Source organism: Diadema setosum, chromosome 14 (assembly GCF_964275005.1).
Source record: "Diadema setosum chromosome 14, eeDiaSeto1, whole genome shotgun sequence".
Classification (NCBI taxonomy): Eukaryota; Metazoa; Echinodermata; class Echinoidea; order Diadematoida; family Diadematidae; genus Diadema; species Diadema setosum.
Window position 1 is genome coordinate 38631781 of NC_092698.1, and position 72089 is coordinate 38703869.

Sequence of the window (72089 nt, forward strand, 5' to 3'; positions counted from 1 at the left end):
GCCAAAGCATGCCCCTTAATTCAAATGTTACATTATACGAAATCATACAAAAAAGGTAAAACTATTAGAAAAGATAACAAATGAGGCAAAGAGGTCATGTGATCGAAGGAAGGTCTCGTGTTCGAACGGTGAAGATTTGTAATCCACTTTAGATCTTAGATTGCAATTTATATTATTATACCGAGGAGTTTATGTAACTTTTCATTGCTGATTGATAACAATACTCTAATATCTTTTATGATTATTTCAGACACTATAGTCTACACACTATGTGCTTCAAGGCATTCTGTTTTGCAATTTCCAGGCAATATTAAACTGACTCGGGCACTGTCTTGTCAAAGTAGCTCCAATTCAAATAAAGACATGTAGATGTAAATCGACTCCGTGCATTCAAGGTAGCTTATACGATCAAGCCAGATTAACTGCAGGTAGGTTCATTCTTGTATTCCTCGAACGCCTGCTGCCATGCTGTCATCTCAGTCTTCCAGTCATTATAACTTTCCCGCCATTCCTTCTCAATGTCACTAATGTCGTCTGGAAAGAGAGTGAGACAGAATGAAGAATCGTTGTAATTACTACAATTAGCGCTCTTTCTTTTTAGAGTTCAAACTTACATGCTGCCCGTCAGGCCGTGCAGACCATTGGCAAATCTCAAAACGTTTTGAAGTTGCTTTTCTGCCGAGGAATTTCTTATAAATCTCATATTTTAGTGAAGTTCTGTGATTGATGACATCTATACCCAATTTCATTAAAAAAAAAAAAAACAAACGAAGATGGCACATTCACACTCTTTACCTTGGAAGAAGATATGACGTTGAAAAAAAATTAAAAAGCCGAAGACAAATTATAAGGTTAATTGCTGAGCGATTTATATCAAACATATAGTATAACGAAGTGATTATGCTCTCGAAAAAATACCTGTAAAAGCCACGAGCGACGGGAAGTAGTGGTTCCAGAAATGGCACTGCCTGGCTCTGACAGCCCTCCCTGTTGGCAATCCTATGGCTATCTCCTTGTATGTGAGTTCAGGGATCGTGTACTCTGGCCAGGTGTACTGTCCTTCCCACGGGTCTGAATCCATGCTCGGCTTACTGGGATTTCTACCATATACATATAATAGTTGCAATCCATTAATGCATTAAGTTTTTTTTTTCTTTAAATGCCTTTCTCACGCTGTCACATGCAAAATGGAATCAATGTTTTTAAAGGCACTCAGAATTAAAATGAATTAAGGAATTTTGTCTTCAGTAAAATACAAACAAGAATATCATCTATCCAGAGCACAGAACAATATCATCAAAGATAAGAGGTATTTGTAGCTTTTTAGATATTAGCAAACTATTTCATTTTAGTAAATCAAATGACTGACTTACCCGGTCTTGGCAAAGTTGGTCCAGAATTGCATCATCATAACGGAGAGGGCGTTTTCCTCTTCAGTCATGTTGTGTCCTTTGACGTGGTACAGCTCATCAATGAAAGGGACGCCAAACACAAAAGTCATTTCTTCTCCATGTGCTGCGCCAAGCCAAGGAGTGTTGGGAGCAATTCCTTCGTACTCATAGAAGCTCCTGGAAAAAATAAAACATTAAGAATATTACGCTGTTCTTACCAACACAAAACAACTGATACGAAAGAATACTTAAATGAGTTTGGAAAGTCTCTAACTGAATAAAAATTGAAATATTGTGTAGTTGAATTCACTCAACATGCCAATATCCTCAACTGTCTCTCTAAAAGTGTCTAAAGTAAAAACAAACAAACAGACAGACAAACATCGACATTAATTGTTGTCCACTTAAGGATTAGGTTGCATCTGTTTTGGGTTTGAGAATGGCAGGCAATTCTATTTTGTAAATTATGCATTGATGTGTCGCCAATAACAAATAATGCGCGCGTTAAACCACGGAACCAATTCGCACGAAAGCATATAATTTTATGAAATAATAGCAATTATTACAAACTACATGATTAGGTTCTGTGAGAGAAATGCTTCCAATTATGGGCATGAGGTAAGCCTACTTATGTTGCTGTGTGACCATAATGATGACCAATCACAGAAGGTATGTCGAGCTACTTAGGTATGTGATAGAGCGTGGGGGGGGGGGGGTCCTCCCAGGCCTTTTCGCCATAAAAACTCCAAAAGGGCATATTTTTGGTGTACATATTCTTTTTAGTGTTCTTCACAAATGTAAGTGAAACACATGACTGTGCTATCAAAAATAATTTCTTAAGAATTCTGTTGTTTCTTTAATTTCTGACGTATTTCCTTGTTTGTCGACTTTCTGTTTTTCAATGACCTTTGTCGGTGACACTGCTGCGAGGGTGAAAATATGTCACTGACTGAATCGACAAAAAGGAAAAACAAAAGGAAAAATAGACATTTTCAAACAAAATTAGACCGAAGGTAAATTTACATTGAAATTGTACATGGATTCACGTTTTTGAGCCAGTTAGGTCTGACATGTATGTAGAGCCTACATATCGTTATGCGTAATTTCAAAACCGCTCGCCCAGGTGGCGCAAATTTGATTTCAAAAGGTGCGAGAGACTGGAAAGTAAAAGAGTAGTGAAACATCGCGACGATAGTTGTTGTTTCTTTTTTTTCCGATGCTGACATGTCGCGTGAAATGTCGAAGGGGGCTCCCAGCAACCCCCCTCGATTTAGTAAAGGTTAATGGGACGGCTGGTGATCCATACTTTGTAGGTACGTGGGTCATGAAGTACTGATAGACGGGCCCGCCGTGTGCTGCATGTGCTCTAGTGATGTAATCAGTTGGACAAACGAACATCAAATCTCCAAAGAAATCCACCACGGAGTCGAAGTAATCCGCAGTAATGTCGTCTGCAATACTCCAGTCGGTATACTCCTGATCTACAGAGTCGTATATGATGGCATCATCCAGACCGTTGTAGAAAGCCAGCTGGAATTGAATCGCTGCAAGGTAGGCAGCTCGGTCGTAAGGGGGCGGTGTTTCGCTACCCCTGTAGTCGGGAAAAGGTCCGTATAATAAGAAAGTCCCCTCATCCTTGTTGAAGCCGGCAATGATTGGTACATGGGCAAAGTCCCCTTTGCTGTAGAGGTTTTTTGGTGTATCTTCGAGAAACGTACCGTCCAGAGTCACTTGATACCCTCCAATATATACCTGAGCATTGTGGTGGCGGAAGAGGGTACTATTTACATAAAAAACAAATGATGTGTGAACAACTTGTTTGACAAAGCATAATCTTATATAGCCTATAAGGTGATACACGAAGTATTGGCAGCTGATAGTTTGCGCATGTCACAATCTTTAACATTAATTATTTTAATGGTTTGGAGTTCTTGTTCGTAGTTACTGAAAACAGAACAGACAACATCATGTGTTGGTGTGTACACCACTAATCTATCTACGAATCCTGCACGCACGCCCGCATACACACGCACACATCGACTTTTCTTATTGGGTATTTATTGCCTACAGAGGCTTGGAAATTGAGCAAATCTGGAACCTATCTCCAGAAATAAGCATGAATTTAGTAACAATTATTTATGGTATGAAGCCAACTCCAAACAATTTACAGCACATTTTAGCTATTACCGGCCGTGTCAATTTTATTCACATTATGTTTTTTAACATCTTGTGATAATTAAAGATGTTATAAGAATGGATATTGCAGTAAATTTTAGTAAATTATGAATTGAAAGACGGAATCAATGTTCTTGTCAATCCAGCAGAAACATTTTTCAAATTTCTTTTATAGTAGAGGTGATGACATCATCGCCTCATCTAGTGTGATCTGCCGTCTCATAATATTTCATGAGAAAATGTGAAATTTGATACTTCTACTACTCTTCTTCTGAGTTTACCCTATCCATGAACGCGTCCATGAAAATCCATCAACTGGTGGAGTGATTTTTTCTTTAGATAGAGAGTACTAGGGTACTACAAATGGTGCACCGCGTTGCCATGGCAGCCATACCATCTCGGCGGTCTCTCTCAGTTTGTTGGCATCCTTCTCTCTGAGACATTCCACCAGAGCCTCAGAACTCGACGTGCTGCAATTCATGGCCACGCCCACAGCTCTCGACTGCTCAAGCTCCCTATCTAGATCGTTGAAAGCCCAGTCAGCCACTGCCGTCCCACTCTGCATCAGTATTAACATAAAAAAGGAAATGAAATAGGTCACTGGAATGTATCCGCAGAAAACATACACAGAAAACAGCAGATGCAGAAGTAAAAGCATTGAAACACTGGCACACCTTTTACTGGAAAGTCATCATGTATGTAGTTTTTGGGAAGAATATCTAAAATGATGACACACGAAATTTGATGTCAGCCTTTAGTCGAAGGACGAATGACTGTCGGGCTTCCACTGCCAAGAAAGCGGTATGCCACAATGATCAGCGCCTACACACCCGCGATGACCAGCCCTGATGATGTCAAGGAAAGGTTCAATGAGAACCTGCAAGCGACCACTCCCGCTGTGTCCAGATTAGATAAACTCATCACCCTTGGTGACTTCAGAGCTAGGGTCAGCGCCGACTATGCATCATGGAAAGGAGTTCCAGGGAAGATGGTCTGGGCAAATGCAATAGATGGCTTATTGCTACTGGAAACATGCGCTGTACATCAGCTACTCATTACCAACACAGTCTTTTGTCTACCCAACCGTAACAAGACGACATGGATGCATCCTCGCTCCAATCACTGGCACTTGCTGGATTACATCATCGTCAGACAAAGGGACAGGCAAGACGTTAGAGTCACTAAAGCCATGTGTGGTGCAGAGTGCTGGACAGATCACCGCCTATTGATCTCAAAGCTCAGTATCAGGATTCAACCACGTAGACGTCTTCAGGGAAAGAAGACATTGAAACGTTAGATGTTTCAAAGTTGGAGAGAGATCAGGCCAAGCAGCCACTCGTTAAAGAGATCGACAGCAAGCTGCAACAACAAAGTTCAACTCACTGGACGATGAGTCCGACTGGATTCTCCTTCGCAGCATTGTCTATGACGCTGCCTCAGAGATGCTAGATCCCATCACATGAAAGCGTTATGACTGGTTCGCATTCAGTCGTTTAAGCATCGCCTTCACCGAGCAGACCTCAACGACCCGACATCAGCGTCCAAGAAAGCTGCTTTTTTTTTCAACATCAGAAGAAGCGTACAGCTGGAACTACGGCAAATGCAGGATGCACGGCTGAGCGATAAAGCTGTTAAGATCCAGTCTTATGCTAATCGCAACGACATGGAAAACTTCTACAGAGAATACCGGATCACTTCAAACAAAAATTGAAGATCTAGTTAAGTATCTTTATATCCCTTTATATGCACTGGACTTGTACTATCACTGCCTGGTAATTTGTATATAAATTATATGTTATCTCCTATGGCGACCAAGGATGACATCTCATAGCGCTTTTTATAGTGAAAAAGGCGCTCTTAAAATATCAACTATTATTAGAGCGCTCAAGATTTGTATTTGGACAAACTTCGTTGGGACTGTCTCCCCCAGTGCAGATGGAAACGTACTGATCACAGATCAGAAAAAGGTTCTTGAACGCTGGGCAGAACAGTTCAGAAATGTCCTCAATGGTCGATCCAGCTGCCATCAGCGAGGAAGCGATCACAAGGCTGTTCCAGGTTCCAACCAATCACTCACTTGCCAATATCCCCACAGAAGCTGACGTGGAAGAAGCAGTAAAACACATATCTTGTGAAAAAGCACCTGGCGCTGACTCCATCCCTGCAAAAATCTGCGCCTCTGGTCGCCAAACCTTCACTAGAAAGCTCACTGAGGTATTCCAATCTGTATGGAACCAAGAGAAAATCCCGCAGAATCCCTATGGATGCTTCCATCGTCCATTTGTACAAGCGCAAAGGAAATCGACAAGCGTGCGACAACCACCACGGCATCTCGTTGCTATTTGTTATCGGAAAGATCTTTGCCAGAATCTTGTTGAACCGCCTGATCGACCACTTAGAGGAAGGCTTACTGCCTGAACGTCAACGCGGGTTCAGACAGGGTCGCAGTACAGTGGTTATGATTTTCGCAATACGTCAACTCCAAGAGAAATGCCAGGAGCAGAGCTAGTGTCGGTATCTACACCACCTTCGTAGACATGACTAAGGCTTTTGACACCGTATGCCGAGAAGGACTCTGGATGATCATGCCCAAGTTTGTCTGCCCTGCAACGCTCATCTCATTGGTCAGACAGTTCCATGACTGCATCCAAGCTAACGTGCAGGATGACGATGAACGCTCAGAGCCCTTCCTTGTCATAACGGCGTGAAACAAGGCTGCGTCCTCGCCCCTACCCTCTTTAGCATGGTGTTCGCTCATCTATGCAGACAGATGTATTTCGTGAGGGTGGCATCGGAGTGGACTGCAAATTTAGAACTGATGGAAATCTGTTCAACATACGGAGACTGCAGACAAAATCAAAACTCCAGGAGGATATCGCCCGTGACTTTCTTTTTGCTGATGACTTTGCCCTGCATGGTAGAACCCAGTCTGACATGCAGGAAAGCATTGACCAATTCGCCAATGCCTGTGACGACTTCGGTCTGACGATAAGCATAAAGAAGACTTTAGTGATGCATCAGCCCAGGGAGGTGGGAAGAGAGTTTTCCACCTCCCTGATCAGCCAGCTCCTGCAACCATTCACTATACACAAAGCCAACCATCACGGTCAACGGCGAGAAGTTGAAAGTGGCAGAAAAGTTACCTATCTAAAGTAGCATATTAAATGTTACGAAATATCTACATCGAAGAAGCCGCGAAGTCTCCCGCAGAATTGCCAGGGCCTGCTCGGCTGTCAGCAGACTCAGAGACAGGGTGTAGGAGAAAAGAGGAAAACCTTCAAAACAAAGTAAAGCTGTGCCGCGTAGTCGTCATGCCCTCTCTACTGTACACCTGCCAAACATGGACAGTGTACAGCCGGCGTGCCAGGCAGCTGATGTACTCCTTCCACATGAGATGCCTCCGAAATCTGCTACACGTAAAATGGCAAGGGAAGGTGTCAGACACCGAAATACTTTCAGGGAGACCAGATGGAGAGTTTTGATGCGATGCTCAAGTGCTCCCAACTCAGATGGGCCGGGCATGTACTTCGAATGTCCGACGAATATTTGTCAAAGTGACTGCTCTACAGTGAAGTAATGAAAGGCAAGCGCTCTCAAGGAGGTCAGAAGAAGCGCAACTGTACAAGGACACACTAAAAGCTTGGATGAAATGCTGCAGCATCAATCCTGACACATGTGAAGCAGCGGCACAAGACCGATCTGCCTGGCGAGCCGTGGTCAGCTCTGGTTTATAAGGCTACGAAGTAAAACGTGTGGAGGAGCAGGAACAACTACGGCAGCGACGAAAAATAGCAGAGCAACCTCTCAGCCTGGCCTACCTTCGGCATTTCCATACACACTGCACCAGATTTTTCGGAACGAGGATCGGACTGATTAGCCATCTTCGCACCCACGGTATGTAGTGTTACTGGAAGTTATGGTCGTATTCGCCTGCGAAGGACGAACATCATCATTGAATTATTGCATTGCCATTACAAAACAGTCATTGTATACATTCAGGTCACTTGGAATTCTTTCCTCCTTTTATGGTTGTGTTGTTTTATTGGTGAAGTTGGAAAAGATAAATAAAGCAAAGAAGTTAATTGCAATCCAGAGGAGAAAAATGGGCAAGCTGGAAAGTAAATGGAAGGACATAATTATGTAATGAAGAGCACTCTTAATATGGCTGCATTATTTATATTGAGTTTGTCTTATGTTGAGAAACATGGTGTGGAGAATTTGGAGATTTTTTTTTCAGATCCGTATGTAACAATTAAGAAGCAGAGAACACCAACTACCTTGATTGTATCAAGTAATGTATTTTTTAATATGATTTGTATGTTTTTATCTTTTATATGCAATTGGAAAATGACACCAAATCAAAGAGAGAGGGAGAAAATAAAAGGACGATTAAGCAATGTGAACAAGGAGAACTGAAACAACTGGCATGATAATAAACCGAGTCAAATAACTCATATCACGGAACACCCTACAAACATTGCAAAAACCCATTAGCGGGTTAATTAGTTTGTTCTTGTGAATGAAGCATGCATGTACACGTGCAAATATTTACATTGGCAAGTACAACGACAAAAGATATTGTGGATCGTGAAAGCATTGCCCTAACAGAGAGTATATTAGTTTATTGATTATGAAATTGAGAAGTCATGTCATGGTACTTGCACTTGAACACCGCGGAAATTCTCTGACTGGTAAATTCGCAGACCTGTACAACAAAGTGTAAGTGTACGTGTCTTGGTGCGGTATATTTGAAATTGTGTGTCACATTAATTTTCTCCGCTCAAATAAACAATGATAATATAACAACAATATAACTTGATAAATAATGATGAGTCAACAGGTAATTATATTTCTTTTCTGTCACATTGATTACAGTTTTGTTAAAGAAAGTTTCACACCTCCATGATTGCATGACTGAAATAAGGTCGACTCAGTTTTGAGAGGAGGTGAAAGCTGACGCTTCCAGATCCAGCGCTCACTCCAAAAATTGTGATTCTGTCCTTGTCTCCTCCGAAGGCTGAGGGAAGAGAATCAGGGGTTGGAAAGAGATAGACAGGTGATCATGATGAAATAAAAGATACAAATTTAAGAAAATAAAAAAATGGATGGATGATGTATTCAAATATAGGCGGATAAGTACTACTAGCAATGGGTAGGTCCTTTAAGGGTTAACTGGCTGACTTATAAAGAGGAAGGAAAAAGAAAGATACTTTATATATATATATATATATATAGAGAGAGAGAGAGAGAGAGAGGACATTTATCAAAAACATGAGATGCCACTACTCGAAATGGTTAAATTAGAAAGATTTGATAATCTCACTTCAATACGACTTCATTTTCAATGAAGTACATGTGTTTGAACACACACACACACACACACATACATATATCATAATTATTATTTAAAGCATTGTGTTCATGTACATATATCTGTCAGTCTTACAGTCTTATGGAAATAAGTAGACCCATATTCTTTTTAATTGTTACCGATATCATCTGAGATATTTCCACTGAATCCTGCAATATCTTGCCACCCTACTGATCTGCATTCAATGTAAATATTCAAACAAATGGTTAATACATGAAATCAAGGAATAAATGCCATATCTATCCCAATATCAGGGTATTATTACCTTCAATGTTAGTATAGACCCACTTGAGAGCTGCCACCTGATCCAGCATACCAACATTACCAGGAGCTTCTTCATCAGCTGGTAGAAAATAGGATTGAAATGAGTTATTTCTTGAAATACAGGTGAAAGTAATGTCAGGAATGACTAATCAGAACAATGTCCGTATTTCTATGTATTACATGAGCAAATCGCTCCGTTTTATATTCATTAGTCATCTGTGGATCAATAGCGTCATTTGAACTATTTTTTGTTTAAATCTTGTTTGGAGCGGGGATATCTGCCTACATTTTCTTCATATCTTTTCTTCTTGGGAGTCGATAGTTATTTTGGATCCATCGACAGGGTGTATTGACATGCTGTATCTTAATCTATAGCTTCTATATATTTCATTACGAATGCACTGGTCACACATGATCTAAACAGCTGTGACCAAAAAAAAAAAAAATCTTTTTTAAATCTATATAAGTGATAGGAACTGACCTGTGGTGAAAAAAGAAAAAATGTTCAGGCGGTAGTTGATAGTTACAATTATGACGTCACCAACAGAAACCAATGGGACGCCACTAAATTCCGCTGTCATCGCGGTTCCCATGGAGAAGCTGCCACCATGAATAAAGACCATGACCGCCGTGCCGTTCATCTTTATCAATCAAAACAATATAATAATTCATACATATATTACTGTATATCTGTTGGAATTATCATTCATAGCGCTGGAATTGATATCTATCACAGATAAATTATCACAAAGTAATTTCGAAGACATTAATCCTGATGGCTGATATTCTATGCTAAGAAAGATCAATGAATTTCCTCTCCATATTATGAAACAAGATTATCATGTTTAATATGCCATCAACAAAACACATTTGTCCTAATAACTATAGACAAATAAGTGGTTAAAGGGGTTAGCATTATATTATTACATTCTGTTCTATTGGATTATTATTATTATTATTATTATTATTATTATCATCATTATATTACAAAAGGAAACTCCGAAGCCATTCCATTTACTCTGAATGAAATTTCGAATATCCAACGAATTGTCATGTATATGCTTCTAAAAATAAGATAATGCCTGTTTGTTTTCATTTTACACTGTGTTAGAAATAATGCTGGATATTTGAACTGATCATTTTTCTGTTTTTATTGTCAGATTCAAATCAAATTGTGCTCAATTAGTTCTTTCAATTGACACTGTATTTCATTTATGTATGAAAAAGATATTCAGAAATAAAAGCAAAATCAATCAAATCAAACCCCATCGCTTTGCGGTAAAAAACTCTAGCGCAAAGACACTTGCCCTAGATTAATCCTACCTTTGGATTAGGAGCAAACACGTTCAAATACAGACAGTCTTCTGACATCTTCTCGACAGGAGGGAAAAAGTCAAATACACCTTGCTGACAGACAACTTCAAATTCTGTAGCGTTCCTCTCTCCTTCCCATGACGTCATACTTGTGGGTGGGGCGAATCTTTCAGGAGGGGCCGCATAAGGCACCCCCTATATACGTTGGTAGAAATAAAACAAAAACACACAAAACACAACAAATGCAATCAAACAAGGCTAATTCTGGGGAAATGATGCCAATGTCTCCATAGAAGTTCAGGCTTCGGTGAAGAGGGTTTTACTGTGGTTACAACATGACTACATAAGTAAGCTTATTTTATAACTGGAATACATCCCAAGCAATTTCATCTCATTGGTAAACTTGTCTGATTTGATTCAATGTTTTACCAGTCGACTCTATTAGTTTTTATTTTTTTTTTTTTGAAAATGGAGATAGAATCGAGTGGGTCGTGCGGCTGTCATTTTCTGTAAGTTAAGTCTTCTCTATCATGTGCTGTCAATTGGGCATTCCAACACCTCGCTCAACGCGCTGCAAGAATGTCCCCTAGCTAAGAAGGAAGAATGTATACTAGTGTATAGGAAGTAAGGTTACGTATACATACTTATGAACCAAAGGTAAATATGTATAGATACTAGTGTACTAAAAGATATAAAAACGTACAGATATTGCATTGTGTACTAAAAAATAAGAATGGTTACTAGTGTACTCAGTAGAAGTCAAATTGGCCTATACGATTCCACTTGAAAAAGCTGGCCCTTTTTTCAACTCACCAAGAAAACGTCGACATCTCGAGTCTTGTTGATGAACTTGTTTTCACTGAAAGTAACCGTCTTTCCTACCAGAGTTCCTTCTTTCACCGTAACTCTTGGATTCTCAGCATTCAGTGGCTCGAAAATGGCAAAAATTGCCAACAAAGTCCACAATAGCTGCATCGTTTGAGAGGAACCGCGCTTGTCTTGTTTTCTTAATTGAAAAGTTACTGATTTATCCAGAGAGTCCAAGTCAATTGACTTCATGCAATCACTTGTCCTTTTAGAATAAACTTGAACAATGCTTGACTAAGGTTGTCCTACGCAAGGACTGCTTGTACAGCGCAAGATATTCAGACTTTGGTCACAATTTGCAGACGGACCAATAAGTGAGCCAATGACAAAATGACGTCAAAGTTTAAGCAGGGACATGAACGCATGGAAACGTAGTCTAGTATCTATAACTGAAACAACTTCAAGCAACAAATGTCTTCAAATAGTTGGGAGTAGTTGTTGAAGCTGATCAATAAAATAAGTGCATGCTGCACTTGAATGAGAAAGATTATTAATGACGACTTTTCGTTTTCGTTTCCCCCTTTTTCTTTTTCTTTTTTTTTTTGCAACTGGTCTATCATGGCAAGACTAACTTTAGTCCGAGTAGATGGTCGATTTAAGCAGAGGCTTACTTCTTTACAAAAAGTTGTTTTGAAAAAAAGAAAACCGAATCTCAAACGGTCGTGAGAATAAATAAGTTTCACAAAGGTCGAAGTCCGCAAATTGTTTAAATACTGACAACGCTCAAGCACATCTGAATCGGGCGCATATAATATGACTGTCATCTTCTTTGATCACGCTACAGACGTGGAAAATTTTACGGGCTCTGCGGCTTTGTCTGCCTCAGAAAGCATGACAATATTTTGAAACACTACATCATGCATGCAGTTAGTTGTAAGCTTTTTACTTTGTCATTCCATGGGTGGGCTTTATTACACTGACATTGCAAGAAAACCAGCTTGCATACCGAGTAGTTTAAATGTCAAACTATCAAATGAATCTTAACTGATGAAATGGTTTAAGACGACTTACGATATGTCCTACCACGTAGAACCGGTGTGTGTATTCTAAAATATTCAGGTTTTATACTCTTTGATTCTTGTAATTTTAATGGAGAGATATTCCAACAGCAGGTATCCAACATTGGTGCGCATCGTTATGGAATCATAGTTTTATAAGGCGACTACGATCTTAACAAAGGGAAGTTCCTGCCCATTTTCTCTTGTTTGCATGGCTGTAGACCCTAATGTGCAATAATCTACTTCACCGTTTTATTGTTCGGCCATATAAAAGCAACCTTGATATTCAAAAGGACAACAGTATCCATAAGACTATGCAATGAGGACTTTGTATCTTGGATAGAAGAATAATATGCAAGCATTTATATTGATGTAGGGTAATTTGTCAATCAGTTGCAATTTATCGGGAGAAACCAGAAAGCTAGTACGCCTTTTTTTTTAAGAAGAGAGAAGGATGGGAGAAAGACAAAAACAATGAAAAAATATAGAAACCCCTTTACCTAGGTGAACATACAGTACATATATATATATATATATATATATATATATATACAAACAAACAAACACACACACACACACAGAGAGAGAAGGACAGTACAGTACACATTTCGCTGGCCTTCAATTAAATTGTGAATTTATTCAAAGAAACTCAAAACGACATCATACATAAATAGTAGAGCGGCATAGCTTGAAAAGTGAGAGGAATTGTGCATTTTATGATAAAAGCACTAAATTTCGCACACATGTTGACAATTACATTAGAAATAAATTCAGATATTGGGCCATCGAAAATAGCGCCCTCAACGGCCATGGCAGCCATTTTTCAAAATGGCCGCCATAAATGCAATTTTTCGTAAAAAGATTACAAATTTCAGGAGGGAAAATCAATACGATTTTGCAAACGAGTGGAAAATAACATTCAAAATAAATTTAGATATTGGGCCATCGTAAATTACGCCCTCAACGGTAATGGCAGCCATTTTTCAAAATGGCCGCCATAAATGCCATTCTTCGCAAAAAATTACACAGTTCAGAAAGGAAAATCAGTAAGATTTTGCAAACAAGTGGAAAATAACATTTAAAATAAATTTAGATATTGGGCCATCGAAAATAGCGCCCTCAACGGCCATAGCAGCCATTTTTCAAAATGGCCTCCTTAAATGCCATTTTTTAGTAAAAACTTACAAATTTCAGAAGGGAAAATCAATAAGATTTTGCAAACGTGTCGGAGATAGCATTAAAAAAAAGTTCAGATATTGGGCCATCGCAAATTGCGCCCTCAACGGCTATGGCAGGGATTTTTCAAAAAGGCCGCCATAAATGCCAGTTTTCATAAATTTTACACATTTCAGAAGGGAAAATCAATAAGATTTTGCAAACGAGTGGGATATAACATTTGAAATAAATTCAGATATTGGACCATCGGAAATTGCGCCCCCTAACGGTCATGGCAGCCTTTTTTTCATAAATGGTCGCCATAAATGCAATTTTTCGCAAAAAAAGTAAAAATTTCAGAAGGTAAAATCAACAAGATTTTGCAAACAAGTTGAAAATAAAATTCAAAATATATTTAGATGTTGGGCCATCGCAAATTGCGCCCTCAGCGCCAATGGCAGCCATGTTTAAAATTGGCTGCCATAAATACCACCTTTTCTCCGAATTTACTAATTCCAGAAGGAAAAGACAGTGAGATCTTGCACTCAATTTAAAAATTTCGTTTGAAATATATCTTGCGCCTATGTATTACATTGTTGTAAATAGCGCCCTCAATGGCCATTGCAGCCATTTTCAAAATGGCCACCATGGATTCCATTTTCTTTTATTTCCTGATTTCACAAAAGGAAAAGTCAATAAGATTTTGCACACAATTTGAAAATTATGTTTGAAATAATATTTGTAATAGATTATTATAATACTGCCCTCAACGGCCATGGCCGCCATATGCCAGAATTGCTGCCATTGTCATAATCATTTTGTTTTAAAAAATGTTAATATCAGAAAGAAAAGTCAACAAATGTGTACATAAATTGAAAATCATGCTTAAAATCAAACAATATATCTAGATTGCATTAACTCTAGAAATTGTTCCTTCGCAAATTTTCAAGAAAAAAAAATGCTTATAACGGTAATTGCAGCCATTTTCCAAAATGGCTGTCATAGATGCCATTTTTCTTTAATGAAGATGTCCTAATGCCGGAAGAAGACAGTAAACATTTTTCTTTCTTTTTTTTTGGCGCAAGTTGACAATACATATAAATAAGTTTAGACATTGGGCCATCTTAAACTGTGTTCTCAATGGCTATTTCAGCTTTTTGTCAAAATGGCTACAATACGCTCTTCTTTTTTGTCTTGAAAATTTGCTTTAACTTCAGAAGGAGAGGACAGTAGAATACTCACAGAGACATTATATAATCTGAAATATGATGTTATGGAAATCATTTGAGGAACATTTGAAATAAACAAGGCAAATGCTTAACATATATCTCACCAATGATGAATGCATATTTTTGGTGGCAAACATAAAAGATTTCCGAAAAAGAGTAATATGAATATCCAGGGATAATGGCGCCATGTGTTAACTTTGACAGTAACACCATATCATTGAATATATGGGATATATGACGTGTATCTATTCTAAAATGTAACTTCCTAAATATTCTTAAAACAGATACGAAAAAATGGCCTTTCATTTTACGATAAAAGTTAATCTACTTGCTATGTTTCCATAAAACACATACCTTTGATATCCATACTGTTAGCCGTCACACACGAAATACTGCAATTAGGACTAAACTGAAAACATGAATTTAGAACTAACCCATCAATGAAATCTCTTTGAACACCAGATTGCATTAGATATAATGGCTGTTTAGCAGTATTCTATTGCTTTCTCCTTCTGGAATAAGCAAATAAGAATAAGGAGTGTGTGGAAGCCATTTTGCCAAAGAGCTGTCATAGCCGTTGGGACGATGTTTAAATGGTGGCTCAATATCTTCATTTCAAATTTGAATTCAAATTCAAACTTGAATTTATTTGAATGTCTTTTGTCAATTTTCACAAGAAATTATATTGTCTTCTTGTGGCATTATCATATTTTCAAGAAATAAATAACATATATAGTGGCCATTTGGAAAACGGCTGCCATGGACGTTGTAATGAACTCATATATTATTTTCTTTTGAATATGATTTTAAACATAAAGGTATGTACAAATTTCATTGGTTTTCTCTCTGAAATTAGCAAATCTTTCCAGAAAAGAAAAAAAGAAAAGAAAGAAGCAGACATCCATAGCGGTCAGCATGGCCCTTGAGGGCGCCTTCTAAGAAGACTTTACACTTAAATTTATTTCTTGAGCACAATTTTCAACTTGTTTGCAAAGTCTTATTGATTTTTCCTTCTGACATCAGCAAATTTTTGCAACAAAAAAAAAAAAGCAAAACAAGGGGGGCATCCATGGCAGCTGTTTTAAAACTTGGCTGCTATGGCTGTTGAGGGTGCACTTTTGGATGGCCTATTATCAAATTCAGTTTGAATGTAATTTTCCATCTTTGTGGGAAAAAAAAAGACATTCATGGTGGCCATTTTGAAATATGGCTGGAATGGCCACTGAGGGGGCAATTTGCAATGGCCCTATAAGTTTACTTTTGAATGTACTTTCCCACCTGTTTGCAAAATCTCGTTGGCTTTCCCTTCTGATTTTAGTAAATCTTTTCGAAAATATAGCATTTATGGCGGCCATTTTGAAAAATGGCTGTCATGACCGTTGAGGGCACAATTTCCGATGGCCTAATATCGATATTTATTTTAAATCTCATTTCCTATTTATAACCAAAATTTCATTGACTTTTCCTTTTGAAATTAGCATTTTTTAAATGAAAAAATGGCACTTATGGTGCCCATTTCGAAAAAAAAATGGCTGCCATAGCCATTGAGAGCGCAATTTTCAATTACCCAATATCTGGATTTATTTTGGATGTAATTTCCAGCTTGTTTACAAAAAAAAAAAGACCATTGGCTTTCCCTTCTGAAATTTAAATTTTTTAACTAAAAATGGCATTTGTGGCAGCCATTTTGAAAAAAAGGCTACCATGGCCGTTGAGGGCGCAATTTCCGATGGACAAATATCTAGATTCATTTTGAATGAAATTTACATTTATGGGAAAAATTTTATTATCTTTTCCCTTCTGAAATTTGCAAAATCATCGAAGAAGTGGCACATTAGACAGCCGTTTTGAAAAATGGCTGTCATGGACGTTGAGGGCGCAATTCACAATGACCGAATATTTAGATTCATTTTGAATGTAATTTCCCACTTGTTTGCAAAATCTTACTGGCTTTCCCTTCTGAAGTTAGCAAATATTTTGAAGAAATGACATTTATGGCGGCCATTTTGAAAAATGGCTGCCATTGCCGTTGAGGGAGCTATTTCCGATGGCCCGATATCTAGATTTATTTTGAATGTAATTTCCCATTTTTGACCAAAATCTTATTGACTTTTCTCTCCTAAAATTAGTAAATTTTACGAAAACATGGCATTTATGGCAGCCATTTTGTAAAATGGCTGCCACGGACGTTGAGGGTGCTATTTACGATGGCCCAATATCTAGATTTGATCTGAACGTGATTGTCAACCTGTGTACGAAATTTGGTGCTTTTATCACAAAATGCACAATTTTTCGGCTATGCCGCTCCACTAAAACCCATATTCCATAACGTTTCCACCTGCCCGCATGTATATTACACACTAATTGATTGTCTCATTTAAAGATGCACGATATGATACTCATTGATGAGCTGATCATTGCGGGGTGGGAAGAATGGTAAAGAAAATAATCCCTGTCTCGAGCAACATGAAAAGACAGCAGTTGTCATGGTTATGATTGATCTTAATGAGGATCACGATCAACTAGCAAAGTGACCAGTGATCTGGGCGTCTGATCGCAACAGTCAACATCAAAGTGAAGGCTCGCCATCATGCAGAAACTCTAGTTTTTCTTGTAAAGTTCTAAATACCCCGATGAGTTTTAATAAAATCAATTAATGCAGTTGTAGTTTAAAGTTGTAATTCATAGCGTTCTCATTTTATCACTGTTTGATTCATTCATTATTCGTTCACGCATTTTCTATTCATCGGAATACGATAGTGAATACATAACGTCAACAGACAATATCACCCATTCTCTTCTGTTCTACATTGTAAAGTCTGATGACTACTTTTCCACCAAGGCAAATTTCCGACCGTTAGAGTTGGCAAATGCAAACATAAATGTGTTTATCACAATTGTCATGGTTGAAATACATATGATCTTGTATACTCCCTCTGTGTTGACTGGTAAACGAACTATACTCTCTGTGTAACAACGTTAAATTTTATGTATCATCATGAAAGTTGTGATGGTGACCAGGTGTATATTGCTCTGCATCTTATTGTTCCAGTCTTAAAGATTCAATGCAGGTTTTAATTGTATGACGTTATGGGAAATATATAATGTAGGAAAGTTTAATTTGTTGTGATCATGAATGTTCACATATCTTAGTTTTTTTTTTCTTTCTCTGAAAGGTGTTTACCTTTTAACCATTCATTCTACCATTAGCAAATTATGACATCAACAAACTTCAATGTAAATTGGACATAATTATTATGTTGTATTACACACTGAATAATTGCTGGACAAAACCAAATAAAAACAAAACTCTCCAAGAAAACTTCAAGATGACAAGCAGGAGGAATGCATATTGACAATTCCTTTGGACTATCACCGTTGGAGAAAGTTCTGTCTTTAAGGATACTCCAGGTCAAGAAGAGATTTAAACTACTCTTGAATCATTTGATACGTCTATCATTTCCACGACTTCTGAAGTATGAATAAATGATACTTCACGGCAGAAGTCTTGGTGCATTTGCTTACTCAGGCCTTCGTTTAGGAATTTTAATCTAAGAGAGCTGTTGAGGTTCTTTTATTCAATATCGGAATGACCACATGAGTGTCGCGTGTCCCAGTTGTTAGAATCAGATGGGCTCATATTTAATACTTTAAAAACAACTTTAAATCACTCATCAAATTTGAATAACGATCGAGGAATAAAAAAAGAAACTTAGTCATAGATGAGGAGGCACAGCCATGCCGAGATAATCATGACCCATTATGACACATTACGACCAGTAAAGTCATGTGACTAAAACAAAGGCTCGGGCTTGAGCAGTGAAGGTTTGTCATTAACATTAGACTTTAGATTGCAATTTACATTATACTCGGAAGTTCATGAAACGTGTCATTGCTGATTTATGATAATATGTCAATATCATTTATCGTTATTTCAGACACTATAGTCTATATACACTTTATGGACTAGAAAGTAATTCTGTTTTGTAGTTTTTGAGGCAAAAGTCACTAAGGAAACTAATTTAGGTACTTGAAAAAGTGGCTTGATTATTCAAGTAAAGACATGTAGATGTACTTCGCTTTAATCGGCGAAGTGCATTCGAGGATAGTTGTGTGATTTCTCAAGATTAATTGCAGGCAGGTTCATTCTTGTATTCCTCGAACGCCTGCTGCCATGCTGTCATCTCCGTCTTCCAGTCATCATAACTTTCCCGCCATTCCTTCTCAGTGTCACTCAAGTCGTCTGGAAAGAGAGGGAGAGAGAATGAAGAATCGATGTGATTATCAAAATTATTGCGCTTTCCTTTTATAGCTCACATTCGCATCCTGATTTGTCAACCCGTGCGCCAACCAATGGCAAAACTAAAAAAAAACGTTTTGGAGTTGCTTTGCTGCCGACACATGTTTTTTTTTTAATCATCTCATATTCTTAATGCATTCTGTGATTGATGACATCTGTACCCTATTTCATAAAAAAAAAGAACAAGATGGCACATTTTGACTCTTTACCTTAGGAGACAAAGTCGATGTAAAAGAAAAAATCGAAAAGGCGAAGATGAATTACGTTATTCCACTTATTGGTCTGTTTCGAACATGAATCAATTTTAGAACTCGATCATTAGCCTTTCTTATAACATCTGTGCGACTAGTCTGATTGACGAATAAAAGCAGCCGTCTAGTATCGAGATGATACGAAATTACATGGTGCATTGCGCACCAAACTTTCAAATCTTTGGTTTATACAAAACGAAACTTTTTGAATGTGCAAAGGGGCTGGAGTCAGCTATACTTAGCTGTAGGGTTGATTGCTTAACGATATGATGATGGTTTTAGGTCATTGGTTTTTCCTAATATCAGTGAACAATTATGGAACATACACACTGACTGACAGACAGACAGACAGACACACACACACACACACATACACACTTCCATTCCTCCACACTTGAAAACCACGGATGCAACCTGTCAAATCTAATATGTAGTATAATGAAGTGATCATGGTCTCGAAAAAAAAAATACCTGTAAAAGCCACGAGGGATGGGAAGTAGTGGTTCCAGAAATGGCACTGCCTGGCTCTGACGACCCTCCCTGTGGGCAATCCTATAGCTATCTCCTTGTACGTGAGTTCAGGGATCGTGTACTCTGGCCAGGTGTACTGTCCTTCCCACAGGTCTGAATCCATGCTCGGCTTACTGGGGTTTCTACGATACATATAATAGTTGCTATCCATTAATGCATTAAGTTCTTGTTGTTTAAGTGCCTGATCCTCACACTGTCACATGCAAAATGGAATCAATGTTTCTAAATGCACTCAGAATTTAACTGATAAGGAATTTTGTCTTCAGTACAATACAAACAAGAACATCATCTATCCAGAACTTTTCATCACAGATTAGAGGTATTTGTAACTTTAAAAAAAAAAGAAGAAGATATTAGCAAACTATTTCATACCAGTGAATCAAATGACTGGCTTACCCGGTCTTGGCAAAGTTGGTCCAGAATTGCATCATCATAACGGAGAGGGCGTTCTCCTCGTCAGTCATGTTATGTCCTTTGACGTGGTACAGCTCATCAATGAAAGGGACGCCCCACACAAAAGTCATTTCTTCTCCATGTGCTGCGCCAAGCCAAGGAGTGTTGGGAGTAAATCCTTCGTACTCATAGAAGCTCCTGGAAAAAAAAAATATCATGCTGTTCTTACCAACACAAAACAACGGATAAGAAAGAATACTTAAATGAGTTTGGAAAGTCTCTAACTGAATAAAAGTTGAAATTATTGAATTCACTCAGCATGCCAATACCTCATCTTTTTCTCTCTAAAAGTGTCAGAAGAAAAAAAAAAGGATCGACATCATTTTACCCACTTCAGGATTAGGTTGCATCTGTTTTGGGTTTGAGAATGGCAGACAATTTTATTTTGTAAATTATGTATTGATGTGTCGCCAATTACAAATAATGCTCGTGTTTAACCAAGGTGGGGTGAGATTTTCCAGGCTTGACAGACCAAGTAACACATAATAATTTCATGAAATAATAATTATTACAAACTTCATGATTAAGTTCTGTGAGAAAAATGCTTCCAATTACGGGCATTAGGGAAGCCTACTTATGTTGCTGTGTAACTATAATTATGACCGATCACAGAAGATAGGCAGGGCTAGTCAGGTAGGTGATAGAGAGAGAGAGGGGGGGGGGGGGTCCTCCCAGGTCTTTTGTCATAAATCACTAAATAAAACTCCAAAAGGGTATATTTTTGGTGTACATATTCTTTCTACTGTTCTTCAAAAATGTGAGTGAAAAATTGTGCCATCAAAAATAATTTCTCAAGTATTCTGTTGTTTCTTTAATTTCTGACGTATTTCCTTGTTTGTCGACTTTTTTCACTGTCTTTGTCGGCGACTCTGTTGAGAGCGTAAAAATAATATGTTACCTACTGAATTCAATCGATAAAAGCAAAAATAACCATTTTTCAAATGAAATTTGACCGAAAGTACATTTGCATTAAAATTGTACATGAATTCAAGTTTTTGAGCAATTTTAGGTCTGACAAGCATGTATATAATATTTATGCGTAATTTTAAAACCGCTCGCCCAGGCGACGCAAATTTGATCTCAGAACGAGCGGGAGACTGGAAAGAAAAAGAGTCGTGAAACATCGCGGCGATAGATGTTGTTGGTTTTTTTTTTTTTCGATAGTGACGTATCGCGTGAAATGTCGAAGGGGGGCTACCAGCAAACCCCCCCCCCCCCCCCGACTTAGTACGGGTTGAAGGAACTGCTAGTGATCCATACTTAGTAGGTACGTGGGTCATGAAGTACTGATAGACGGGTCCGCCGCGTGATGCATGTGCTCTAGTGACATAATCAGTTGGACAAACGAACAGCAAATCTCCATAGAAATCCACCACTGAGTCGAAGTAATCCGCAGTACTGTTGTCTGCAATACTCCAGTCGGTATACTCCTGGTCTACAGAGTCGATTATGATCGCATCCTCCAGACCGTTGTAGAGAGTCAGCTGGATTTGAATCGAAGCAAGGTAGGTAGCTCGGTCGTAAGGGGGCGGTGTTTCGCTACCCGCGTAGGTCGGAAAAGCTACGTATGGTATCAAAGTCCCCTCGTCCTTGTTGAAGCCCGCAACGATTGGTACACGGGCAAAATCTCCGTTGCTGTAGAGGTTTTTTGGTGTATCTTCGAGAAACGTACCGTCCACAGTCACTTGATACCCTGCAACATATACCTGAACATCGTGGTGGCGGAAGAGGGATACTATTCACAGACCAAAACTAATAATGTGTGAATAACCTGTTTGACAAAGCATAATCTTATAGTCTATTAGGTGATACATGAAGTGTTGGCGGCTGACAGTTTGCGCATGTCACAATCGTTAACATTAATAATTGTAATGGTTTGAAGTTCTTGATCGTAGTTACTGAAAACTGTACAGGCAACATCGTGTGTTGGTGTGTACACCACCAATCTGTCTACGAATCCTTCGCGCGCGTGCGCACGCACACACACACACACACACACACACAAGTTGAATTTTCTCAGCGGGTGTTAATTGCGTACAGAGGCTTGGAAATTGAGCAAAATTTGAAACCTAACTCCAGAAATAAGCATAAAATTTGTAAAATTTATATAAGCCACTTCCAAACAATTTACATTTTAGCTATTACCAGTGTCAATTTCATTGTATATATATATATATATATATATATATATATATATATATAACATCTTGTGATACAGATGTTATATGAATGGATATTGCAGAAAAATCTAGGAAATTATGATTTTTTTAGAGGGAATCAATGTTGTTGTCAATCCAGTAGAAACATTTTCCACTTCTTTTATAGTAGAGGTGATGACATTATCGCGTTATCTAGTGTGATCTGTCATCTCATAATGTTTCATGAGAAAATGTGAGAGTTGATACTTCTACTACTCATCTATGATTTTACCCTATCCATGTCCATCCACGAAAGCCCATTAACTGGTGGAATGATTTTCTCTTCAGATACAAGGTACTATAAATGGTGCACCACGTTGCCATGGCAGCCATACCTTATCAGCGGCCTTCCTGAGTTCTTCAGCATCCTTCTCTCTGAGACATTCCACCAGAGCCTCAGAACTCGACGTGCTGCATCCCATGGCCACGCCCAGAGCTCTCGACTGCTCAAGCTCTCTCTCCGGATCGTTGAAAGCCCAGTCAGCCAGGGCTGTCCCACTCTACATCAGTATTAACATAAACGGGAAATGAAATAGGTCACTGGAATGTATCCGGAGAAAACATACATAGAAAACACCAGATGCACAAGTAAAAACACTGAAATACTGTCCAACTTTTCACGGAATGTTATCATGTAAGTAGTTTTGGGGAAGAACTTTTAAAATGATGGCACACGAAATTTGAAGTCATCTTTTAGTTGAAGGACAAAGATATCCTGTCTCGGATAACTGATAAGTGCCAATAGTAACCTATAGTGAGTCCCATCACACGAAAACACCAGGATTGGTTCGATGACAACAACGAACGCATTTAGTCTTTGCTGGAAGAGAAACATTGTCTCCACCGAGCATTCCTCAATGACTCGACATCAGCGCCCAAGAAAGCTGCTTTTTGCAACATCAGAGGAAACGTACAGTTGGAGCAACGGCAAATGTAGGATGCATGCTAAACGATAAAGCTGATAAGATCCAGTCTTATGCTGATTGCAACGACATGAAAAACTTCTACAGAGCGCTCAAGAGACAAATGGGTAAGCTCGAAAGAAAATGGAAGAACATACTTAATGAAGAGCACTCTTAATATGGCTACATGTAACTACACAAGAAATGATTTATAGATATTGAGTTTGTTTTTTTTTTTGTTGAATAACATGATGTGGAGAATTTGGAGAATTTTTTTTTTCAGATCTGTATGTAACAATTGAGAAGCAAAGAACACCAACTACCTTGATTGTATCAAGTAATGTATATTTTTAATGTGACTTGTATGTGTTTCTATCTTTTATATGCAATTGGAAAATGAAACCAAATCAAAGAGAGAGAGAGAGAGAGAGAAAGCAATGCGAACAAGGAGAACTGAAACAACTGGCATGATAATAATTCGAGTCAAATTACTCATATCACGGAACACCCTACAAACATTGCGACAATACATTAGCGGGCTAATTAGTTTGTTCTTGTGAATGAAGCATGCATGTTATACACGTGCAAATATTTACATTGACAAGTACAACGACAAAAGATACTGTGGATCATGAGAGCATGGCTCTTACGGAGAGTATAGTTTATTGATTATGAAATTGAGAACTCATGTCATGGTACTTGCACTTTAACACCGTGGAAGTTCTCGGACTGGTAAATTCTCAGACCTGTATAACAAAGTGTACTCTCTCTTGGTGTGGTATACTTGCAATTCTTTGTCACATTAATTTTCTCTGCTCAAATAAACATCAATAATATAACAACAATTACAACGAACCCTTTTGAAAAGAAAGAATAATGACTAACCAACACCCAATGATCAGTGTCTTTTTTATTGCATTGGCTAGTTACATAGAGATAATTTCCCACCTGCATGATTGCCTGACTAAAATAAGGTCGACTCAGTTTGGAGAGGAGGTGAAAGCTCACGCTTCCAGATCCAGCGCTCTCTCCAAAGATTGTGATCTTCTCCTTATCTCCTCCGAAGGCTGAGGGAAGAAAGTCATAGGATGGAAAGAGATCGGCAGGTAATCATGATAAATACAAAGAAAATCAAAAGATGGAGAGTGATAGACAGATGATCATAATAAATGCATGGATAGATCCCAAAAAGATTATCTGGCAGACTTTATAAAGAGAAAGGAAATAGAAAAAGAAATATATATCAAGAAATATGTAACTTATTATCAAAATGATGAGACTCAATACTAAAAAAAAATGGCTGAATTCAGAAATGTGTTCTGAAGTCGTTAACTCATGCTGAAACTATACTCAGTGTATTGCGTTCATTACTCCATGTGGTTTGTTACGCTCAAAACCACTGTTCCATTTTGTACAAACGGACAATAAAGCTGACGACAACCTGAGGTCGAAAGATTCTACCACCAGCCGGCATCGTGTGACATCTACTGTCTTCATTGTCTCCATTATATATATTATAGGTACACGTATTTCTGTTCAGTCATACAGTCTTATGGAAATCAATAGACACGTTCCTTTGTTTTTAATTACTGACAATATCTGAGATATTAACTGTCAACACTGAATCCTGCAGTATCTTGCAACCTGCATTTGCTATGTCAATGCATGTATCTGCATTTACTATGATTAATTAAACAGATAGTAAATACATAAAATCAAGGCATTAATGCAATATTTTTCTCAATATCAGATACCTATTTTGCTCTGATACCTTGGTATTATTACCTTCAATGTTAGTATAGACCCACTTGAGAGCTGCTACCTGATCCAGCATACCAACATTACCAGGAGCTTCTTCATCAGCTGGTAGAAAAATGAGATTGAAATGAGTTATTTCTTGAAATACAGGTGTAGAAAGTAATGTCAGGAATGACTAATCAGAACAATGTCCGTATTTCTACGTATTACATGAGCAAATCGCTCCGTTTTATATTCATTAGGCATCTGTGGATCAATAGCGTCATTTGAACTATTTTTTGTTTAATCTTGTTTGGAGCGGGGATATCTGCCTACTTTATCTTCATATCTTTTCTTCTTGGAAGTCAATAGTTATTTTGGATCCATCGACAGGCTGTATTGACGTGCTGTATCTTAATCTTTAGCTTCTATATTCCATTATGAATGCATTCGTCACACATGATCTAAACAGTTGAGACAAAACATCTTAAAAACACACACACACAAAAAGTATTGTTTATTATGTGATAAGAACTGACCTGTGGTGAAAAAAGAGAAAACGTTCAGGCGGTAGTTGATAGTTACGATTATGACGTCACCGACAGAGACCAATGGGACGCCGCTGAGTTCCGCTGTCATCGCGGTTCCAATGGAGAAACCACCACCGTGAATAAAGACCATGACCGCAGCACCGTTAATCTTTATCAATCAAAACAGCATTGATAATTGCATTTATTGTGGAATTATTATTCATAGCCCATGGATTGACACTTATCACAGACAAAAGCATTTTGAAGAATTTGACATTCCATGCTAAGAAAGATCATTGAATTTCCTCTCCATATTATAAAAAAGATTATTATGTGTTTGATATGCCATCAACAGAACACATTTGTCCTAATAAATATAGACAAATAAGTGGTTAAAGGATCATCATTATATATTATTTTATTCTATTCTATTAAACTATTATTATTATAATATTATCATTATTGTTGTTGTTACAATTATCATTATCATTATTATATAATGAAAGGAAAGTCCGAAGCCATTCTATTTACTCTAAATGAAATTTTGAGTATTCAACGAAGTGTCATGTACACTATATGCTTCTAAAATAGGATAATGGGTTAGGCATAAAATAATGCCTGTTTGTTTTCATTCTACATTGTGTGAGAAAAAATGTTTTGAATTAATCATTTATCTGTTTTTATTGTCAGATTCAAATTGTATTGTGCTCAATTAGTTCGTTCAATTGACTTTGTATTTTATTTATGTATGTAAACGAAATTCAGAAATTTATTCAAAATCAATTAAATCAAACACCACCGCTTTGTAGTAAAAACTCTAGCGCAAATACACTTGCCCTTGATGATTCCTACCTTTGGGTTTGGAGCAAACACGTTCAAATACAGACAGTCTTCTGACATCTTCTCGGGAGGCGGGAAAAACTCAAATACACCTTGCTGACACACAGCTTCAAATTCCGTAGCGTTCCTTTCTCCTTCCCATGACGTCATGTTTGTGGGCGGGGCGAATCTCTCAGGAGGGGCTGCATAAGGCACCCCCTATACATTGGTAAAAATAAAATAACAAATACAATCAAACAAGGCTAATTGTGAGGAAATGATAAAGTCAATGCCTCCATAGAAGTTCAGGCTTACGGTGAAAAGGGTTTTACCGTGCTTACAACCTGACTAGATATAATACATCCCAAGCAAATTCACATCATTGCTAAACCTTTCTAGGTTTTTTTTTTTCAATGTTTTACCAATCTTGCAGTAATTTTAACGACTAGCGTTGAACATCTTTAGTAATCATGAATATTTACATGTGAAATCAACGACTCTATTTGTTTTACTTTGTTTTTGTCTGCTTTCTTGTTTGGTTGTTGTTGTTGTTGTTGTTTTTTGAAAATGGAGATTCAGTTCAGTTCAATTTATTCATTTCATAAAATCACATATAAAATATTTACATAAATGTGTGAGTCAAAGGAGGAAATCACGCAAAAGCCCATCAGGGCTTGGAAATGGAGATTCCCTTTACAATATAGTTTAAAATCACAGTTTTGAATGAAACATATATATATATCAAAATAGAACTTAGATTAGAGACCGTTACAAAATCAACAATATATTATGATGGAAACAGGAAACAGGAAACAAAACAACGACTAAACCAATACAATATATTACAATACAATACAATACAAAACAAAACAAACATGCACGGTATTTGTCAAAGGTTTGTATGAGAATTGCACAATTTTCATCATTCATTCATAATAAACAATCAGTACAGATTAAGAAAAAGCTGCTTATATTGAGTCATAAAAAGATTCAATGTGTTAGCAGTTTTCAGTTTCATGCTTAACATGTTCCACAATTTAGCCCCTTTGTACTTTATTGAGTTGGACTGACTAATTTTCAGACGATAAAATGGTGAAACATAGCATTGTTTATTTCTAGTATTGAAAGAATGTTTCTTGGCATGAGTAGAAAAATAGTCATTGAATATATCTGGCAAGACTGAGCGAACATATTTATACATAAAAATTCCAAGTTTGAATGAAATTCTGTCTCGAAAATTTAACGTTTGCAAGTCCTTAAATAATGGAGGGGTGTGGGCAAGATTGAGGGAATTTGTACAAAGGCGAATGGCTTTCTTTTGGAGGACCGTTAGCCGATCTAATTGTCTCTGGCTGGTCCCTGACCAGACGAGATTACAATAGTCTAAGTACGGCAAGATAAAGGCATTGTAAAGCATCAACAGTGTATTTTTCGGGATTAACGAACGAAGCTTGAACATCATACCAAGTGCAACACTTATCTTTCCATGGACATAATTTATATGGTTATTCCAGGACAACTTTTCGTCAATATACACCCCTAACACATTTATTGTGGCAACCTTTTCAATTTCATTATTACCAATTTTTATAGAAAAGTTTGGATAAAAATTGTATATGTCTTCTGGAAGATTGAAAAATCATATATTTCGTTTTACTAATATTCATTTGTAGTTTATTTGCCTTGAACCAGTTGCGTCAGGATTGCACTTCTTCATTAACAATTTGGTTAAGCATTTTCTGATCAGAATGTGAATATATAATATTGATATCATCAGCATAAATTACAAAACGAAAAACTTTCGATGAATTGATGACAACGTTGACATAAATCAAAAAGAGAAGAGGGCCAAGGATACTACCTTGGGGCACGCCATGAGATACGGGCATGAGGTCCGACTTAGCACCGTTGAACCTGGTGTATTGTTGTCGTCCACTCAAATAATCAACAAACCAAGAATGAGGCACACCACGAATACCATATAGTGTTCTAGCTTGTGCAAGAGTATGTTATGGTCCAGTGAGTCAAACGCTTTGCTCAGGTCAATGTACATAGCCAAAGGAATTTCTTTCTTTTCGAGGGATAAAATGACTTGTCCCAAGGTGTGTAACAATGCTGATTCTGTCGAAGAGGAGGGCCGAAAACCAAATTGTTCTTTTATGAGAAGGTCATTTTCGGACAAATGCTTATACAATCGTTTATATACAATGCGTTCAATTATTTTGGAGAAAGTTGGAAGAAGAGAAATTGGTCTATAATTTTCTATCAAAAATCTATTATTCTTCTTATAAACAGGAATTACCTTTGCAAGTTTGAGGGAGTCTGGGACCTTACCTGGGCATAGCGATTGATTAAATATAAAACACGTGATCTATGTAACAAAGAATAACCTGGCATATTGTAAAGGGAGGACACATTCGAGTTAAACCAAGTCTCAGTGAAAGCATGCATTGCGAATTTATGGCAAAGGCTACTAAGATAGTCGGCTAAACATTCGTGCTTTGCAGACAAACTCTGAGCATTCAAATGAAATAGGGAGAACACAGCCTCGTTTTGACATTTTAGAAATTTGTGATTGAAAGTGTCATTGAAATAATAATTGCATGGACTTTCTAGATTATTGATGGAGACATTATCATCACTATTCATGCCAAACACTTCAAAAACGTGGGAGTTAAGGCCTGATTCAAATGAGATATCACTGCTAGAGTAGTGAAAAAAAGAGAATAATTCTCTGTGAAAATCATCATCTTCAAGTATGTGGTTAAATGGCAATTCGTTAGATATACACGGAGGACAGATATAACATTTTGGGTTTAAGTGCAGCGAACAGCTTGACATGTAGAATCGGGTGGGTCGTGCGGCTGTCATCGTCTGTATTAGAAGATAAGTCTTCTGAATGGGCCATTCCAACATCTCACCAAACATGCTGCAAGAATGTTTCCTAGTGTGCTAAGAAGAAATAATTTATTCTAGTGCACCAGTAAGTGAGACTGCATACTTGTGAACCAAGAGGTAAGAATGTATAGATACTGGTGTACATAGAGGTATGTAAGAATGTACAGTATGTCCCAAAAACAATTACAATCAGATTTTCGCATTGATAACACCCAATATGATTGAACTATCTAAATGCTACTTCAGGGTCTTAAAATATAACATCTTAGCTCTATTTTGCAGAAAACTCCATCCGATTTGGTTAAGCGGTCACAGAGAAATGTGGATTGTTGTAAAAGCATGTCATGAGTCTGATTCTTCCAAGTTTAGTACTTCGATGATTTCGTGTGTGAATACACTAGACAGAACTTGGAGGGAAGAGATTCCTGACATCCTCTACAAAATTCCTCATTTCTCTTTGACCATTGAAGCAAATCGAATAGGGTTTTCTGTAAGTTGTTGGCAATAAGTTATACTTTCATACCCTGAAATTGTATTTGGATTGATTCACTATTCTTAAAGCTATCATTGTGGAGAGTACCGTTGTAATTATTTTTGGGACATACGGTATAGATACTGGTGTACTAAGAGGTACATAAGAATGGGATACTGGTGTACTAAAATATAAGAATGTATAGATACTGGTGAACTAAGAAATAAGAATGGTTACCAGTGTACTCAGTGGAAGTCAAGTATAAGCCTACAACTCCACTTCAAAAAGCTGGCCGTGTTTCTTTCTTCTTCTTTTTTTAACTCACCAAAAAAACGTCGACATCTCGAGTCTTGTTGATGAATCTGTTTTCACTGAAAGTCACCGTCTTTCCCACCAGAGTTCCTTCTTTCACCGTAACTCTCGGATTCTCAGCATTTAGTGGCGAGAAAATGGGAAAAATTGCCAGCAAAGTCCACAATAGCCGCATCGTTTGAGAGGAACCGTGCTCGTCTTGTTTTCTTAATTAAAAGTCACTGATTTAACCAGAGTCCAAGTACTTTTACTACGTGCAATCAGTTGTCGCCGTCTAGAATAATCTTCATATACGTTTGCCTGATATTGTCCTACGCAAGAACTGCTTGTACACCGCAAGATATTCAGACTTTGGTCACAATGACCAATAAATAAGTAAATGCCAAAATGACGTCAGCAAGTTTTAGCAGAGGTATGAACGCATGGAAACGTAGTCTAATATTTATAACTGAAACAACTTCAAACAACAAATGTCTTCAAATAGTTAAGAATGGACGTTGAAGCTGATCAATAAGAAAAGTGTATGCTGCACTTGAATGAGAAAGATTATCAATAATGATAATAATAAAGGACATTTATATTGCGCAGCTACTATAATAATTTCGATGCGGCATTTTATACAAGAATGCCCTGTCACCAAGAGTAGCTTTTGATTTCCCTGATGGGTATTTCAGTAGCGTTTGATCCCATGAACTTCGGAGATGATAGAATGTTTGAAATGATGTTTTTAACTCTACAAGTTCCTGTAAGTACACTGGTGCTGTACCATCAAAAGCTCTATTTACAATCAACAGAGGTTTAAATAATGATTCTCTGCTTTACAGGCAACCAATGTAACGCACGCAGTGATTTTTTAATCATTATTAGTCATTACTAATGACGAATCTTTATTTTCTTTCGTTTTTACTTTTTTTTTTTGCAACTGGTCTATCGTGGCAAGACTAACTTCATTCCAAGTAGATGGTTGACTTAAGCAGCGGTTTTTTTCTTTACAAAAATTGTTTGAAAAAAACAAAACACACACCAGAAAACCGAATCTCAGGAGTATGAAAACGGTCGTCAGAATAAATAAGTTTCACAAAGGTCAAAGTCCGAAAATTGTTTAGATACTGACAACGCTCAAAAACATCTGAATAGGGAGCATATATGACTGTCATCTTCTTTGATCACGCTACTAGTGTGGAAAATTTTACCCGCTGTGACTCTCTCTGCCTCAGAAAGCATGACAATGTTTTGATACACTACATGAAGTTAGTTGTAAACTCTTTACTTTATCATTGTATGAGTGGGCTTCATTACACCGACATTGCAAGGAAACTAGCTTGAATTGTTTAAATGGCAGCTATCAAATGAGTCTAAACTGATGAAATTATTTAAAACTAATTACGATATGCCCTACCACGTGGAACCGCTGGTATGAAATTTGAAATACTCAGGTTTTATACACTTTGATCCTTGTAATTTTAATGAAGAGATATTCCAACAGCAGGTATCCAAGATTGGTGCGCGTCGTTATGGAATCATAGTTTTATAAGGCAATTACGATCTTAAAGTTCCTGCCCATTGTCTCTTGTTTACATGGCTGTAGACCATAATGTGTAATGATCTATTTCACCATTTTATTGTTCGGTTATATAAAAGCAACCTTGATATTCAAAAGGACAACAGTATCCATAAGACTATGCAACGTCGAGGACTTTGTAACTTGAATAGGAGAATTTATGCAATCATTTACATTGATGTACGGTGATTTGTCAATCAGTTGCAATTTATCGGGAGAAACCTAAAAGCTAAGAAGAGAGAAAGATTGGAGAAAGACAAAAAGCAAGAAAAAAAAATACAAACCCACTTACTTAGGTGAACATACCAAAACATACTATACAGAGAGAGAGAGAGAGAGAGAGAAAGACAGTACAGTACACATTTCGCTGGCCTTCAGTTAATTGTTTAATTTATTCAAAGAAACTCAAAACAACAACATCATACACAAACCCATATTCCATAATGTTTCCACCTGCCCGCATATATATTACACACTCATTGATTGTCTCATTTAAAGATGCACGATATTATGATGAGCTGATCATTGGGGGAGAGAAGAATGGCAAAGAAAAGAATCCCTGTCTCGCGCAACACGAAAAGAAAACAGTTGTCATGGTTATGATTGCTATTAATGAGGAAAGTGAAGATCAACTAGCAAAGTGACCAGTGATCTGGGCTTCATATTATGAAGTATTGATCGCAACAGTCAGCATCAAAGTGAAGTTTTGCTCTGACACTCGCGAAGATTCATAGTACTCTTGTTTCTCTTGTAAAGGTCTAAATTCCCCGCTGAGTTTTACTAAATGCAGTTGTAGTTTATAATTGTAATTCACAGCGTTATCATATCTCAATGTTTATAATACATTCATTATTCGTTCATGCATTACATTTTCATCAGAATACGATTGAGAATACGTAAAGTCAACAGACAATATTTTGCAATATTTTGCAAGCAAATTTCTGTAATGTCACTATAGATAAGCCCTCGAGAATGACGGTTAACTCATCAACATTGATTGATAATATTGTTACTAATATTGACACAGATCATTCGAAATCTGGTCTTTTGTATAGTGATATATCTGATCATTTACCTATATTTTTTTATCTGTGACGAGATACAACATTCCCATGTCAAGCAAACAGAAAGTAAGAAGAAGCGCAAATTCACATCAGAAAATATATCATTACTCAACGACGATTTAATCTCGGAGACATGGGATGATGTATTGCTTTGCGCAGACCCAAATATTGCTTATGATACGTTTTGGAATATATTTCTTTCTTGCTTTAACAAACATATCCCCGCAATTGAAAGGAAAAGTAATAGAAAAATTAAAAATCCATGGATAACAAAAGGAATTTTCCGATCAATAAAGAAAAGAAATATGTTATATAAATGCAGTTTACGGTATCCTAATAATGATAACGTTAATCGATATAAATTATATAGAAATAAATTGACACAAATTATAAGGCTTTCCCGTAGGATGTTTTATACAGAAGCCTTTCAAAATGCTACTGGAAATATGTCAGCCACTTGGAAAGTTATTAATGATGTGATTGGCAAGCAAAAGAATATGTCAACATTTCAAATTATACGTGACGGTCAAACACTCTGTAACCCAAGGGATGTAGCATGTTGTTTCAATGAGTATTTTGTTGCTATAGGTCCTAGTCAAGCTTCAAAAATAGATCCTACACAAACTGATTTTTCGCAGTATTTAGGTGCGTCAAATGATAATTCATTATTTTTTAAACCAACAGATTATGTTGAGATTCTTGACATTGTTCACTCATTAAAATCAAGTTATGCAACTGGTCATGATGAAATGAGTACGTATTTTTTAAAACAGATTATTGGTAGTATACTGACACCCTTAGTGTACATTTGTAATTAATTTGTCACTCTCAACTGGTATATTTCCGAATGCATGTAAAATTGCTAAAGTTATTCCAATATATAAAAAAGATGACTCTTCTTTTGTATCAAATTACCGTCCTATTTCTATTCTTCCTAGTATTTCTAAGGTAATAGAAAGGCTTGTATATAACAGATTGTATGATTTTTTTTTGACACAATATGATATATTTAACCAAGACCAGTATGGCTTCAGGAAATTTCATTCAACAGATATGGCACTAGCCCAATTATACGATAGAGTGTCGACTGCCTTAGCTGAACAAAAACATGTCATCGGTGTTTTCATGGACCTAAGCAAGGCATTCGACACTCTTGACCAAACTATCCTCATACGTAAATTGCAGTCCTATGGTGTTCGTGGTATTCCACTTGAATGGTTTAAAGATTACTCGTTAAATAGAAAACAATATGTGTACTATGAATCTGTTAACTCTGAAGTATTACCTATACAATGTGGAGTCCCACAAGGATCCATATTGGGACCGTTATTATTTCTAGTGTATGTAAATGATATTTCAAACTCATCTAAGTCACTGCAATATATTATGTTTGCTGATGACACCAATGTATTTTGTTCCAATTCTGATTTTCATTCGCTCCTAAGAACTCTTAACACTGAATTACCGAAATTATCTATGTGGTTTAAGAGTAATAGATTATCACTTAATCTGAAAAAGACAAATTTTATGTATTTCTATAACAAGAAGCACAAAATTGAAATGCAACATTTAAATATTATGGTGGATGGTGTATTATTGGAACAAAAAGAGAGTATTAAATTCCTCGGAATATATGTAAATGAAAATATGAAATGGAATGTTCATGTACAATATATCTCTGATAAAGTATCTCGTAATGTTGGTATACTTCAAAAGTTAAAGTATTATGTCCCTCAGAATATCTTATTTATTTTTAATTCATTGATATTATCGCACATTTCTTATTGCAACATTGTATGGGCAACATCAAAAAGCCACATTGATAGTATATTACTTTTACAAAAGAAAGCAATACGTATATGCACCAACTCAGGTTATCGAGACCATTCAGATCCTTTATTCGCAGAATTAAGAACACTTAAGGTAAATGACATTAATTTTTTGCAAAACTCACTCTTTATGTTTCGCTTACATAATGGTCAGTTGCCATCTTCTTTTTACTCATTATTTCAATTAAATAAGGAAATACATTCTTATCCAACAAGACAATCTGATAAGTTTCACTTGTATAATCCCAAAACAGTGATGGCTCTGAAATCTGTCAGACACACCGGACCCGATGTTTGGAATTCTCTTCCTTCTGAAATTCGAAGTTTAAAGTCCACGTATTCTTTTAGGAAGGCTGTAAAAACGATGTTGTTATCTGAATATCAGTAATTCCATTGTCATTGTTATATACTCGAAATTCTTTTGTACAAATATCGACACAATTAGTCTATTATGTAATAATGATTATGTAACCGACCATGACCTGTATCAACTGTCCACCTGTACCTCGTTGAAGAAATATTTTGTCATGTCTTGCTAATCAGTGATACAGGTGATTTTATTTTGTATAAACCTTTCGTGAAAGCAGACAAACCTCTCCCTTCCCTTTCTCCTTTCAACTATCCTATCTCTATGCAAGTCATCCCTCCCTCCTATTCTCCTTCCGATGTACATTATAATATTATGTTATGCTACGGGGGCTGCACGCAAATCAAGCTACGCTTATGCTGTAGCCCCTCTGTATTATTCATTGTAGTATGTTTTGTTGTACTTTTGCTGTACATTGTACACAGGCAATGAACAAGAAAATACTTATATATATTATCATATTTATGTTTGTACATGAATGTGTATATGTACAATGATGATACAGAAACCAATAAATCAAATCAAATCAAATCAAATCAAATCAAACAATATCAACCATTCTCTTCTGTTCTATATCGTAATTAGCTGATGACTCTTTTTCCACCAAACAAATTTCCGATCACGTTGGCAAATGCAAGCATAAACGTGTTTTATCACATGACCAAAAGAGATATATCATACTCCCTCTGCGTTGACTGGCAAGCAAACTACTCTCTGTGTAACAACATTACATTTCATTTATCATCAAGAAGGATGAGATGGTGACCTGGTGTATATTGTCCTGCATCTCATTGTTCAGTCTTAAAGAATTAATGCAGTTTTTAATTGTATGACATTATTGGAAATGTAAGAAAGTTTAATTCGTTGTGTTCATAATGTTCACATATCTTAGTTGGTTTTTTTCTCTCTCTCTCGAAAGGTGTTTTCCTTTTAATCATTCATTCGACTATTTCAGCAAACTTATGATACTAACACACTTCAGTGCAAATTGGACATAATAATTTTGTTGGATTACACACTGAATAATTGCAGTACAAAACCGAAATAAAACAAAATTCCCCACGAAAACTGCTATAGATGACAAGAGGAATGTATATTGACAAGTCCTGTGGAATATCACCGTTGCAGAAAGTTCTGTCTTTTAGGATACTCCTATATAGTCAAGAAGAGATTTAGATTATTCGTCAGTCATTTGATACGTCGATCATTTCCACCAGTCCTTAAGTCTTAATAAACAATACTTTCACGGCAGAAGTCCGAATGTATTTGTTTACTCGTTTAGAATTTTAATCTCAGAAAACTGTTGAGATACTTTTATTCAGTACCGGAATGACCGTATGACTGTCGCGTGCCCCAGTTTCTAGACTCATTAGGGCTCACATTTAATACTTTAAAGACAATTTTCGTAAACTCATCGAATTTGAATAACGATCAAGAAATAAACAAATAAACAAACAAACAAACAAACAAACAAACTTATAGTCATAGATGAGGAGGCATTGCCAGAGACAATTATGACCCAAAAAGACATATGAAGACACTTATTTGTGCATCACAGGTACACGATAAGCCATATCATGCCCCTTTATCAAATTCTACGTACGAAATCATAAAAAAATAAAAAGTAAAACTATGAGAAAAGATAACAAATGAAGGGAAGAAGTCGTGTGAGTAAAACAAAGGGTAAGGCTTGAACGGTGAAGATTTGTCATTACCTTTAGATTTTTGATTGCAATTTACATTACAACGGGGAGTTCATGTAACGTGTCACTGCTGATTTATGACAATAGGTCAATATCTTTTATCGTTATTTCAGACACTATAGCCTATATACACTATGGTCTTGAAGGTAATTCTGCTTTGTAGTTTCTGATGCAAAAGACAATAAGGAAACTAACTTAGGCACTTGAAATAGTGGCTTTAATTCCAGTAAAGACATGTAGATGTACTTCGCTTTAATCGGCGAGGTGCATTCGAGGATAGTTGTGTGACTAATCAAAATTAATTGCAGGTAGGTTCATTCTTGTATTCCTCGAACGCCTGCTGCCATGCTGTCATCTCCGTCTTCCAGTCATCATAACTTTCCCGCCATTCCTTCTCAGTGTCACTTATGTCGTCTGGAAAGAGAGGGAGAGAGAATGAAGAATTGATGTGATTGTCAAAATTAGCGCGCTTTCTTTTTATAGCTCACACTCGCATCCTGATTTGTCAACCCGTGCGCCAACTAATGACAAAACTAAAAAATGTTTTGGAGTTGCTTTTCTGTCGATACATTTTTTTTATGCATCTCATATTCTTAATGAATTCTGTGATTGATGACATCTATACCCTATTTCATTAAAAAACAAAGATGGCACATTCTGACTCTTTACCTTAGGAGACGATGTCGATGTAGAAGAACAAATCAAAAAGGCGGAGACGAATTACATTATTCCAATTATTGGTCTGTTTCGAACATGAATCTATGTTAGAACTCGATCATTAGCCTTTCTTATACCATCTGTGGGATTACCGTCTGATTGAAGAATAAAAACAGAAGTCCAGTATCGAGAATCTACATGCTGCACTGCTCACCAAACTTTATACGTTTATACAAAACGAGAATTTATTGTAACGTGCAAAGGGGAGTCATCTACACTTAGGTATAGGGTTAATTGTTTCATGATATCAGATGGTGATGGTTTCTGGACATTGGTTCTTCCTAATTTTCGTAAACAATTATGGAACATACACACAGACATACAGACACACACAGCATACAACCGTGTTTCTATACCTGAGATTCTCGAATGTAACCTGCAAAGCTAACGTATAGTATAACGAAGTTATCATGGTATCAAAAATACCTGTAAAAGCCACGAGGGATGGGAAGTACTGGTTCCAGAAATGGCACTGTCTGGCTCTAATAGCCCTCCCTGTGGGCAATCCTATAGCTATCTCCTTGTACGCGAGTTCAGGGATCGTGTACTCTGGCCAGGTGTACTGTCCTTCCCACAGGTCTGAATCCATGCTCGGCTTACTGGGGTTTCTACGATACATATAATAGTTGCAATCCATTAATGCATTAAGTTCTTGTTGTTTAAGTGCCTTCCTCACACTGTCACATGCAAAATTAAATCAATGTTTTTAAAGGGTGTGTACAGTTCTGGTCGAGGTGAGGATTTAGCTTTTAATGTTTTGCGAGATATTCAGAAACCACTCTATGAGATGTCAAAGAGCATGCAGTTCTAAGGGGTATCAAAAGTTTATTCGATGAAAATCGGTTTTGAAATGGCTGAGATATCAAAAAACAAGGTGAAACAAAGCGTTCCTAATAAAGTTGTGGCATGTCGCCTTTTATTATTAGCACTTTTTTGGATATCTCGGCCATTTGAAAACCAATTTTCTTCAAATAAACATTGAATTCTTCTTAAAATTACATGCTCTTTCATATTTCATATAAGGCTTTTCATTATCTCACTTAGAAATGTTCAAAACATGAATCCCCACCTCAACCAGTACTGTACAGTCCCTTTAAAGGCACTCAGAATTTAACTGATAAGGAATTTTGTCTTCAGTACAATGCAAACAAGAATATCATCTATCCAAAACTTTTCATCATAGATAAGAGGTATTCGTATTTTCTTTTTAATATTAGCAAACTATTTCATTTTTAGTGAATCAAATGACTGGCTTACCCGGTCTTGGCAAAGTTGGTCCAGAATTGCATCATTATAACGGAGAGGGCGTTCTCCTCGTCAGTCATGTTGTGTCCTTTGACGTGGTACAGCTCATCAATGAAAGGGACGCCCCACACAAAAGTCATTTCCTCTCCATGTGCCGCACCAAGCCAAGGAGTGTTGGGAGTAAATCCTTCGTACTCATAGAAGCTCCTAGTATCAATCAATTGAAAAAAAAAAAATAGTGACACAGTAACACAAAACCAACTGATACAAATGAACACACTCTGCTAAAGTCAGTTTAGAAAGTCTCTTACTGAACGTAGGTCACAAAAAGTTGAAATGATTGAATTCACTCAATATGACATTACCCATTAACACCCCCCTCTCAAAAAACAAAAACAAAAACAACAACAACCAACAACCCAAAAAACAAAAATTACCCCCCAAAAAAATCATCATTGTCAACTTTGGGATTAGCTTTGAGAACGACAATTAATTTTAGTTCGCAGATGTGCTGATGTGTTGCCAATAAGTCATTTATGTATTTAGATAAGGCGCATATGACACATATTAAAATTCTATGAAATGATAATAATCATTACATGCATTAGTACGTTCTGTAAGATTAAATGCTTTCCATTTCGGGCATGAGGTAAGCCTACTCATGTTTCTGTATAACTATCGCCGAAATGCATTAAAGGAAATAGTTGCAAGTCCATACTTCGTAGGTACGTGGGTCATAAAGTACTGGTAGACGGGGCCGCCGTGTGATGCATGTCCTGCGTGTTCTCTGATGACGTAATCAGTTGGACAACCGAACATCACATCTCCAAAGAAATCCACGACCGAGTCGAAGTAATCCGCAGTAATGTTGTCTGCAATACTCCAGTCGGTATACTCCTGGTCTACAGAGTCGATTATGATCGCATCCTCCAGACCGTTGTAGAAAGTTAGCTGGTATTGAATCGAAGCAAGGTAGGTAGCCCGGTCGTAAGGGGGCGGTGTTTCGCTACCCGCGTAGGCAGGAAAAGATCCGTATGGTATTAAAGTCCCCTCGTCCTTGTTGAAGCCCGCAACGATTGGTACATGGGCAAAGTCCCCGTTGCTGTAGAGGTTTTTTGGTGTATCTTCGAGAAACGTACCGTCCAGAGTCACTCGATACACAGCATCATACACCTGGGCATTATGATATGATAATATGAAGACAGGTCCAATTTACAGAGCAAAATTGATCATGGCTGATAATCATTAATATTTAATAATTTTAATGAAACTGTACAGGCAGCATTGTGTGTCGATGTATACATCACCTCTCCGTCTATCTCATAACTTAATACTTCACTAGAATCCCGATTGTTCTGGCTGAACTTACACACACATACACACACACACACACACACACACACACACACAAATATCAATTTACTTTTGTGAATGGGTGTTGATGTTGTCCAGGGGTTTGGAAATTGAGCCGAATCTGAAAGCTATATAATCTAGAAATTAGCATGTAATTATTTAAAACTGATTTATGATAATTTATCATAATATTCAAGCCACCTCCTAACATGAATTACGTTGAATACGGAACGTTTCAGTACCCTATCAATGTCGCTAGTTTAGCTGATTTTCTGACATGTCTGAACATCTTGTATAGGTCGGCCGTTCCACAGTAAAAGGGTCTATCTTGAGAAATGTTACTTCGGAAAAAACGGGTTTAAAGTTTGGTGTATTTGTATGTCTGCCTCTTGTGTTTGTAAAGAAAGTGGCTTGTGAGTGTAATGTATTATGAAAATATAAAAAAATGAAATATGAAAAATACACCAAACTTTAAACCCGTTTTTCTCCGAAGTAACATTTTTCAAGATAGACCCTTTTACCGTGGAACGGCCGAGGTGTACTAAGAATGGAAATTACTGTAATCGCTAGGGAAGGATGACTTTCAATAGGGATGGAGTGTTGTTCCTAATCAAGCCAAAATATTTTAAAGTACTTTTTTTTTTCTTCATGTGAAGCGATGACATTATCTCGTCATGTTCTATGACAGTGTCATAAGAAAATGTGAAATTTGATACTTTTACATCCTTCTGGTTTTTAGCTACCTTATCCATTAAAGTACATTAATACTGTGACATTCTCTTTGGTAGATGAGGGTAATAGTACATCATGTACATGGTGCACCACGTTGCCATGGCAGCCACACCTCATCAGCGGCCTTCCTGAGTTCTTCAGCATCCTTCTCTTTGAGACATTCCACCAGAGCCTCAGAACTCGACGTGCTGCACCCCATGGTGACGCCCAGTTCTCTCGACTTCTCAAGCTCTCTCTCCGGATCGTTGATGAAAGCCCAGTCAGCCAGGGCTGTCCCACTCTGAATCAGTAAAAGGGACTCAAATATGTCACTGGAATGTATCCACAGAAAACATGAACAGAAAACAGCAGATGAACTAGTGAGCAATACGAACAAGAATATCCGTAGCAACTGACATGACCCACATGTAACTCACATCATTAAACACCCACCAAACATTGCGAAGATACATCAGCAGGCTAATTGGCTTGTTCTAGTGAATGAAACAATGTGCACGTGCAAATGTTCACATTGGCAAGTATACCTTTAAAAGATATCCTGGCTCGAGAGAACACGGCGCTAAAGGAGAGCAGTTTGTCGATTACTATTTCCCAATGCATTGCACTTGATGCCGCCATTTAGCTTTCTCAATAAGAAAATACTGAAAACTGTCAATGAAATTAAGAAGTCGTGTCATGGTACTTGCAGTCTAATACCGTGGAAGTTCTCAGACTGGCTAATTCTCAGACCTATATAACAATGTGTACTTACATGTCATTCTTATACAATCTCTGATGGTGCACTTGATTCTTCTTTTTTTTTGTCACAGTATTTTTTTTTTCTGGTCAAATAAACAAATATGATTACAACAATAATAACTAACCCTTTTGAAAAGAAAGAATAATGACTAATCAACACCCAGCGGTTATTGTCTTCTCTATTGCATTGCCTAGTTACATAAAGATAATTTCCCACCTGCATGATTGCCTGACTAAAATAAGGTCGACTCAGTTTGGAGAGAAGGTGAAAGCTCACGCTTCCAGCTCCAGCGCTCTCTCCAAAGATTGTGATCCTCTCCTTATCTCCTCCAAAGGCTGAGGGAAGAAAATAACAGGATAGAAAGAGATCGGCAGGTAATCGTAATAAATGCATGGATAGATCTAATAAAGATTAACTGGCAGACTTTATAAAGAGAAAGGAAATAGAAAAATTATATAGAAGGAGATAGGTCACTTAACAAAATTATGAGACTCAATATTCAAAATGTATGGCCGAATTCAGAAAGATTCAGTAATCTTGCTTTAGAGCCAACAGAAAGTTCCTGCTTTTGGTGCATTTCACGGAGTGAAACCATGATTCAAAATATCTGGATATAACTTTAATACTCGTCAGTATGATGCTTAGAGAGCATTATAAATCGCGTCAATTTAGATGAGAACTGCAGTAGTGACTACAGTTTTATTGAAGTACATGTGCTCTGAACATATATATATATATATATATATATATATATATGTATATATATGTATATATATATACCTTGATTGTAATTAAAAGCACTGTGTACATGTATACAATTGTTTCTGTTTAGTATTACATTCTCATCGAAATCAATAAATATAATCTTCTTTTTGTACTGACGATATCTGAGATATTACCACTGAATCCTGCAATATCTTGCCACCCTATTGATTTGCATTCAGTGTAATTATTTAAACAAATGGTTGATACATAAAAGCAAGGCATTAATGTTATTTTAAAATTCAAATATCAGAAACCTATGTCGTGTATGTTGCTCTGTTACCTGGGTATTATTACCTTCAATGTTAGTATAGACCCACTTGAGAGCTGCCACCTGATCCAGCATACCAACATTACCAGGAGCTTCTTCATCAGCTGGTAGAAAATGAGATTGAGAGAAATTATCATTTAAAGAACAGGTGTAAAAAAATACTGAATGACTGGTTAGCTTTAGTCTGAATTGCTTCATATTACTTGGGAAAATCTCTCCGTTTTTACATTCACTAAATATGTGGATGATGAACATCATTTGAACTACTGTTGTCCTTTTTTTTTTTGGAGTGGGGAAATATGCCTTCATTTTGTTCTTATCTTCTTCTTTTTTTCTTTGAGAGACAACAATGGCTGTTTCGGATCCTTTGACATGCTGTATGTACATGCTGTATCTGAATCTTTGCCTTCTATATTCCATTTTGAATGCACTGGTCGCACATGACCTAAACAGTTTTGACCAAAAAGAAAAAAAAAATCATTTTTTTTTTCTTGTTTTACTGAAAGTGATAAGAACTGACCTGTGGTGAAAAAAGAGAAAACGTTCAGGCGGTAGTTGATAGTTACGATTATGACGTCACCGACAGAGACCAATGGGACGCCGCTGAGTTCCACTGTCATCGCGGTTCCAATGGAGAAACCGCCACCGTGAATAAAGACCATGACTGCAGCACCGTTAATCTTTATCAGTCAAAACAAAATCGATAATAGTATTTCTTGTGGAATTATTATTCATAGCCCATGGATTAACATTTATTACAGACAAATTTGACATTCAATGCTAAGAAAGATCATTGAATTTCCTCTCCATATTATAAACAAGATTATTATGTTTAATATGCCATCAACAGAACACATTTGTTCCAATAACTATAGACAAATAAGTGGTTAAAGGGATTATCATTATATATTATTATATTCTATTCTATTAAACTATTATTATTATTACTATTAATCTTTAATTATTAATCTTTATCAATCAAAACAACATTGATAATTCATGTCTATAACATTGTATTTCTTGTGGAATTATCAACATTTACCACGGACAAAATTATCACTAACGTAATTTCGAAGACGTTAATCTTGAGGGTTGACATTGTATGCTAGAAAAGAATAATGAATTTCCTCTCCATATTGTATAACAAAATATCATATTCAATAAGGCCTCAACAGAACATATTTGTCCTACTGTGAACACACAAGTGATTAAAAAAAGGAATCTCTGAGACAAATCCACTGTCTCTAAATGAAATCCCGAGTATTCGACGAAGGGGGTGTATATGCTTGTAAAGCTAAGCCCACAGTTTTGCGGTAAAAGGCACCGGCGAAAAGTGCAGGCAACAATATTGATCCTACATAATTATCATACAGAGAGGGAAAAAAAATCCTTTTCCTTAATGAATCTTACCTTTGGATTAGGAGCAAACACGTTTAGATACAGACAGTCTTCTGACATCTTCTCGGGAGGCGGGAAAAAGTCAAATACACCTTGCTGACACACAGCTTCAAATTCCGTAGCGTTCCTTTCTCCTTCCCATGACGTCATATTTGTGGGCGGGGCGAATCTCTCAGGAGGGGCTGCATAAGGCACCCCCTATACATTGGTAGAAATAAAATAATAAATACAACCAAACAAGACTAATTCTGGGATTTGATAATGTCAACGCTTCCATAGAAGTTCAGACTTACGGTGAAGAGGGTTTTACCGTGGTTCAACCTGACTAGATAAGCTTATTCTTCAACTTTAATATATCTCAAGCAATTTCACCTCATTGGTCAACCTTTCCGGTATGATTCAATATTTGTGAATATCTTGTAGTGATTGTAACGACTTGCATGAAACATTTTAATCATCTTGATTATTTACAAACAGAGTAATGGAGAGAGCGTCGCATGGATCACTCGTCTGGAAGATAAGTTTTCTCATTGAGGCATTCCAACACCTTACTCAACGTGTACAAGAATATACTAGTGTGTTAATATGGTTAAGAAGTAAGAATGAATACAATTGTACTAGGAAGTAAGGCTGCATACTACTGTACTCACTAAGAGTTCAGCATGTATACTGGTGTACAAGAGTTATATAAGAATGTCTTATACTTGTGAACAAAGGAATAAAAATGGTCACCATAGGTTGAAGCCACTTAAATCGGCTCCCTTTTTTTTTCAGCTTACCAAGAAAACGTCAACATCTTGAGTCTTGTTGATGAACCTGTTTTCACTGAAAGTCACTGTTTTTCCCACCAGAGTTCCTTCTTTCACCGTAACTCTCGGATTCTCAGCATTCAGTGGCGCGAAAATGGCAAATATTGCCAACAAAGTCCATAATAGTCGCATCGTTTGAGAGGTACCACCTTGCCTTGTTTTCTTAATCAAAAGACACTGATCTATCCAGAGAATCCAAGTAATGTGACTACGTGCAATCAGTTGACCTTGTATAGAATGAACTTGATCTATGCTTGCCTAGGATTGTCCTACGCAAGAACTGTTTGTATAGCGCAAGATATTCAGACTTTGGTCACACTTTATAGACCGACCAATGGATAAACCGATGCGAAAGTGACGTAGATAAATCTTAACAGAGATAATAGATGAACGCATTAAACGTAGTTAAATATTAATTAGTGAAACAACTTCAAGCAAAAATGTCTTTAAACAGATCGGAGTGCATTGTGAAACTTATCAGTTCGATAAGTGTATGCTGCGCTTGAATGGCAAATATTATTGATGATGGCTTTTTAAAACTGTTCTATATGACTAGACTGACTTTCAAAGTGAGTAGGTGGTCGATTTAAGCAATATATTTCTGCTTTTAAAGGTTGTTTTAGGAAAAAACCCAAATCACAAGAGTATGGAAACGGTCGACAGAATAAATAAGTTTCACAAAAGTCAAAGTCCGAAAACTGTTTAAATAATGACAAAGCATAAACCTACAGAACAATATTGAATAGGGTGCATACAATCAACTTCTTTGATCACGCTACAGGTATGGACACTTTTACAGACTCTGTGGCATTGTGTATCAATAGTTTGATACACTACGTGTAGTAAGGTCTTTATCTTATCATTCTGGGTGCACTTCATTACACTGGCATTGCAAGAAAACAATCTTGAATAGGTTAAATGGCAGCTATCAAATGAGTCTAAACTGATGACATTATTAAGATGATTTACGATAATCCCTACCACGTAGAACTGGTATATGTATTTTAAAATATTCAGGTTTTATACACTTTGATCCTTGTAATTTGAATGAAGAGATATTCCAACAACAGCCATCCAACGCTGGTGCGCATCGGTGTGGAATCATAGTTTTATAAACGGCGTAGACCATAATGTGCAATGATCTACTTCACCATTTTGTTGTTCAGTTATTCAAAAGTTACCTTGATATTCAAAAGGACAAAACATTATTCATAAGACTATGCAATGAGATTTTTTTTTTGAACTTAAACGGAAGAAACCTGATAAAAAGCTAATAAGCGTACAGATAGTACAGGCAGAAATGGGGGAAGGATAAAGAAAAAAAAAAGAACTAGAGATTGTAATTTGTCATTACTGACAAATTAAGGTGATCCGATTTTTTTTTAATCAATGATTCGAGGTCTGATCGCAATAGGCATGACCATACAGGTTTCATCTGTGTTTAGAGACATTGGTCGTGTGATGTTTGGATTCTCATTTAGAAAAGGGAGTCATATCTGTCATCTTTGGTACCAAATTCTGTATAAACTAGATAACGAAGATACAGCAACAAATACATAATTTAGGCATGACCATAAAGGTTCATCTGTGTTTAGGGACATTCGCCGTGTGATGTTTGGAATCTCATTTCGAAAAGCGAGTCAGACCTGCCATCTTTGGTACCAAATTCCGTATACACTGTAACGAAGATACAGAATGAAGTATATTTGACCATTGACCCCACTTTGCACAGCCAGGATGGCATCTAAGCAAAAAGTGGTTATTTCGTAAAATGATTCTTGTAACATGGTCTTTGCGTGTGCAAAATATGGAAGAGATAGGACATGTATTCACTAAGATACAGGATGAAACATTTATGACCTTTGACCCTAATTTACATACCCAAGATGGTGTCTGATCAAGAAGTTGTTATTTTATGAAATAATGTACGTGACATGAACTAAACATGTGCAAAATTTGAGGGTGATACACGCTGTTTTTCTTGAGTTATTGCAAAGAAAGTTGCAGAAAGAAAAGAAACATCTCAATACATTGAAGATAAGCTTTAGATTCAACCACGTTTTTTAACGTGATCCTGACATCGTATGAAAAAAGGAAGGGTAAACTACGATAGCCCAAAGTCTCAGCTACAACATATTAAAATCTGGGAGAAATTTACCGAAGCATAAGTGAGGTAGTGCTCGAAAAAGATAATCATGTCAAATTTCATTTGCAGAAAAACTGCACTCCCATAGATATAACACGTCATAATGAAGATACAGGAAGAAGAGCATATGACCTTTGACCCCACTTTGCACAGACATGATGGCATCTGAGCAAAAAGTGGTTATTTTGTGAAATGATTCTTGTAACATGGTCTTTGCGTGTGCAAAATATGGGAGAGATATGACATGTATTCACCAAGACACAGGAAGAAACATTTATGACCTTTGACCCTAATTTACATACCCAAGATGGTGTCCGATCAAGTGATTGTCATTTTATGAAATAGTGTACGTGTCATGAACAAAACATGTGCAAAATATGGGATTAATAGCCATTGTTGTTGTTGATCTATTGCACAGAAAGTAGTAGAAAGAAAAAAATAAAGAAAAAATTATGTTATTTTTATAGAAATTTGAAGGAGAAGCATGAAAAAATCAGAAAAAAATAAAGTTAGGAAAGGAGATTAAGACTAACTAAAGGAAAAGAAGAAATAAGTGTTAAAAAAAAAAATATTGGCAGGGGTGAGCCTCGAACCAGGGACCTTAGGATTACGAGTCGGATGCGCTATGCAATGACCTATTTCATGCTCCATAGGCCCTGTGTATTAAGCAAAATGACACTGCATCGAAGCCACGTGCCATTTTTCAACCAAGTTTTTCGACGTGATGCCGACGTCGTATGAAAAATTGGAGGGCACACTTTCGATAGCCCAAAGTCTCAGCTACAACATACTAAAGTCTGGGAAAAATTCACGGAAGCATAAGTGAGCTAGTGCTCGAAAAAGAAAGTCATGTCAATTTTCACTGCCAGAAAAACTGCTCTCCCATAGAGATAACACGTAAACTGGTAAAATTTTACAAGGATACTTTCAATCCATTTTTACGAGGTGATGACGTTATCCAATCAAAATATTGTTTTACATTAATGAAAGAAAATTTCATAAGCTACAACATACTGAAATTTGGGTGAAAATTGGCGAAATCTAAGTGAGATACGCTCGAGTGAATTTGAAATTTCATGACGTCATTTTGAAAATTTACTTTTTTTACTTTATTAAGAAATTTGATATCTTTTGATCATTTTTTTAGTATCGCCAACCCATGAAATGACATGTACAACTCATCAGCTTTCAGAATATGTCAAGAAAATGGGGGGTCACTGTCCATCCTGACGAGTAAAATCCGATTTAAAATTGGCGGTTTTTTGGCATAGTTGCACTGTGTATCCCCATTGACGCACGCGCGGAATTTTGAATTTGACGGGCCCGTATGACGTCATATTGAGTCGGATCGACTTGAAACTTTGTAGAAATATTCCTTGACATTTTGGACATCCGATCCGTGTGAAAAAACTGAAAATTTCTATTGCATATGAGCTGTGCGTGCGTATATACGCGCGCACATACGCGTCCGTCCGATTTTTTTCAATTTTTCAAAAAATGCTCCAAATGGTCTGAAACGTGTGCAAAAAAAAATTTGAGCTCGATTGGAGCATACAAATATTTCAACGCGCGCGTACGAGCACGTATCAAGAAAAATGTGAATTTTGATAATATGAATAAAATGCGCATAATTTGAAATATATGTGACGTAAATTTCATTGAAAAACTCCATTCCATTAATGAGATATGATTGAGAATGTGTTTTCATATAATGACGTCATAGTGACGTCACGGTCGACTGATCACTTTGATTTTTAATAGTTCGATTGCCGTCTTTGGGACACGATACACACATGGTATAAGTTTGAATTTGATAGACATAGCACTTTCTGAGCTAACCTCTGCACAACTTTTGGGGAGAAATAAAGAAAGAAGAAGAAGAAGAAGAAGAAGAAGAAGAAGAAAGAATCCGTACAGATACAGAAGGTGATCCGAGAGGATACTCGGATCACCTAAAAAAAAAAAATACAAATCCAAGTACTTAGGTGTACAGCATAGTACACATGCACATAGGCTGTACGGTACACATTACAGTGGTATACAATTAAACTTTGAATTTATTCAGAGACTCAAAACAACAACATCATACATAAACCCATATTTCATAATGTCTCCATTTGTCCGCATGGACATACACACTCACTTCCTGTCTCATTTAAAGTATACACAGTGCACTTGTAAATATTTAAAGTATGCACAGTATAAAGCTTATTTTTGATGAGTGTCCTCGCTGTGTGGGAAAACGGCAAAGAGAAGAATTCCTGGCTATTGACCAACACGAAAAGACAGCAGCTATCAAACAGTTGGCCCGAGAGATATCTGAGAGATGTCGTGGAACTCTTCTTCTTCTTCTTCTTCTTCTTCTTGACGTTGTTGCTATTTGTTTGTTTGTTTGTTTGTTTGTTTGTTTGTTTGTTTGTTTTGATGTGGTTTCAGCAATATCTTTACAATCCACAACGGTGTACATTATATCACCTCACCGTAAAGTTTCAGAATTTTCGCGGGTTGCAGTTAGAAATGATATTTTAATGCATCTCCTGTTAGGTCAGTTAAACATTTGTTGCCATTTTGAATCTCTCAGAAGACAGAAGAGCAACCCAAAGAGTAACCTGTAGCTGCGTTGACATGAATGTCAGCACCGTTTCTGAGGAATTGAGATCGGAATTGTTGGTGTATTTATGGAAATAATGTATAATTGAACTCGAATTGTAGTCTACGTCCCTCATTCCCTGTCTGACATCAGTACGGGTCCCCTCTAGCGTTCAGTAAAAGCACAGTTCTTCATTACATTGTTTCAGATTATAGCGGCACAGACTATCCCACATCATGATCTCTATGTGATAGCCAATAGCGATCCCACACGTCTTGTGTATACACGCTTACACTCTGCATCCTCTTTATACAGTCAAATAATGCAGCTTGAATTCTATACAGATCTCATACAATTCTATTTTCTCTATTTGTATTAATTATATGTGTTGTTTTGATAATTTATTTCATATGTGATTAAAAAAATGAAATGAATGGATCGAATACGAATTAGAAAAATATATTGTTAAATCAGCTCTAAGCATCAAATACATATGACCTCCTGATCCCACAATAAAGCCCATTCTCAATGTTAGAGTTGAAAAGGTTAAAGATGAAATAGACACCAACTGAGTGATTCGTCTCTAATTTCAGTATGTGTGAAACCGTCCAGTTATTAAAATCTTCTTTCGACACACATGATATGGGTGGTCATTATGAACAAACAAATGGTTGGGTTTACATTTCACAGAACTGACCTATCCCTTTAAGAGAGAGCGAAGCGTTAAAACAATGTCGATCAGCCCTTGACATTTTGTCAATGACGTTGATTTTAATTGATTGGCTGGCCAGATTCATTGTTGCTGGTATCTCCATCGTGTAGGATCGACTGTACACCAGGACTTTCGGTCAACGAGTTCCTGATGACTGATAATTACAGCGCTGTGTGCAGTTGGTAGATGTTGCAACATCGGTTTATCATGACTACAGGATGAGTTATGCCGTCAAAGAACCAATCATGGCTCACTTTTATGTCAATGCCACGGCCTCGAGGCTTCTAAGCAAATCATCTCAAGTTTAGTGTGTCTGGCGGCGGTTATAACTCCTGTAGGTAATTAAACGCTTCCTGCCTCAACATACCGGCGTTTTGGGTAGTTTATCAAGTCCATACTTGTTCGCAGAAAGTTATTGATACTGAGTTGTGCAACACCAGGAGCTGCTCTACTTTCCCTTTTCTATCACACTGTTGACGGAGTGTCATAATTCGGCTTTTAGTGCAACGAATTCCATCGAAGTGGAGAGCGCTTAGAAGTCTTCAATCCCTATGGACATTCTATTTCTGAGGATCTCAGTCTGGTCTGTTGGAATTACAGGACAGGTGGGTTTGAATGTTTTGTCCACGTTATTGTAACCATCTATTTCTCCCTTTTCCCCCTTTTTTATGCCTAACCTCAAACCTATTTGTCTAAAGCAAAAGAGAAAAATGTAAATCGTCTTTCACTAGTATCTACCATCATTTCAGAGAATATAGTTGTGGTCTTCCGAAACTTGAACTAAAGTTTGCAAGTGCGATGCTGTACGTTTATCTCTCGCATTATAGGAGAAAAAAACAACAACACTTGACTGTTCAATCACCTTTTGTTTCATCAGCGTTTAGAATATTGACTCTGTCGAGTGAACTCATACCTGGGTGTTACTGAGTCATTTAGGCCCGAATTCACGAAAGTGGTACAAATGAAATCATGGTTTAAACCATGGACAAAAACCATGGAGCGCCAAATGTCGCAAGGAATATTTCGTTATGAAATTGGTCATTTCATCAACAAAATGACTGTTTCATTAACGAAATGTTCATTTAGTTACAAAATGTTGTCATTCCGTTACAAAATACTCATTTCATCGACGAAATGACTGATTTCGTAACAAAATATTCCATGCGACACTTGGCGCTCCATGGTTTTTGTCCATGGTTTCATTTGTACCACCTTCGTGAATTCGGGCCTAAATGTTTTATTCTATGAAAACTTGCAAACATCTTTGATATTCAAATAGAATGTGAGAGAGATAAGAATGTTTATGTATTATTACCATAAAAAAAAGTGATGAAGAATTAAGATTGAATTAATTGTTTACGATAGTCTTGAAGGTTGTCATCATTTTTTTTTTGTGGAAATCATATCAAAAAGTGTAACTTTAAAATGACGTAAGCCCTAGTTCTTATTTTGTGCGTAGAATACGTATCCTATTGAGACTGCACCTTGAATTATGTTAACACAATTAGGTTCGGCTTGAAATAAGAAAAGCGACACTCTATACCCTCATGTCCCCATAGAGTACAGTCAAACCTGTCTATAGCGGCCACCCAAGGGAAACGAAAAGAGTGGCAGTTATTGACAGGTGGCCGCTATACACAGGGTTTATAACGTGGCTTTTCTCTTGGAGGGATTTTTCAGTGGCCGCTATAGACAGGTGGCCGCTAAGGCAGGTTTGACTGTATAGAGTCAATGTGAGTTACCTTTATTATAGAACTTTTTTTTTTTCTTTCAGGTGTACAAGTTATGTCTTCGTAAGAGACATTATAACGTATGTACATGATGACATGCAGGCTGCAATCATTAGTATTCTATCATCATCATGATCATTGTAGAGATTATTACATCATGTACCTCAGTTCAGTATGAATACTTGGAAATTTATTACATCGACATAATTGACGAAATGGTACCACATACAAACCACTTCTCCGATTCCTCATTTTTCTCACAGTCTTGGTCAAAACAAGCTCAATGTATGAATTTTGTGTGGAAAAAGTAGCATCCACCCAAAAATGCTGAACAGCATGATTCAATGATTCACGAGTTCAACGTTTTCTTGCCTTTTATACTGACTTTTGTTCCCTGTAAAGCTTTATGTGATAATATACCACATAACGCAGCAAACAAAACCTCTGGTAGACAGAGATATGAGTGCATGCTGAATATTTTTCTTTCTTTTTCCATACCTTCACAACATTTTCAGTGGTAATCATTTCCTTTCGTTTAGCGTCGCCCGTGAGTAGAAATAATGATTCATGCATGGGCAGGATAGGTAGTAATTGACATAAATATTCTCGGCAAATGGTAAATGAGCTTCAAAAGGATTACCCTCGGTATACTTGCTCGGGAGAGAATTGTGTTATTGTTGATTGATATTAAAGTCACCAATTACTGGGACTTTCTAAAATATGTGCTGAGTTTACAAATCTTGAACAGCACGTCATTGATTGCTATGTGATTGACTGTGCTCTGTAGTTGTAGTTTGTGGACCAGGAAACAATGTCATATTAGACAAGTTAGACTTAGTGAACTATTGTAAAATAGTGCTACAAGAGAGGTCATGCGGTATATGTGACCTGCCTTGGTTATAAAGGAAGCAGGTGTTAATCTTAAAAGGAAGCACAATGTGATAAGGTATCGTCTAACATTAAAGTTAAATGTACGTATACATATGGTGACATTCTCTTCTTCAGTTTTCTCTTGTGTTCTCTAGTACTCAGTTCGTAGGATGTGATATCTTCTGTATACACTATACTGAACAATCACTTAAATCACTATCCATGGTACCATCATCTAAGATGCCTATGACCTCCCTCTTACTAAGTCCTTTGACCTGATGTTGCGTCTCTATTTTTTCCAACTCCTCTAGATCCGACAAGAAACGCTCTCTCTTACTACTAAAGATTAGTTCCTGTGACAAAGTCCTGACACACCTGCATGAGGGAAAGACAAGATTATAGACTGGCAGCACATTATCTTCCCCACCATTAGGATGTCCCTCCAGGAACCTCGCTCCGAGCCGGAAGCCGGCAGCTCCGATGGAAAGAGTGAACAGGATGGCTTTGAAGAGGACAAGTGTGAACTCGTCAAATACGTCATACTCCAGGTAGAACAATTACAATCCATGTTTTCTAGTTTTATGGAACTAAATACGATATAGGTAGACACATAGAGCATTGTACTGGACTACTCACCATCGATCCCGCGTTGGAGTGATCTAGTCAATGGCACTTTTTCCGAGAGCTCCTTTTTGACGTGCTTGCAAATGTTAAAATTGGAAAAAGAAATTTCTTTTTTTCGAATTCTCATCGTCGAAGATTATCTTACCGAAAAAAAAAAGAAAAGCAAAGTAATGTTTTGACAGCTTTTCTGGGAAAACTTTAAATGTTTTTGATAAATAGACGACATTAGTTTATAGGGAGTATTTGCTATTGTATAACCATGCTTCCAGTAAAGTACTTTGTGTGTTATAAGGGGAAAGTTCGCTCAAATACGCTTGTCGTGGGAAAAAAAAAAATCTTACGCGTTACTGGCTTCGCTCATTACTATGTGTAAGTTGTGGTGAATAAGCCCAAGGTTGAAAGGAAACTGCTCGGGGGTGCTGTTAGTAAACAAGATCACTTCCTACTTCCGTAACTTCCTTACCTTGACACAATTCGTCCCTTCTGACAAACGATTATCGGTATCTAAGTTTTTGTGTTCCATCAGATAATCTTTCCTCGGTGATTTATTATGCAACATATAGATTAAGACCACAGTCTCGAATATATAAAATTGTAGCCAATATCCTGTAATAAATTATTACGATAATAGATCGGTCTCGTAAACTTGAACAAGCCAGATTGCAATACAGCTATAAGAAAATGAGGAATTTAAAAAAAAAATCTCGAGGTGTCTCATTACTCTGTTTTTTGTTTTTTTTTTAATTCAAAGTGTGGAATTCGAAGATAATGATGTTCCATTGCAGAGATAAGATATAGACCTTACCAGGGTCCTGGTACCAGGTTCTCTAATCCGGTTCGTTATACAACTTTTTTTTTTTTTTAATGTTCAAGTATTTTGCACATGTATAATGATATTAGCATGTTATAATGTGTAATGAAGAAGATAATCCTTAGGCCACATTTGATCGTGTGGTATCTCCACCAGGTGATATAGTAGTAAGCATTTGTCAAATGAACTGTTTGGTTTGGTCGACAGAAAGAACTAGAAGACGGGGATGTCGAGTTCACATCCATCGAGCTGCACACCACTGTTGGAGTACCATCGGCAGTTCTGAGCCAAGGACCCCGGGTCTCTCCGACCACGCGACCCAAGTTTAGGGTCTATACTCACCATGGCACGGTGTCTGGAACAAAGGTAGTACTTACAGTTTGGCATGCATACCATGCACACTGTTGTGATTTTAGTGACAATTACTTGAGGAGCTGCTATTAAACTTCCATCTATTAGGGGTGGTGCTCGCGTAGACTGAACAAACGTTGACATCGAAATATTTTCAATCATTTCTGAGGTAGGAATATCAGTAAAGTAACATTTCTTACAAAAAACAACAACAACGTGTATTCATGAAATACTTGTTAATTTTTGTTCTTTTTGGGGTGGCATGTTAAGACATTAGAATAGTATAATCCTAAAGATAGGTGTCTGTCACTTTCTGCAGGACGAAAATTCTGGGACGAAATCGAGTCGCTTTGCTCAGGCTGCCCCAGCCGCCCTGAAGATGTACAACGAGGAATACAAAGCATGGACGTCTAAAGGGATGACGAGAACGAAGAAAATGTTGTCACGTTGGCTTGGATCCAACATTCTGACCAAGGTAAGACAGAGGACAAATTCTTTCAGATTCATATTCCCGATGTCATCTTCCTCTCCTTCATCGTTTAGCTCTGAATTTGTTAATAATGTCTCATTTCTATCGTACAATGAACTATTATGTATTCAAGATTATTTATGATTTTCTTACATTGTAGTCTGTGATAGAAGAAAAAAAAATAAATTAAAATGAACCGAACTGAATTGAATTGAATTGAACAGAATTGAATCATTCTCCGCATTTGATTTTGATTTTCAGTACTTATTTATCGCATTTATACGCTGCATCTATTTTTTTGTATTTGTATTTTTGTATCATTTTGGACTAAATATTAATTTTCCGGTAAACTGTGCGCTTAGAAACATCTGTTTTAAGCGCCTTATTAATGTATTGTATCATCATTATTATTATCTGCTACTTTCTCTTTATTTGTCGGCTTCATTGTTTCTAATCCTGTACGGTGACTGAAATACGTCTTGGTAGAGATGAATTAATATGTATTTAAATTTTGATTTCAAAAATAAATCCTTCATAATCATGACGCTGTTGAAAAATAGTGCACATTAGTAGTAATGTAATAATATCAGAGTCTATCTCCTTCCCCTCTCCGATTCTATACATCAAAAGTTATGATAAACTTTGATCAGAAGCTCCATACCGGTAAACTTATTGCAGTGACCTAGTCGACATTGGACATGAAAAATGTGACCAAAGTTCGGGTTTTCCAATGACTTTTCACTGTAGCTATACAGGTAGGTATGTTGTCAAATATTGAACACTTCGTCTCATTGTGTCGCAATAAGAACATTACTTTTTAACTCAACAGCGCCTCTTAGAGTCGCAGACAGCGAGTGGGGAAGTGTCCGAAGCAGTTGCCATGCTAGCAGACAACTTGTGGAAGGAAGCGATAGGCGAACTCTCCAGGATACTCACTGTACCCGTCAAGAACATCCCACCGGGAAAGGTAAAGCCATTAAGCTAAATACTAGTCCCTTAAAAAGACTCTACTGTGGAACTATAAAATCCATCACATAATGGACTTACCTTCCCCACCCATCTCAAACCACTTTATCTCCCAAGGTGTCTGCTTTTATTTCAGCTCTTTGTTTATTTTTGATATTCAAAAAAAAATCATTATAACTTTCCTGTCTACGTAATCACTTATACGTAATCACTTTACACAACAATGTGTTAATATATTTGCAAAATATTATATATTTTTGATAAAAGGCGTCTAGTTAGATTTCATGTGTACACAATGATCAGTATTACCTACCAGGAAAGGAAAAAACACCTTTTCTCTCAAGTAAACATTAGATATAAATTCAACATTTTTGCTTTTGCGCTGTCCGTCATATGTGACAGAACAATTTTCAAGTTGTGTTCAACTTCCGTGGCATGTCTACAGGTTGAGAAAGCGGAGGCAGTCCTGCTTCAAATCAAGCGGGCCTTGCTGAGCCCCGACCCAGAGGAAGCGGCGTCGATCGAAGCTCTGAGCAAGCAATTTCACGAGTTAATTCCACACAGGAACGACGACACACATCAGCTTGACAGTATGAGAAAGGTCGCAGTCAAGCAAGACCTTTGTCAGGTATCGTGCAGTGGTTTTACAAGGAACAGATTGAACAATTCCTAAACGTATCTACTTTAAATTTCAAGATAGGCTCTTTGATTGAATTCCCTTACGTGTCTCATGTATACTCTACCGATGACTTCTGAGGTATCCTTTGCTAAAAGTGTGTATGAGTTCTATCAAACAATGATATATTTTGTTTACGATGAATGTCTGAGATGATTGTTAGCTGCTTACTCATAAGGCACAAAGCATAACAAATAAGGGATTGGGTCTGAGCTTATCTCGGTTTGTTTTCTTTTACATTGATACTATGAATGTGCTTTAACGAATGAATGTCATCCATTACATGTGGACGATCATTGCTGTGAAAACATCATGCTATGATACTCACGAATCTGAGCTTTTCAGCAATAAAGTCTATCCACTGCTTGCAGACAGTTTAATCAATATCTGTCACAACACCACGAATGACTTGTGTTCTATATCTAAGCGATAGCCTAAATTGTCAGTGATACAAACTCTTTATACCGCAACCTATCTTGTCGGCAGCTAATCCTCGATGTGATCAATGTGAATGAGGCCCTGGGATGGAAGAAACGGCCGACGGCTGAGTCCAAATATCGCGCCATGCGCTGCTTCATTGAGCACCTAGACCAGGACCATCCCGAGTACCGCCAAGTAGAGGAACTGGTCCTCTCCACTGCACCCAGGTAAAACAAGGGCTCGGTAATCGGTGTCTACTCGACCTGTTTATAGGTCTTTCTAATCTCATTCCTGTGATACACACGATAGGCTTAATGAATGTACAGTGTAAATGAAATACCAAGATGTTTTAATAGGTATAAACTCTTGTAGTGAATATTCCACTGAAACTTTATTTTTTTTCTTTTTCATTTTGCGTTATAAATGATAACATACCTAAGGGTTTGAATATTTTATCTGCTAGATTCCCTGAACTACATGTACATTTTTTTTTTCTTCAGAAATAATGTTGAAGATGAAACAAATAATTTCCCATTTTGTAAGGAATCATATACGTCTTAAATCATTAATATTATCGTTGGATAATGAAACATTTTCGTTGTTTATATCTCGGCAGACACCAGGAATTGACGATTGTGAATATCTTTGCCGTGAGTCGGGCGCTGGATGAGTTCAAGTTTGATCGTTCTATCGGCAACGAACGGCTTCTTTTCCATTCGTCCAGGGCTCGCAACTTTCTTGGCATCCTGTCACGGTAGCTCATGCAAAGTTTATCTGTTTGTATTCAGCGAAAGAATAAAAAAAAAAGATCGTTAAAAGAAAATGCTCAATTTAGTCAACATTGCACACTACTGTAGAATTACAACGATTATCTATTTTCAGTCGACATCTTAATGCCATAAAAGGAAATATGTTTTGTTCTATGGTGCAAGTACTTTCATTCTGTTGTGTTTAACAGTCGTTTAGCGTGGTTGCATTTCTGTGATAGGAAGTAGTCTCTATTTCTGCCTTTGTCAGTGCCAGTCTTCTAATAATTGGTGAACTGTTTATCAAAGAGTGGATCTATTATAATGAATAATTGCAATGGTTAACTCTTTCAGCGGTATCCTTCTCCCGAAAATTGTGGTGGAGATGTTTGGACTCGAACGATGGGACGCAGGGATGCTGGGAAGTGGAATTTACTTCGGAGATTCATCAAGGTAAGAAATCTCTATAATAACTTGGTTTGAGTTCGCATAATACGCAATCAGAATGACAATAACAGGCATGTGTAGTTGAAATTTCACAGTTTGCTTGAGCATACAAAATAATATTCATCAGCGTAAGCAACAGTTAAACAAATACCTTATATTTTAAATCAGATGATGAATGTTTCCGGAGTAGATTACTCGCAACGAACTATTTCCTTCAGCTGTATTTGCAAATGCTAATTTACTTCCACACTCCGTAGTCTGGCGTAACATGGTCAGATGTTTGGGTATAACCGTGTTTTATCGTCCTCCCGATGTTTTTGATGATTTTACTCTATTTCGAGGTGCTGAATCCTAATGTGGATGATGCAACTCTTGCATCCTTGAAGGTTCTGCGATACACAAGGTGCCCATCAAAATGATTGTCAAAATGGCCGGCAAAATCTGAAATCCTTTATTTTGCATTTCCCTGTAAATGATGGAAAAACCGGGGGAAAAAAATCTTGATTTAACTGTGCTCCCAGGATGCTAAATCCGAATCTGGGTGATTAATTCTTACATCCTTAAGGATTTTGAGATATTGATAATAAACATGGCCGCCAAAATCTGAAATTTCCTGTTTATTTTCTCGTAAGTGGAGAAAAGTTATGCTCTGAAGTAATTTGGGAGATTGAGTCAAGGACAGAAGGGAGAAAAAAATCACATATATTTTAGTTTAGCGAATTTGTCAAATCAGCCAAAATGGTGTCCAAAATGGCTGCGACAGTGTTAATCTATACTAAGCTAAAATATTCCATTGATGCATGTCTAATTGAATGTTTTCACGCGTTTTGAAAAGGTTGATATTAGTATCTTCTCTGGAAGAGATCAAAGATATTGCTGATAATTCTATCATAAAAAAAAAGAAAAGAAAAAGAAAAAGATAGTATTAAAACTGGCCAATATGTAAAGAAAACTCTGTTAGCTTAAATACAAACCACAGGTCGACAACGATTTATGTTTACCGACGTTTATTTCGCTATGAATACTTGTCCTACTGTGGAAGGATGAATTTTAGCACAACACATGAGTTCAGTTGACACGCGGATTTTATTGCTGTATCCGACAGCTGTTTCGTGAATCTATTATTGTCCTTGATGGTTCTTAAATTAACGGGAAGATAATAAGCCAGTTTGAGGTTCCACTTTGCGTATGAGCAGAACAGGGTCATTTGTACCAATAGGTGGGTCTTCATCTGCTCGAGCTTGAAGAATAGCCGGCTATTTCTGATCCAAAGAAATAGCCCGATCAGAAAATAGCCCGCTAATTTTGCAATGAAGACCGAAATAGCCGGCTCTTCCTATCGGAAAGTAAGCCAAAGAAATCTTGGATTTATGTGCAAAATAGCCAGCTAAGTTGCAGAATAGCCGGCTAATCTTAACGCGGCTTCATCAGTTCGAGCTTAAACATCGGCACTGCATGCGTTGCGCACCACGCAGGAATGTAGGCAGTCGGGTGGGAGGGTGTTAGCGTTGAGCTTATAAACCTGACTGTGCCTGGAGCTCGAGCTGGTGAAGACGCGATTGTACATTTCAGCTGACTTCGGGCTTATTTCTCTGATCCCCCATTAGCGAGCTATTCTTCAAGCTCAAGCTGATGAAGACCCACCTAATGGGACTAAGATAAGCAGCTGTGGTGTAATGATATGAAAGGGATGGTACAGTATTGGTGGAGATGAAAATTGGGCTTTTAAATTCTTGCGAGATACCAGGAAAACAACTTATGATATAGTACAGAGCATACCATTTTAAGGGAAATTCAAAGTTTATTTGATGGAAATCGGATTTGGAATGAGTGAAACATCCAAAAACAAAGTAAAACAAAGCGATCGTAATATAGTGTGGGTCCCACACTTTATTAGAATTGCTCTATTTTGGATATCTCAGCAATTTCAAAACCAATTTTCATCAAATAAACGTTGAACTCCTCATAGAATTACATGCTCTTTCATATTTCATAAAAGGTTTCTCATTATCTCACAAAAAAAAAAAAAAAAATGTTGGAAACCTGAAATTAGGTCTCAACCAAAACTATACGATCCCATGAACATGATGCCTGCCAGCACATCCACCCGACAACAAAAATTGTATTTGACAATATCAAAAGAAAAACAAAACGTTAATACATTCAATGCAGAATAATGAAATGGATGCCTTCCCAAGTGTAAATTGATGGGCCATTCTCGTCACCTGGTTCACACAACTTAGCTCTTTGTTTGAACACGACTGATGGATTCCATAAATTGTTACGTCTGGCAAGCTTATGCATTTTGTCACTTTGAAGCAAGTGCCTAAAGCCCCGGTCATATAGCGCTTTACGGCTTAATCACGGCCAAAACCCGTCTAAAAGTGGTCTCCCGTGAAGCAGACGATGTTGTTCGCGTTGATGTCGAATTTAAGACTAGCTATGGACGATTTATAGAGTGGCAGGACGCGGGGAAAAATCGGAATGGCGTCGGACGCGGTAAAAAGTTTTGAACTACTCAAAATTTTATTCCGCGGACAACCACAGGCGGAACACGTGGTAAAGACGTGCAACACACGTGAAACACACGTGAAACACACGTGATAATCCGTGTTCCGGCAGTGATTAAGACTTGGGGAGACGCGGTAAGACGCGAAAGTTTAGCGGTCTGTCACGGGCAAAGCACGGTCATCTGACGCGTGTTACGCGTTGGTATCACCGTAAATAGCGTGTGTTTAGCGGCTTATCACTGACAAATTGATTTTCCGCGTACATACACGCGGCTGGACGTGGTTAGCCGTGCTTAGGCAGTGCTTCAGCAGTGGAACAGCCGCCGACTGCCATACCCCGTACAAAAGCACGGCCAAACCAAAATTGACCAAAAATTACCACTGACGACCACGTCCACCAGATTTTCATAACTTTTTGTACGTGATTTAGACATGGAGTGCTGTGTGACCGGGGTATAACCAACTGAGAAAAATGAAAGGTCATTTGTACTCAAGTGCACATGAACTAACCCCGAACTGGCTTATTGAAAGTTTTAAATGCAATATAAGATGCACTGTTCTGAGGAGAATTAGATTTTGGATCCACAATTTCAGTATTATGAGTTTAATATGCGGTAATTCAGACGACAGAGTTGTTGGGGCAAGGTCATGCAAGAGTTGAATGGAAAGATTGTGGTTTGTTTTCCTCTTCTTTCCTTGAGCCGATCAATATGTGAAGAAAAATAAAGACTTTCTCCATCGTAACAACCTAATACCATTGCTAAACAATCTGTTCTTACTGACTTGGGGTCGATTTAGTTGACCAGTTTAGGTGACCAGTCCTCCAGATTACGCCAAAGTAGCGCAAATGGGGCTGAATTAGGGTTTTGTATAACAATAGGGAGGTATCCTTATCAATGAACTTTCTTATACGCTTGACTGCATGAAAGAATTTGAGCGTTTTGCTCCTAACATGTTCATTTTGTGGAGTCCATGTTAGGTGTTCATCGAGAATGACCCCAAGATATTTACCCTCTGAAACTCTTTGCAGGGTGTATTTTCAATAACAAAATGAACATTTTTAAAATAACGCAAATTCATTTTAGATCCAATCAACATAAACTGACATTTGTTTACGTTTAACAATGATTAATCGCTTTTGAACCATTTAAAAAAAGTGACATTAGGTCATCATTGTTTTGTCGACGAGGGGGGGGGGGGAGGGGTAAAAAAGCGGGTCTTTTGAAACAAAATATAAGCAGGTAGGCCTATCATCTACGCATAAGGAGAGCCAACACTTCTTAAGAGATTTATGCATATAGTTAAGAGTGAGGATCAATAAAAGAGGCCAAATATTGATTATAATAATGATAGCTGGTCAAATCCGATTTCTTAATTTCTCAACAGCATTAAAGGATAAGGGCCATAAAGTAGTCTACTTTGTGTTCACTTCGAGCCCATTTTACAGAGCAAACACACAAACTTTTTGATTCGCCCCCCCCCCCCCAAAAAAAAAAAAAAAAATCTGAGAAAATCACAATACCTATTAATTTCAATTTGCATAGATTCTGCCTTTGATTTTTTTCCCTTCTATAAGCGTAGTGGTGGCGACGGCGGCGGTGGCAATGGTGGTGGTGGGGGCGATGTTCCATTGACCTTGACCCCCCCCCCCCGACACACACAAACTGAAAAGCGTTCAACTTTATCATGACTCCACTTGTGTCTACATAGACATATCCATGGTCTTATACATAGTTTATAAAAACACTTGAGTGAATGAAAATTAATTACATTATCTGTATTTCTTTTCTGTATTTCTGTAACATTTATCCAATTACACATACTGTCGTACATGTTTTGAATGATTGTAAGCGCTTTGGGCCTTGTGGGAAAAGCGCACTATAAATAATAGTAATAATAATAATTATAATAATAATATTTCTTTTTATTCGTAATGCGATTTTTAGGATGTGTCACAGAGTTCATGGCAGACCTCTGCTGGCAACCGGAACAATCTTTGACCATGCTCAAGGGCTATCATACCTTTCTGGGTAATTAATTTTAGAGAAGGGTAATTAGAGCATTGCTTTGTGTTGTATAGTTAATAGGTGGGGCGTGACACTTGCGTCCATGCCTGCCCTGCCGCAAATACGGAGCATTAAGAACGGACAGGAAGCCTCGAAGTATTACGCACTTTGTATAGAAATCGTCTAGTTAAATCCATTGTCCACTCCAGTCTTTTTGAACTTTAATCCCCGATTGCACACATATTGGAAGAATACTTGGTGTCAAAGTTCCTTTTAAGTGACGATTAAGGTCTACCAATAGGTGTATTGAAACTGCTATCACAATTCACAACCTGTTGTGTATATAATCACTGGACCTCTGAGAATGTGGTATCGAGGGGGTTAATTCTTCATTTTATTGATACACTGTAATTGGCACTTGATCTGGACAATAAAGGGTTATGTCTCCGGGTTTGTTTGCTTGTTTTTTTTCACCCAACATAATGTGGTTGCATTGTTTTGGACGCTGTCCTCTCTAGATTCTAGAGAAAGCGACTGGCCTGAAAAGACTAGGCTTCTCGGGAACCATTCATGCAGATCACCCAAAGTCAATAAAAGAGATGCAACCCCCGGATGGTCGGGCGGAATTCTCCCTGGTGGTCGTCATGAGTGGACGTGCAGTTCAAGTCCCTCCGACCGTCAGGACCTCCGACACATCCATCACACCTCTTCAACACAACCATGCACCACCACGAAAATCGGCGAAAATACTTAATTATGACAAAGTACAAGGATACCGGAGCACGGAATATTAACCCCTTTCATACATTCACTGTACATTACTATCCAACTCAACAATAAAACACATTGTACAGGCTTCTCCATCAGCTATGCACCTTGGTAACAGTACAACAACATAATTAGAAGAACACCGCGTCATGATAATGATTTGGGTGCCGAAGCCAGGTTTTGAGACTGACAGATTTGTATTCAACACTCTCGAAATGTAAAAACAAAATGGGCGGATAGTAAAACACGGTTCACCCTCTTACACTCAGACTAATAGGAATACAGTAGAAGAGCCTTACATTTTTGCATATTGAAATACAACGAACCATATGTATATAAATACACTTACACAAAGGAAGGGTAAAGAGAAGATGTAAATATATAATTATGAGGATTCTTTGCGGCCATAGTCGACTTCTTTGGAAGGTGATGACTGTATAATTCAATATAGTGTGTGAGTGACAGAACGTGCTGGTAGCTTGAACTGCAGAGCAAGGCGAACAAGAGGAGCCGGACCTGCCCATTTAGATCCTAAATATCCTATGTTAATGGTGTATAGCTCTTTTAAGTAGGTATCTTATAACGTTCTCTTAAACATTAATTTTTGTCATCAGTACCAGTGCCATATACTCTACTGCGGGAGAGTTTACTGGTACGCGTTTTATGGCTGTCAGTAACGTGGCGCTTGGAAGAGTTAAAGATGTTTACGAGAAGAGACTAGACCTTGAGAGCGCCCCCGTTGGTTTTGACAGTGTACATGGCGTCCGGAAATCCAAGGAGATCGAGTCGTTTTTTAAGGTAAGACCAACATTTATCAGGTAGGGAAGTTACGTAATTATAAAGTTTCACATGTCCCTCGGATAAAACATGAAATAGAGGTCTCAAGTGTGAGAGCGTTAAAAAGATCATTCATGCATTTATCGGTCATTGGTCCGCCCCAAGTACATACAACTCGACCGCATGGAAGACCGGATAGCGCAGCTGAATATGAACAATGCAGCCATCTTGGCAGATGGAAAATGAAACAACAAACAAGCATTGTGTGTGTGTGTGTGTGTGTGTGTGTATGTATGTAAAATAATTCAAACACTTAATTATGAAAATTAGATGAGATTGCGATGATTTCATGGCCTCACAAGTCACCTTTGACCTAGTCACTCACTAAATCTTGGTTTGTTTGTTTGTTTTGTGAATCACAAAGAAACACTTGATACAGTTACATTTGATTTGTGTTGTATTACAATAGAATATCATTTGTGAATGGGGAGAGTTGTTGCTGAATTATCCAAACACATTATGACGTTATAGAATTTGCATTATTCTGTAGTTAAACAGTTGAAATATTGAAAAAAAAATCTGTGGCTATGTTTTTTACAGCTCTGAATTTAATGAAAATACATTCTGTTTACCTGACCTCTCTCAAAAAATATTACTCACGTTTTAAGCTACCTGAGTCGTACATATACATCTTTAAGTTAACGTGTGAAGCTACGAATATTTACGATTAATGCACATACTGGTATAATTCTCACCAGGAGGATGAGTTCACTGTGTATCAGGCCAACCAGCACTGCCTTCGGTTCCTCGTTGAATTCAAATTGACTGAGAGGAACGAGGATGGACACGATGGGAGTGTGAGCTCACCGAGCGCATTGATGTCCAGTGATGATGACAGTGATGACACTACTGACAGCGACAGTGACGATGATTTCGAGATCGGTATAATACAATTCGAATGATTTATCTCGGGGAAGTACGCACCTAAACCATAAGTCGTCAAAATGTGAAAATACTTGGAGTACAACCACAAGTTAATGAACGGCAAAGGCCAGATAACCGGTACCTAATACAGTGTAAAAGGAAAGGGAGCATTTACAACTTATGACATCCCATGCAATCACGTTACTACATTGTTAGGATCTGACACAAAAATTGCGAGCAAAATCGTTTTGAAATCTAATGTTTAAGACTAATTGGAAATCAAGATTTGTAGGTCAACGACAATTCTAAAGATAGAATAAATAGGTCACTGTCTGACTGTATTTACTTGTTCCTTGGCTTTTTCAAGAAAATAGTCGAAATGCTTGATGTTGTATGACTTTTGTATGTGTCATGTTAACTCTGATGACCTGTGAACTATGAGGTGCTGACGTATCTCTTTCTTTGGCCCTGTTCCAACTGTCATGGTAAGACAGCATATTGTATGGTATCTCGTCTTGTCTAAAGATACAACGGACATACAGGGCATCTTGTATCCAGAGGCCAGAATTAAAGCCGGTCTCACCGGCGGGGACGGGGCGGGCATCGAACTCAAGGATGTCCACGTCCGAGCTAAGATAATAGATCTCGCTGCTGAGGTAAGTTTACCAGTAGAACTAACATATTTTAATTGTTTTTCGTATCTTTAACAATTGTATACGTCTACATTGTGATTGTATGTACACTGTACTTAGTTATGTTGATAGCACATTGTTGCCTCCATCGACATTCTATAAATTTGAACGAAGTCAGCAGATTATTTAGGTTTACGGTTCCAATATTTATCATAAAATATTTTTAGGGTAATATGATTATGAAAATTTAATGGAATAACATAATGTGTTCATTGTCAAGATGTGTTGTCCATGCTTCCATTGTTAATTCCTCACCATAGGTAACGGTCCTCCAGAAGTACGAGAACATCGGGAAAGACTCGGCCGAGACGAGGTACGTCTTTCCGCTGGACGAATGCGCCGCTGTGTGTGGATTCGAAGCATACATCAATGGTAAACACGTCGTGGGCGTGGTCAAAGAGAAGGAAGAGGCAAAGACGTCGTACCAGAAGGCGTTACGGGAAGGCCATGGAGCTTATCTCATGGAGGAGGAGGCATCGGTAAGATCCATTATCTCATGCCAGTACATCATGTATGGTAAACATGCTGATCGGAATTGAAAACCGGCGAGCCCATGTCTCTCGTCCAATTCACTAGTGTTTTCCATTTTCCCAATTGGGTTTGGCTGGATCATGCATACTCCGCGGATTTTTTTTTTTTTTTTTTTTTTTTTGGGGGGGGGGGGAGGGGGAGGGGGGGGGGAGGACTGAAAACCCAGCCTCAGAAAGGCTTACAAACCATGTGCACATTTCCGTGGTCACTCCTTGATCAGGCGAGATCGACAGTAACTGTTATAGTTGAACCTCCTTTTTAATCAGATGTATTATGCATCCTAAGCATATCGAAATTTCGATAATCGATGTACGCAGGATTATGTTTCCTCTTCTTGCTAAATGACAGAACATTTTCTCCATCACCGTTGGGAACCTTCCGCCAGGGTCGAGCGTGATCGTTCGAATCACATATGTTACCGAGCTCGTGGTTGAAGGGGATCGGATCGCTTTCAATCTCCTTGGCAGCGTGGCGCCGTGGAAGAGGAATGAGATTTTGGCGGCAAAGTATGACGAAAAAGGTCAATCGGTGACTGCCGTGTGCCAAAACGACCGTGACAGGTATGTGACGTATGTGACTCGTGATTTACAATGCTGGTTTACGGTGTTTCCCTACACAACACTGGTCATTATCTTATTAACCGACGACTTTGTTTTTTCTTTCGAAAGTTGAGTTAATCTTGTATTTGTTTCTTAACAGCCACAAACTTTTGCATTTCGTGATTTAATCTTTGGTGGTAATAGTAACATAGTGACCGAACGTCTCTTTGGTAAGCAAAAGAAAAAATAATGACTAAACATAAAGGTGTGATTTGCCTTTATACAGGAACGAGTCATTCGTGGCTTCGATTGAAATGCCAGGGAAGATCAGACGAGTAGACTGCCCGACGCACACCGTCAAATTTCAGGTAATCACAGCTGGCACTTGGATTTACACTCAATATATTTACAAAGCAATAGTAACTCCATACTTCTCGTACGACACATTTCACTGTCATGTCTTTCGGTTGGATATAGACTTCTGTGTTGTAATGTTTTCTGACGAATATTTTCTATTGCAACTCCTTCACTCTCTTTCACTCCATTCTCAACCTCCGCATGAAAGGTGTCCTTAGGTAATATAAAAACTTTATGTCAAAAAGATTATGTGCACTAATATAATTTACAGATTGTTCTTACGTAGTCCTTAGGGGTATGATGCCTTGTAGGTTGTAACAAGAAATCGTGATATTAAATGATAAAAATAATCAGACTTCAGCGATCGAATAAAAATCAATTAATAAAAATAACAGTAACGTCGGCGATTTCCCCTACGAAAGCTCTATATTCTCTCTGGCTTTGGATTTTCCTCCATCAAATGTCCATTTTTGTCGAGCCCACCGGAGGTGTGGGGAGACTAGGGATCGCCTGCGGCGTCTGTCCGTCCGTCGCCCGTCCGTCCGTCCGTCGTCCGTCCGTAACGCTACAAAAACTTGAATAACTCTCTACTGAGGACTTCAATTTCAATCAAACTTGGAGGGAAGAGTGGTTATACAAAGTTACACCTTTTACCAAACATGAAGGTCACCTCAAGGTCAAAGCTCACAGGCAGAGGTCAATGAACTTTAGGACCCAATGTTAAAGGGATCGTACAGTTTTGGGTGAGACCTAATTTCAGGTTTCTAACATTTTTAGGTGAGATAATGAGAAATCTCATATGAAATATGAAAGAGCATGCAATTTTATGAGGAATTCAACGTTTATTTGAAAAAAATTGGCTTTGAAATGGCTGAGATATCCAAAAAGAACGATTCTAATAAAGTGTGGGACCCACACTTTGTAACGATCGCTTTGTTTTACTTTGTTTTTGGAAGTTTCAGTTATTCCAAACCCGATTTTCATCAAATAAACTTTGAATTCCTCTTAAAATGGTATGCTCTGTGCTATATCATAAGTGTTTTCTTGGTATCTTGCAAAAATTCGAAAGCCTATTTCTCATCTCAACCAAAACTGTACTATCCCTTTAAGTTTTTACGGCGCGTTTTGATTATGACTCATAACTTTTGATGTATATGTCCGTTTTTACCAAACTTGTATGTTAGATGTCCCTTGGGGAGTTGAAGGTTACCACAAGGTCAAAGGTCACAGACAGGGGTCAACGAACTTTTAGGGGCCAATATTAAGTTTTTACGGCGCGTTTCGATTATGGCTCATAACTTTTGATCCCTTTGTCCGTTTGTGACCAAAATTGGATGGTAAATGTCCCATGGGAAGTTGAAGGTCACCACAAGGTCAAAGGTCATAGGCGGGTCAATGAACTTCCGGGAGTTAGAAAAACATTTGTTTCTTCTACGCCAATGGGTGAGACACAATTTGGCCCTTGCCTTGTTCCCGTTGTTACAGAGGAGGAGTGACAGACATGTTTCCGTTGCCATGAGCGACGGAGACCGGCTCATTGATGGTATCCAGCTCCTTATCGACATGGAGGATGCCCACACACCACGGCTTTGGCGGGAAAGACACCCTGATGGCGGAAAAGAGGTAAGAAAATAGTCGATTCATGGGTTCTTCTCACTTAAGAATGACAGTATGGGGTTATTCAACCGCATACCTCGCTAGTGTGTACGTTTTAGTGATTCCAGTTTGTAATGAATTTTATTGCAGTATATAATTATGTACATTTTGGTTTCCCTTTGGAGCTTCAGGTGGAGCCCGAATGTGGAGAGGCACGATTTTGAATTTCGTTTCGTACAAAATGGTCATGCCAGTTCATAACCGTAATAAATGTAGTTATTTTCATCCCAACAGGCTTACATGGTGGTGTTTTACCCAGAATTTCAAGTGAGTGCAATCAAGAGCCCGGAAGTTGTCATTATGTTGGATCGCTCTACGTCAATGAAGGGAGAGCCTATGAAAGACGCAAAGAAACTCGTTCACATGATCCTGGAAAATCTACCGCCTGGAAGTCGATACAATCTCATCGTCTTCGGAAATGGTATTTGACATAGGGCATACCCTCTGATCATATACATCTACTGATCAAATTATTCATTGTACCTTTTATCACGTTGTTGATGTACAGCGACAATTCCACTCAATACTAACAATAGTGCATTTAACGTACATGACGTCTTCCTGATTGACACTGTAGTGCAGTGTAATGCACTGTGATTTTAAGTGATTTCATTCTAAAGCATTGTTTATCACAAACTAGATAAGGAAAAAATGTTGGAATGTGTGTACAGAGTGTATGTACTGGGCACTTATCCTGCTATACATCCTTTGCACCACAGACTTCGAAGAGCTGTACCCCGCCAGCGTGGTTGCCAGTGACACAAATATCCGAAATACGGAAACGTACTTGAAGTCAGTCAGCTGGGAACGTGGGGCCACTGAGGTATGGCGCCCTCTACGGGCAATGGCTCTCTTGGCGTCGGATGATGCGCGTCTCATCCGGAATGGATTTCTCATCTCAGATGGTCACGTGAGTAACGAGCAGGATACCCTAATCGAAGTGGCCACCAACCGACACATCAACCGCCTCTTTACCTTCGGTGTCAGGTAAAGGATATGGAATACGACTACTTATTTACGATGCATAGTGAACTAAACTGCCTTTACGTCTACCACAACGGAATTATTATAGTGAATCAAATTTTGCATCGCTACATCCATCACAAACAAAATGAAAGTTGCTTTTAGTCATGTAGCAAGAGAAATAAGTGCAGTATATGACTTGCCTTTTCGCAAAACGATGACTATGACTGATTAAAAAAAAAAAAGATCTCAACCAGTCCTGACAACAGACAGACTCTCATAATTTTAGAACATGGCGAAGGCTCTAGTCTCTGACATAAAGTGGATCTTTTCTTCATTAAGAACTTTACCGAAACATGCTTCTTGTATTTGTTAAGAATATAAGGTACAAGGCTGATTGATTTTTAGAGCATTTGAACCTTATTGAGCTTATCACAGTTTCTGGTATTTAATATTTTCTACTCATTTCATCTCCTATTTCTCTAATTTTCATTATTATCATTATCATTATCATTATTATGATCTTTTTATATAGACCGAGACTTGTTTACCATGAGTGCATAACATAAAGGGAGGGGTATCCATCCAGCCAACATTTTCTGGGTTGTGTCATATTTCTCACTTATATATCAGTTATTTTGATTATTTTCTGTTGTCGGTCACACTAATACAAATGTACTTCACTTTGCAGCTCTGATTCTAACCGCCATGTGCTGCGGACCCTTGCCGACACGGGTGGTGGAGCCTACGAGCAGTTTGATCCGAGAAGCAAATCAACTTGGGAAGCAAAAGTAGGTGACCAACTCACTATTCTGTTATATGTTAGCATTAGTTTCGTAATTGCTGTTTGAATAACGCAATGAAAGGGAACATATCATCAATGGAAACCAAACGTTGAGTTTTAACTTACTGATAGTATACAAGTTTTTGGAAACTATTATTTGCAATCATGAGACGAATTCAATCTGTACGGAACGCTCCCTAGCAAACGATGTTTCATATTATTATCAAACAAAGACAATCCATGCAAACCATGTACATTGGAGGAACACAGAAGTCTACCGTTTTTATCGCTATAGCAAACTATATGCAAATTTGACGTTTGTATGCATCTGTAAGCAGTATAAATAGGGTGGGCTTGATTGATCATGAAAACATGACATAGACCTGTCGTAGTGTAGGCCGATATACATAAGGTACAACGTCACAAACAGTGACAAAGGGAGTGCCCTGAATACTAGTAACCGATAATATGTAAGAAAACTTTATTTTGCAGCGAATGTTTGTTTCACAGCATGTTTTCTGCCCACCCTCTGGTTAACATGAATGTACCGAAAAGTTCTTTGAATGATCTTCTCAGGTAAAGGCCCAGGTTCGGCGATCGTGTCAGCCAGCAGCGACATCCATTAGAGTTGACTGGAGGGCAGAAGGACCGGAGAATCACGTGACCCTGACGAGGAAGCAAATCATCCAAGCCCCTTCCCAGATCGCATCTCTTTTCACTGGCACCAGACTTGTTCTCTACGCTATGGGACCTGACATTGCTGAAGTAATTAAAATCCTCACAGATGCTTATCACTGTTTATGCCTGATTGAACTCGAACTTGAGATGGGTTGTTTGAATGTCAATTTTTTATGCGCGATCATAAGAACAGTGATGTTGTTAGTTCATTCTCAAATATCGACTTGGCAGAGGCATGGTGCACGGTAATTAATGGTTATGCCTACATAAGAAGAAGTTTATCTTTATGTCACGAACCACTGAAGTTGGACGATGATTGTGAAAGCTAAAAGCCCAAATCTTGAAAGCATCTTGTTGTTAGTTCGGATTTCCTGTGGATTTCTTTCGCTGTAAATTGAAATATGTATATTTTTTTTTTATCTCCATGAATAATCCACGGTGAATGTGGTGAAGTTTATAATTCAGTTGCATTTCCACAGTAGGTAATATCTTCCATAGATGTCAACGAGGATTCTTTTTCATCTCTTCAGGTTGTTCTTAGCGCCGACATTGAAGGTCGAGAAGTAACGTGTAAGGTGACGTCGGAGAACTGCGCCACCAACGCCGGTCTGGTGAGTATATTCTGCTAT

General features: G+C 37.7%; 4 protein-coding genes across 4 annotated transcripts in view; 1 reads left to right on the forward strand and 3 right to left on the reverse strand.

Annotated features, from left to right (window-relative positions):
* Positions 1-235: 235 nt before the first annotated feature.
* On the reverse strand, positions 236-11490 carry LOC140237729 (cholinesterase-like). Its single transcript, XM_072317657.1, has 10 exons — positions 11329-11490; positions 10525-10710; positions 9683-9842; positions 9203-9280; positions 8465-8583; positions 3961-4125; positions 2698-3143; positions 1374-1568; positions 919-1100; positions 236-534 (listed from the first exon to the last, which is right to left on the reverse strand). Exons 1-10 carry the CDS (start codon positions 11488-11490, stop codon positions 419-421), a joined length of 1809 nt encoding a protein of 602 aa, XP_072173758.1. The 3' UTR covers positions 236-418.
* A 7401-nt stretch (positions 11491-18891) lies between these two features.
* Positions 18892-30342, reverse strand: LOC140237723 (cholinesterase-like). The gene is made up of 10 exons (XM_072317650.1): positions 30181-30342; positions 26519-26704; positions 25676-25835; positions 25185-25262; positions 24348-24466; positions 22833-22997; positions 21560-22005; positions 20243-20437; positions 19787-19968; positions 18892-19007 (listed from the first exon to the last, which is right to left on the reverse strand). The coding sequence occupies exons 1-10, from the start codon at positions 30340-30342 to the stop codon at positions 18892-18894; spliced, it is 1809 nt and encodes a 602-aa protein (XP_072173751.1).
* A 6647-nt stretch (positions 30343-36989) lies between these two features.
* LOC140237586 (acetylcholinesterase-like) lies at positions 36990-44849 on the reverse strand. Its single transcript, XM_072317520.1, has 10 exons — positions 44688-44849; positions 43921-44106; positions 43031-43190; positions 42537-42614; positions 41694-41812; positions 40851-41018; positions 39372-39826; positions 38666-38860; positions 37835-38016; positions 36990-37105 (listed from the first exon to the last, which is right to left on the reverse strand). Exons 1-10 carry the CDS (start codon positions 44847-44849, stop codon positions 36990-36992), a joined length of 1821 nt encoding a protein of 606 aa, XP_072173621.1.
* Positions 44850-50675: 5826 nt separating this feature from the next.
* LOC140238347 (protein mono-ADP-ribosyltransferase PARP4-like) overlaps positions 50676-72089 on the forward strand; it is a 28367-nt gene continuing 6953 nt past the window's right edge. The window contains exons 1-21 of the mRNA XM_072318280.1: positions 50676-50770; positions 53077-53313; positions 54408-54566; positions 54871-55026; positions 55850-55987; positions 56432-56614; positions 57149-57309; positions 57699-57836; positions 58183-58281; positions 64174-64357; positions 65095-65278; positions 65786-65916; positions 66213-66431; positions 66832-67043; positions 67309-67390; positions 68865-69002; positions 69252-69456; positions 69755-70022; positions 70690-70789; positions 71359-71547; positions 71991-72071. Coding sequence (XP_072174381.1) covers positions 53200-53313; positions 54408-54566; positions 54871-55026; positions 55850-55987; positions 56432-56614; positions 57149-57309; positions 57699-57836; positions 58183-58281; positions 64174-64357; positions 65095-65278; positions 65786-65916; positions 66213-66431; positions 66832-67043; positions 67309-67390; positions 68865-69002; positions 69252-69456; positions 69755-70022; positions 70690-70789; positions 71359-71547; positions 71991-72071 — 3141 coding nt within the window. The 5' untranslated portion in view covers positions 50676-50770; positions 53077-53199. The remainder of the gene's footprint in view (positions 50771-53076; positions 53314-54407; positions 54567-54870; positions 55027-55849; positions 55988-56431; positions 56615-57148; positions 57310-57698; positions 57837-58182; positions 58282-64173; positions 64358-65094; positions 65279-65785; positions 65917-66212; positions 66432-66831; positions 67044-67308; positions 67391-68864; positions 69003-69251; positions 69457-69754; positions 70023-70689; positions 70790-71358; positions 71548-71990; positions 72072-72089) is intronic.

Bases quoted from the DNA above. Each gene is read 5' to 3' on its own strand.
- LOC140237723 (XM_072317650.1), bottom strand. From the start codon at position 30,342: ATGCGGCTATTGTGGACTTTGCTGGCAATTTTTCCCATTTTCTCGCCA. The intron at 25,836-26,518 runs GTAGGAATCATC...TGATTGATAAAG, and splicing joins TGTTTGCTCCAAACCCAAAG to ATTAACGGTGCTGCGGTCAT. The intron at 19,969-20,242 runs GTAAGCCAGTCA...TATGTATCGTAG, and splicing joins ACCAACTTTGCCAAGACCGG to AAACCCCAGTAAGCCGAGCA.
- LOC140237729 (XM_072317657.1), bottom strand. From the start codon at position 11,490: ATGCAGCTATTGTGGACTTTGTTGGCAATTTTTGCCATTTTCGAGCCA. The intron at 3,144-3,960 runs GTATGGCTGCCA...CACAATGCTCAG, and splicing joins TGAGAGAGACCGCCGAGATG to GTATATATTGGAGGGTATCA. The intron at 1,569-2,697 runs GTATGGATCACC...TATTTTTTCCAG, and splicing joins ATGACCCACGTACCTACAAA to GAGCTTCTATGAGTACGAAG.
- LOC140237586 (XM_072317520.1), bottom strand. From the start codon at position 44,849: ATGCGACTATTATGGACTTTGTTGGCAATATTTGCCATTTTCGCGCCA. The intron at 39,827-40,850 runs GTGTGGCTGCCA...CATAATGCCCAG, and splicing joins TCAGGAAGGCCGCTGATGAG to GTGTATGATGCTGTGTATCG. The intron at 37,106-37,834 runs GTATTTTTGATA...CTCTCTTTCCAG, and splicing joins ATCCCTCGTGGCTTTTACAG to ACGACATAAGTGACACTGAG.